The following is a 72089-nucleotide window of genomic DNA, read 5'->3' as shown; positions in this document are numbered from 1 at the left end:
ACGGATAGCGTGAATAGGCAAGTTCTTTTCCTTAGGGTAGTGAAGTCAAAAACTAGATGGCAAAGGTGTAAGGTGGGATGGGAAAGACAAAAATGGGTTCTAATAGGAAACACCTTCATGTGGAGGATGGTCCGTGTGTAATGAGCCTCCAGAGGAAGGTATTGAGGCTGGCATAATTGCAACATTTAACAGGCATATGGATGGACAGATGAATGGGAAAGGTTTAGATGGAAATTGACCAAACGCCGGCAAATGGGAGGAGATTTATTTTGGCTATCTGGTTGGCATGGACACGTTGGACGAAAGGGTCTGTTTCCATGCCATACAGCTCTATGACGCTATGTCTTTTAAGAAACTTCCTCCTCTTATCTTAAGACAATCCCCCACTCGAGGGAAAAGAGTCCTAATGATCCTACCTCGAATGATATTATAAACCTTATATGATATTATAAATCATTCGGGTGCCTGGGGGGTAATTGAGAAGAGTTATCGGGAGTTGGTCACACCTAAGGCTCAGGACAGGGATAGATGGGTTACAGTTAGGGGGAGGAAAGGGGACAGTCAGCCAGTGCAGAGATCCCCTGTGGACACTCCCCTCAGCAATAAGTATACTGTTTTGGATACTGCTGGGTGTGATGACCTACCCGAGGAAAGCCATAGCAGTCAGTTCTCTGGCACAGAGCCTGACACTGTGGCAAAGAAGGGAAGGGGGCAGAATAGAAAAGTACTCGTGGTAGGGGACTCGATAGTTAGGGGAGGAGATTTTGTGGTCAGGATCGGGATTCCCGGAAGGTATGTTGCCTCCCAGGTGCCAGGGTCCGGGACGTCTCCGATCGGGTGTATAAGTTTCTAAAAGGAGAGGGCGAACAGCCAGAAATCGTGTTACATTTTGGCACTAATGACATAGCCAAGAATAGGATCGAAGATATAAAAAGTGATTTCAGGGAGTTAGGATGGAAGCTGCAAAGCAGGATGAACAGCGTAGTGTTCTCTAGTTTCCTACCGATGCCACGAAATAGCGAGGCGAGGAACAGGGAGCGGGCGCAGCTTAACACATGGCTGCGCAGCTGGTGTAGGAGGGAGGGCTTCAGATATGTAGATAATTGTGATGCCTTCTGGGGAAGGTGGGACCTGTACAACAAGGACGGATTGCATCTGATATGGAAGTGGACCAATGTACTGGGTGGAAGGTTTGCTTATGTAGTTCCAGAGGGTTTAAACTAGTATGGCAGGGGGTTGGGAACCTGAGCTGTATACCGGCGGTGACAGTTGAAGCAGATGAGGCAATAGCAAGAGGTAGACCAGCTAGTTGGAAGGATTTTCCTGGGAAGGAACCAAGGGATCAGTTGAAGTGTGTTTGCTTTAACGCAAGGAGAATCAGGAATAAAAGTGATGAGCTTAGAGCATGGATCAGTACCTGGTACTTTGATGTTGTGGCTATAAGAGAGCCACGAGTTTCTCAGGGGCACGAATGGCTGCTGGATGTTCCAGTGTTTAGAGTATTTAAAAAGAATAGGGAGAGGGGAAAGACGAGGGGGTGTAGCGCTCCTAATCAGAGAGGGTTACACAGTTACAGAAGTTACCATTGTTCAGGAAGATCTGACTACCGAGTCAGTATGGGTGGAAATTAGGAACAGCAAGGGAGAAGTCACCTCGTTAGGGGTTTACTACAGGCCGCCCAATAGCAACAGGGAGATTGAAGAAAGCATAGGTCGGCAGATTTTGGAAAAGTGTGGACGTAGTTGGGTTGTTGTAATGAGTGACTTTAACTTTCCCAGTATTGATTGGAGACTCCCCCAAACAGAAGTTTTGAATGGAGCTGTTTTTGTAAGGTGTGTTCAGGAGGGTTTCCTAACTCAGTACGTTGACAGGCCGATGAGGGGAGAGGCCACTCTAGACTTGGTGCTCGGAAACGAGCCGGAACAGTTATCAGATCTTCTGGTGGGAGGGCATTTTGGTGATAGTGACCACAACTGCCTCACATTCTACATAGCTATGGAGAAGGAGACGATGAGGCAAAATGGGAGGTTATTTAATTGGGGAAAGGGAAAATATTATGTGATTATACATGAGTTAGGAAGCATGGACTGGCAGCAATTTTTCCATGGTAAAGGCACGACAGACACGTGGAGATTGTTTAAGGAACAGTTGTGACGAGTGATGAATAAATATGTCCCTCTGAGACATGCAAGAAGTGGTAAGATAACAGAACCTTGGATGATGGGAGCGGTGGAACTTCTGGTCAAAACGAAGAAGGTAGCTTACATAAGGTGGAGGAAGCTCGGGTCAAATTCAGCTCCAGAGGAGTAGAGGCAGGCGAGGAAGGAGCTTAAAAATGGTCTGAGGAGAACCAGGAGGGGGCACGAGAAAGGCTTGGCAAAACGGATTAGGGAGAACATAAACGCATTTTACACTTATGTGAGGAATAAGAGAATGGTCAAAGAAAGAGTAGGTCCGATAGCATTGGGAACTTGTGTGTGGAGTCTGAGGAGGTAGGGGAAGCCCCAAATGAGTTTTTTTGCTTATGTCTTTACGAAAAAAATGAACTTTATAGTGAATGAAACCTTTGAAGAGCAGGTGTGCATGCTGAAATGGATAGAGATAGAGGAAGTTGATGTGTTGAAAATTTTGTCAAACATTAAGATTGAAACGTCGCCAGGCCCAGACCAGATTTGTCCTCGGCAGCTTTGGGAAATGTGAAATGCGATTGCTTCGCCGCTTGCGAAGATCTTTGCATCCTCGCTCTCCACTGGAGTCGTACCTGAGGACTGGAGGGAGGCAAATGTAATTGCTTTCTTCAAGAAAGGAAATAGGGTGATTCCCCGGCAATTACTGACCAGTCAGTCTCACGTCTGCCGTCTGCAAGGTGTGAGAAAGGATTCTGAAGGAGAGGATTTATGACCATTTGGAAGAGCATGGGTTGATTAAATGCAGTCAACACGGCTTTGTGAGGGGCAGGTCATGCCTAACAAAACTTATTGGATTCTTTGGGGATGTGACTAGAAAAGTTGATGAGGGTCGATCTGTGGATGTGGTGCATATGGATTTCAGCAAGGCTTTGGATAAATTTCCCCATGGTAGGCTCATTCAGAACGTCATGAGGAATGGGATACAGGGGAACTTAGATGTCTGGATACAGAATTGGCTGGCAACAGAAGACAGCGAGTGGTAGTAGAAGGAAAATATTCTGTCTGGAAGTCAGTGGTGAGTGGTGTTCCACAGGGCTCTGTCCTAGGGCCTCTACAGTCTGTAATTTTTATTAATGATTTGGATGACGGGATTGAAGGATGGGTCAGCAAGTTGACAGACGACACAAAGGTTGCAGGTGTCGTTGACAGTAGACTGCAGCAGGGCATTGACAGGATGCAGAGATGGGCTGAGAGATGGCAGATGTTCAACCTGGATAAATGCGAGGTGATGCATGTTGGAAGGTCGAATTTGAAAGCTGAGTACAGGATTAAGGATAGGATTCTTGGCAGTGTGGAGAACAGAGGGATCTTGGTGTGCAGGTACGTAGATCCCTTAAAATGGCCACCCAAGTGGACAGGGTTGGAAAGAAAACATATAGTGTTTTGGCTTTCATTGACAGGAAGATTTAGTTGAAGAGTCGTGAGATCTTATTGCAGGTCTGTAAAACTTTGGTAAGACCGCACTTGGAATCCTGAGTCCCGTTCTGGTCGCCCTATTATAGGAAAGATGTGGATGTTTTGGAGAGGGTTCAGAGGAGGTTTACCAGAATGCTGCCTGGACTGGAGGCTTATCTTATGAAGAGAGGTTGACTGAGCTCGGACGTTTTTCATTGGAGGTTAGGAAGAGGAGAGGGGACCGAATTGAGGTAGACAAGATAATGAGAGGCATAGATAGAGTCGATAGCCAGAGATTATTTCCCAGGGCAGAAATGGCTAACACGAGGAGTCATAGTTTTAAGCTGGTTGGAGGAAAGTATGGAGGGGATGTCAGAGGCGGGATCTTTACACATAGATTTGTGACAGTATGGCTGGGGTTCCAGTAGCGGTTGTGGAAGCAAGGTCATTAAGGACATTTAAGAGACTGCTGGACTTGCATATGATCACAGAAATTTGAGGTTGCATACGTGAGGATCAATGGTCGGCACAACAACATGGGCTGAACGGCCTGTTTTGTGCTATACTGTTCTATGTTCTAAATGTTATGCTGTTGCCTTGTTCTGGACTCCTTGTGCTAGCCAGACATTTCAGCACCATCAAAAGTTCACCCACAACGCCATAACACTGGCATTTGCCAAGACAGTCTATTTCACTCAACATCGCTCTCTGTCAATATCATGTGCCTGAGATTTGAACAATCTCTGGTCTATGTTAATCAAAACTGCCCTTGTCTCATAACCTCAGATTTAACACGCACCCTTATGTATATCTTACAATATTAATTGATTTCTCACTGTGTTACTTAAGCACACGTTGAGAAGAAATAAAAATGAGAACAACAGTCACCTATGTAATTGCGATTTGACCCAATGTTGCTGCAGCCAACCAATTCAGTTGTAAGTGAAATAGCCCACACCTTTCCTGTACCAGTAATGTAGTAAGTTTTCATGAGTTGAATTAGACCCAGCATGATTTCAGGGGACGTAATTTACTGGGATATAAAGACATGATGGAAAACACGGGGTTTGAAGGGTGGAATATGGTTAGGAAGGATATAGTCAGATTTCCCTTGATACAAAATCGGTAGAGACGACAGAAATGAGATTTACTGGGAGATAAAGCCACGAGTAAAGAAAAGAAGGGATATAATGGGATAGTGGAATAGAGGAAGAATCATGCGACACAAATCAGGAATGACTGAGTTGTGTCCAAATGGGGGTTTTCCAGCGGATGTGAGGATGGTAAGGGTAAATAAGAGGGGAAATTACCTCGTTCAGGTGAGTGTAAACTCGAGGTCAAAGCTTCAAAACCAGCGAGGAACGACAAAGAAGTTTGTAACAGGTGCATTTTATTCTGAGTTTTTGAAATCGGAGATGATTTTTCAGAAAGGAAATTTTAAAAAAAATTAGAAGATGATTCCAGCATATTTGAAAGGCCACGTGCAGACATACAATGAGGGAATTTCACAGTGACAGAGATTCTGGGAATCCTGGATGGGGCGGCAAAAGTGACACACTCACAAATTGTTTAGCGTTCATCGGAAAGAAATTGCATAATACCTGCAACTGAACGTGTTCAGTGTAAGAAGAGCTGGTGGTGTTGAAAGGTGTAGCAGCTGGTTCGACGTGAACTACAATAAATTGTTAAAGCACTGAGCTGTTTGATTTAGCTTTGCATTAAATGGCAGTTGGTTAGCTCAGTCTGCTGGCTAACTGGTTTATGGTATAGAGTGAGACTAACAACGTGGGATTAATTGTCCCGTTGTCTCAGGTTGCCATGACTAGCATCATCTCCACCGCCTATATGATCTGTAATACAATTGTGACTCCAGTGAGTAGTAATAGACCTGTCGATGTCAAGCATCATTATCATTGCCATCTGTTGCCTTGAACATTTGGTCACAATGACCAGGAACGGGACTGAGTCTATTTAATACTCAATGATCTCCTCCCGAAGAATCCAGCGACAAGACTCGTCCTTATTTCTGTTGGACTCCTCTGTTCTGCACAGCAGCAAAACCATTTGTCATAACTTTCATTCAGTCTACCCAAAGAGGTAAATCTAATATCTTTCGAACGGTTTAATGAGCTGTGTGAGTTTGCAGCAAACAGGATTATATGAAACGAGTTTAACAGCCTTTCCAATAATGTAATCCAGAGCAGTGTCAGAGATTTGAAAAAGGTCATCAAGCTAAAATATCACCTCTGTTTCTCGATCCACAGATGGACAATCACCTGGGGAATATGTGCAGTTGCACGATTAATAATTGATACATTTCCCAAAGACTGAACAATCCCACAAATCAGACACTGGAGTTTTGGAATAGATGCTGCTTCATTCAACATTATTTTTCAGCTACGCTTTAGTCTGATTCTCCAGTAATTCCTGATCAACGTCAGTAAAAGCAGCTTTTGATAAGGATTGAAATTACAACTGAAGCATTTTTACACGCTGTTAAGTACCAAGCGCTGATCAGTTGCTCCACTGGAGCCGCTGGCAATAAGCCTCTAATGTTCCCTACTCGTACCTCTGGGACCTTCGAGCTGCCTGCTCTACTTTTGCTGTGGTTCTGAAATTAAAGCTAAGGCAGAAGAGAGGGAACTGGTATGGACATGCGACTTTTCGAGCATCAGGTTCAGGAAATGGGACACAGAATAATGATGCACAGAATAGACTTGATTGAAAACTGGGTTTCTGTGTGTCGCTGCGTTGTTTACAGACAATGTTATATTTTCGCTGTCACAGTGCTTCTCATTCGGTCTGCTTCAAATTAGCACAGAATTCGATTCAATGACACTTCACTAACTTCCTTCTGCAAGTTCCTATAGACAACATGAAACAAACTGCACTCATCATCAATCTTCACCATGGCTATATCCAAGGACATGTTGCATAGTTTTCATGAATAGTGAAGATAGAAGAATGTTATACAAGAGTAAATTGAATTTCAGTTTAAATTGTAAAGTGATAAGAATCCATAGTAAGATACTGAATTTCCCAAATTCATGTTTATTACCGTGGCCAGTACTTTAGCCAGTGAAAGGGGAAAGCGGTCCCTGAATCCCCAGCATCCACACGACCGTTTGCTCCATGTGCCCAGTTGGAAACCTGTGTGAAGGAGCATGCAGTCTGACAGAACGCCTGGGAGAATCCACCACTGTCTGATCTAAACCTGCAACAGGAGCTGTGTATCCCAGCTGTGAGAGTAGTGGTATAAAAGGGAGGATCTTGGTATTCCGTGGTGAAGATTCACAGTGTCCTCATCCTCTTATTGTTTAAAATCCTATGTCAGAAACAGCACAGACGGAGAGGAACAGGAGGGGGCATTTAACCCGCCAGCGCTATCCCGCCATTTGATATCATTATGGCTGACCAAACACGACAATGTCTTTTCCCAGCCCATCCACGTCAACCTGTTGCCTAAAGGGAAAACGACACTGAATAAACCGAAAAACTCTGTGTAACTGTGGGAGGGAAATGTGTTCAGAGACAGTGGGCTTCTGCCGTGGGTTTTGTGAATGAGCAGCCGATTCGGGGCTGATCATGTTTCAAATGATTTGATTCCCTCAAACCTCACCATCAAGTAAGTGAGGAATCTTCTCTGTTCAGTAGCAGGGACGAGAACTCCAGATGAAGGGAAGTAATGATGAATCAGCAGAACAATCGTTGTTTCCGCTGAAATCTGAACTAAATTCCGATTCTGGTGGGACAAATTTTGAATCGCAATCTTAATGCAGTAGATGCCCAACACGTCTTTCATTGTGCCAAAGAGCTGCGCTAGATTCTATTTTATTGCTCCCAACGTTACGGTATTCAAATTTTTCATCAAACATCTGTTTATCCTCTCCCCACATTCCAGTACCTGGTCATTGTCCGTGCATGCTTTAGCTCCTCAAGTGTTCGGCTAAATACTCCTGAAGTGTTTTGATGACTCTTAGCTTTACCACACGTTCAAACATTAAGTTCCAGACAAAAAACACTCTCCGGGTGTAAACATTCTTCCTAAATCTTCTCTGAACATCCTACTTCCAGCGTTTTATCTATATCCCTGGTTATTAACCCTTTCCATAAGAATTTTATTCCTGTCACACGGAACTATCCCCTTTCTGTGCACGTTAATCAATTCCTCTATAGGTTTCTCCGCTCTCAGATAAAGAGCCCCAATCGAGCTCATCTATCTTTGCAGTGGCGAGAGTGTAGTACTTTAAAAGCACAGCATGTCAGGCAGCATCCCAGGAGCAGGAGAGTCGATGTTTCAGGCATAAGCCCTTCATCAGGAATGAAACTTTTCAGTCGGGGTTGAGGGAGGGGAATGGGATTGGTGGTCAGGTAGCTGGGAAAGCGATAGGCGGATGATGGTGAGGGAGAAGGTGACAGTTCAGAGGAGGGATTGATGGCTGGTCCAGAGTGCACTGCTTATTTGGAGGCATTGGACTGGGATAATGCGTGGAGGTGAAATGAGGAAGCTGTAGAAATACACATTATCCCGTGTGGTTACAGGGTCCTAAGGTGGAATAAGAGACGTTCCTCCTCCAGGCATCGGTTGGTAATAGAATGCCCGTGGCTTGTGCCCGAAGCATCGATTTTCCTGCTCCTCAGATGCTGTCTGACGTGCTGTGCATTTCCAGCACTACACTCTCGACACTGAGCTCCAGCACCTGCAGCCCTCACTTTCGCTTATCTTCGCAGGGGGAATGGTCGAGATCAGACACCACCTTGGTAAATCTCCTCTGACCACTCTCCCGTACAAACACACATTTCCTAAAGGCTGCCGATCAGAACACAACAAAATTATCCAAAGAAAAGCAGAAATATCTGAAAAACATCAGCAGGTCTAGTGCATCCAGTGATTTTCGAGCCAAGCGATCCGCCTTTGGAACGAATGTTATGTGTAGGTGGTTCGGGAATGTGAAAGAAGGTGGACAGGGTCTAACATGATTGAACTCGATGTTGGGAACTGAAGATTGCACGGTGTCTCAACAGGAAATGAAGTGCCGCACTTCCATCTTGCGCTGTTCTATGCTGGAGCTCTGTAGCACAACAAACTGAAATTGAGGCATAGGAACACAGTGGGATGTTGCACTGACAGGAACCCAGAAGCTCAGGGTATTTTTTTGCTTGTAGACAGAAGGTAGGTGTACACCCGTTTGTCACCCGCTCTGTTTTTCTCTACACAATCTTGACGAGATCACATTGTGAGCAGGAAATGCAGTTTGCTAAATTGAGTGACGGGCAGATAAATCCTTGGAAGCTTACACAGTGAGGAGAGACATCGTAAACGAGCAGCATTGCACCTTCTGGGATTTCGTGTCATGGTGCCAGATGGGGAAGTGCTGGAGGTCAAGGAGGATTGGACGATGGTGTACAGAAAGCAATTGTCTTGCATAATGCCGGTATTCAGTAGTATGTGTCAGTGGGAAAGGGCAGTAGAATGTTTATCTTCTTGAGCTACCTACTTTAAGAAAACACCTCACTATGGAGCAAAAGTATCTAATGATTTTCATTCCAACACCGACACTATGTACAGCTTGCAGAATTCACGTGTTTATTCTGCCACTGTCAACTCTGTCTCTCCGGGAGCAATAGTACTCCCACACGCTGATTCAAATGGAGGGACAGGTATTAATAACCAGTACTTGGAATGGATCATCCGTATTGCTCAACAACAATCGCTTAACTGTCCACTTCCTTTTCAAATCACTTGACTCACAGCCTTGTATGTCTTGGCATCACAAATTCACATTTGAACACATCGGAAAGTTATATGGATTTCTGCCTCTCCATTCCTCGCATACACTGTGTTCCAGATTTCAACCACCCACTATTTGAAAACGTTTTTCCACGCATTTACTCTAATCTTTCCGCCTCTGACCTTAAATCAATGGCCCCTATGATCGAAATCTCCATCAAAGTGTAACATGTATTTCAGTCAATATATTCATATCCCTCAGTACTTTGCACATCTGAATTATGTCCCCCCCCCCCCCCCTCACCAACTCTTCTGCTCTCAGATAAACAACCCCAGTTTATCCAATCTCTCTTCTCCAGCACAGACAATATCCTGGCAACTCTGTCCTGCATAACTACACACAATCGTCTCGCTAGAGCCGAATAAAGAAGTGAAATAAATGATGCGGAAGTCGACAGAAACTGGTGCTTTTTGAATAAAGTTTCAGTTCCTCAATGCTGCCCTGTGCCCTTTTCCTATGCCTGTTATTTCAATAATCGCTGGTCCATGTCAGTAGAAGCTGCGACATGAGGATTGATCTCACAAACGCGGTATCGAAATGGACCAACTGATTTGAACGTCCCAATGGTAAGACTTGGTCATGGTCATGCAGTAATAATGACCACAGCAGCACAGACTGAACGAAGTCAATGAGAAAGTGATTGTAAGGGAAATGGGAGGGGAACAATAGACAGTAGGTGCAGGAGTAGGCCAATTGCCCTTCGAGCGAACACCACCATTCATTATGATCATGGCTGATCATCTTCAATCAGTATCCTGTTCCTGCCTTATCCCCATAACCCTAGATTCCACTATCCTTAAGAGCTGTATCCAACTCTTTCTTGAAAGTATCCAGAGACTTAGCCCCCACAGCCTTCTGGGGCAAAGCATTCCACAAATCCACCACTCTCTGGGTGAAGAACTTTCTCCTCAACTCTGTTCTAAATGGCCTACACCATATTTTTAAACTGTGCCCTCTGATTCTGGACTCAGCCATCAGCGGAATCATGCTTCCTGCTGCCAGAGTGTCCAATCCTTTAATAATCTTATATGTCTCTATCAGATCCGCTCTCAGCCGTCTAAACTCAAGTGTATACAAGCCCAGTTGCTCGAATCGTTCAACGTAAGATAGTCCCGCCATTCCGGGAATTGACCTCGTGAACCTACGCTGCACTCCCTCAATAGCCAGAATGTCTTTCCTCAAGTTTGGAGACCAAAACTGCGCACAATATTCCAGGTGCAGTCTCACCAGGGCCCGGTACAGCTTCAGAAGAATATCTTTGATTCTATACTGAATTCCTTTTGTGATGAAGGCCAGCATGCTATAAGCTGTCCTCACTGCCTGCTGTACCTGCATGCTTGTTGTCATTGACTGATGTACAAGAACACCTAGATTTCGTTGTATTGACCCTTTACCTAACTTGACTCCATTTAGGTAGTAATCTGCCTTCCTGTTCTTGCCACCAAATAACCAAATAACCACACATTTATCCACATTAAAATGCATCTGCCATGCATCTGTCACTCACCGAGCCTGTCCAGGTCACCCTGCAATCTCCTCACAGTTCACTCTGCCACCCAGCTTTGTATCATCAGCAAATTTGCTAATATTACTTTAAATACCATCATCTATATCATTAATGTACATTGCAAAAAGATGCAGTCCCAGTACTGATCGTTGTGATACCACACTGGTCACTGCCTGCCATTCAGAAAGGGAGCCGTTTATCACTCCTCTTTGTTTCCTGTCAGCCAACCAATTTTCAATCCAAGTCAGTATTTTGTCCCCAATACCATGCGCCCTAATTTTACTCACTAACCTTAAAAGAGGAAAGTGATTGCGGGAGGGAGGGAATTCTTCGATAATGGATGTGTCTGAATCCTGATATATGACTAGCAGAGACGTGTGTGTGTGAGAGAGAGGGGTTTGACCGGAAAAAAACTCATAATCTCAGGGAATGCTTTCATGTAAAATCAACTAATTTATTGCTGTGTTTCTTCAGCATGAGTTACATGGACTAAAATGCAGTTACTCCGATTCAAACGAACTTACTGCGGCCACAATGCAGAATATTTTAACATTCAAACCATCACTGAGTCTTACAGAGACCCGCATTAAAAGCAGCAATGTTTACAGAGACAGAGGATATGTTAGGAAGAGTAGCAGATGCAAAACAGAAATATGAGGCGAGCGATAGCAGACATATGGGAATACAGAATTAGCTGAATTTTGAATTCGCTATCCTCAGACGCTGTGGTGGTTCCATCGAGTACTGCATGTTGAAGACTGATTTCGATAGATTTCTAGTGAAATAAAGGGTCATGGTATAGTGTGGGATATTGGTGCAATGTATGTTTCAATATCAATGTGTTATTAACAACGGCTTATTAACAATGTGTTAACAACAGTTTCCTAGAACAATCATCAGACAAACTTTGATCGCAGCTGCGAATACCTAACCAGACGTGGCGGTGGAAATGAACACGTGAAGCTATTCTGGTGCCCCAGTGACATGATTGGCAAAGGCCCGGTCATAGAATCATAGAGATAAACAGCAGGGAAGCAGACTCTTCTGTCCATGCCGACCAGATATCCCAACCCAATCTAGTCCGACTTGCCAGCACCCGGCCCATATCCCTCCAAACCCTTCCTGTTCATATACCCATCCAAATGTCTCTTAAATGTCACAATTGTACAAGCCTCCACCACTTCCTCAGGCAGTTAATTCCATTCAAACACCACCCTCTGTGTGAAAAATGTAGGCCCTTTGTTCGATTTCATATCTTTCCATTCTCAAACAAAATCGATGCCTTAGAGTTGTCGACTCCCCGAGCCCAAGGAAAAAACTTTGTCTATTTATCCAAGTGCATGAAATGATGAGGCTGGGAATGCTTCTGGTCAAAGGCGGAGTGGAAGGGCATATTGGTCTCAATGTATTATATTATTAAGATTCAGCAGCAGCATTAACCTCCACTGAGGATTGTCTCAGACGAAGCTTGCTGGAGCCTTCAGTGAGAGGTCGATGAATGGAAAGCATTCTCAGAGATTTTCCTTAACAAAGCAGTATTTTGTTACTTTGACAGTAAGAACTGATTTTGCTCACATCGTCTCCAGATCACTCTCTTGCTCCAGTAAACACTCCAATCCAGCGTACATTGCTTCCATTCCAACACAGAAACGCATCCTATTCTCTTTCCATTTGGGATAATCTGAATTTACAATATAGAACATAGAAGGATACAGCGCAGTACAGGCCCTTCGGCCCTCGATGTTGCGCCGACCGAATCCTACCTAACCTATACTAGCCCAATAACTTCCAAATGCCTATCCAATGCCCGCTATCATTCTTTGAATGGAGAAATGCAGTAGGGAGTTGTTAGTGCAGTGGCGATATATTGGGCTAGTAATCTTTGGTGACTGGAACGTGGCAGCTTCTGTTATTTAAATTCGATGAATAAAATCTGGAAAATAAACCCAAGCTCAGGAAAAGAGACAATAACTTTAGTTTACTGAACACTCATTCATTCATGTCCCTTCGAAAGGGAAATCTGCCAAACATAACGAGTCCTGTCAACATGTGACTCCGGACCCACAACAACGTGATTCACCCATGCATGCCATCTGACTCAGTTCAAGGTGACTGAAGAATGAACAACAAATGCTCTTTAGACCAATGATAATAACATTCTGTGGGAAAATAAGGAAGAATAAAAATGCATGGACAACGGGGAAAATGGGAATAGTATCTGTGTGGACTCGAATTCAACTGATTATCAAACTAAATAAGCACAATGATACCCATTGCACCAAGAAGTTAAGGCCATAGGATGACTTCAGGAAGAGATTAAATTACCCGCTGAGGTGTCAACTCATTTACTCAGTCACAATGCGGACAGGTCATTCACCACTCCCATATATAAGAAGTGATCACTCAGGAGACCAACTGATAGAGTCAGCAGGAAGTTTACCAATTACAGCAGGAGTTCGATTCTGCTGCTATTGAAACTGTTTATCCCAATCAGCAATGAACCCTGTTTGGATGCCTGTTTCCAGGAGAGTTTCACTGTTTTCTGATGTCGACCAATGATTTAGACTTAATTGTAGGAGCCATGATTCAGAAGTTTGCTGATGATGCAACAATTGATCGTGTAATTGACTACGATGAAGAATGTCAGAGACTGCAGTGATGTCTCAATCAGGTGGAATGGAAAATGACGAATGGAACTGAATCCAGACAAATGAGTGTTAACGAAATTCAGGAGATGAAACATAACAGTGAGTTTTCTGTGTGGTATAGACAGACAACGAGATCTTGGAGTGGACATTCATGATCACTGAAGATCAATGGACAGGGGAATCAGCTGGTCGGAAGTGCGTACTGTAGATGCTGGAGATCAAAGTCAAGATTAGAGTGCTGCTGAAGAAGCACAGCAGGTCAGGCAGCATTCGAGATGCAGAAAAAATCACGTCCGCCGAAATTTTCACCACCTCTAAATTGACCCCACAACCAGGGATATATTACCCTCCCCAAACCTATGCGCTTTCCTCAAAGACCATTCACTCCGCGACTACTTAATCAAGTCCACGACCTTCAATGTCCCACCATTACCTCCCAGCACCTTCCTCTGCCACTGCAGGAATTGCAAAGCCTGCGCCCACATCTTCCCCCTCACCTCTTCCCAAGGCTCCAATGGAGCCTTCCACATCCATCAAAGTGTCACCTGCACTTCCTCACACGTCATTTGTTGTATCTGCTACTTCTGATGCGGTCACCACTAAACTGGGGAGATCGTATGTCTTCAAACAGAGCACTTCATAGAATATCTCCAGGACACATGCAAGAATCAATTCCACTGCCCCACGGCTAAATGTTTCAACTCCCCCTCCCACTCTTCCGAGCACATGCAGTTACTGGGCCACCTCCATCGTCAATCCCTTACCACCCAACGCCTGGAGGAAGAACGCCTTGCCTTCTTTCTCGGGACACTTCAACCCCATGGCATCAATGTGGACTTCATCAGTTTCCTCATTCCCATTGCCCACCTTACCCAAGTTCTAAGATTCCTGCTCAGTGCCATCTTCCTCATTTGTCCAACCTGTATTTCCATTCCCACCTATCCACTCCACCTTCCTCCCTGACATATCACCTTCAAACCCCCCACCTCGTTCAACCTACTGCACTCTCAGCTACCTTCTTCCCAGTGTCAACCCCTTCCGTTTATCTCAACACCCCAAAAGGCTCCCAGTCTCATTCCTTATGAAGGGCTTTTGCCCGAAACGTTGATTTTTCCTCAGACGCTGCTGGACCCGTTGTGCTTCTCCAGCACCACTATCATCTTGAGGGGAATCAGTTGATTGAGAGGCTTTTCGGATATTTTCTATTGTTGACCTCAGGCTGTAGATGATAGTAGAACTTTAGCAACCACCAGTTTAGGAAATAGCCACAGGACTGAGCACAAATCTGGTCACTGCATTAATCAACATTTCTTAAATGTTAAGATTAAAAGGTGGAAGGCTGAAGTATGCAACTTTGCCCATCAAGACTGCTTCACCACTCAATGAGTTTATCCTTTCCAAGTAAGGGTGGATGGTCCTTGGAGGGGAACTTGTAAATGGTGGCGTTGCTTTTCATTTTTCAACCTTGTCCTTATAGTCAGTACAGCTGTTGAGTTTTAAAAGTTCTATCAAAAATGCACGGATGACTTACTCCAGTGCATCGTGAAGTTGGTGCCCTTTGCTGCAATTGTGACTTAGCGGTGTAGAGAATAAACATTCAGGTATTGAAAAGGGTCAATCAAGTGACTGCATTGTCGTGGACGGTGCCCAGTTCCATCAGTGCTATTGAAGTTAAACCCATTGAGGGAAATGGAGAGAGTTGTATTTCAAGTCTCATTTGTGCCTTGCAAACGATGTAGGATGCACGGAGAAACGAGTTGAGTTTATAATCAAAAACTGTCTACAACGGAAATGTTTTTGTTGTCAAACCTCAATCCATGTTTCCTAAGTACTAGCTCCGTGGACGATTACACAGGCGAATTAGGTTAAAGCAAAGCCATTGAATGTCAATGAGATATGATTAGGTTCTCATTTACCAGAGTTATCATTACTGCATTTCGTCCTTGTGTGGTTTTCAGTCACTAGCTGATTTCAAGTTTCAATTCGCGTCTGTGCTTGAAATTTAAAAAGTTGCCTCGTAATTTTTTTCCACCTGCCTTAATAATATGTCTGGACGCTTCAGGGGACAGCAGAGATTTACAAACGTGTTGCCAAGTCTGTATAAAATGGAGCTTCGTGGAATGATTGGTTAGGCTGGGATTATATTCGTAAAACAAAGGGGACGGATTGGTGCTCTATAATCACATAATAATATTTATAAACGTTCAATATTCATGGGATCTTTACAGGGTATATACAGGCAGGTGGTTTACCTTCTTGTATGAAGACAGCACCAGAGGACATGAACTCAGAATTAGATATTGCCTATTTAATTCAGAAATCTGGAGTAATTTCTTTGCTCAGGGGCCAGTGAATAGGTGGAACTCCTTACTGAAACTATTGTTGAGGCTGAGTTGTTGTGTTTTTTCAAACTGCGCCAAATAGATAGTTAACCATGAAGACAATGAAGCTTTGTCGAGGTAAGGCAGGGGAACGTAGTTGAGGATTATCAGATCAGCCAGGAGTTCGTTAACTGGTGGAGAAAACTCGATGGACTGAATGGCTGGCTTCCAATCCTACATCATTTGGTTTAAAACATCGTTTTATTGATAAATTTAGAATTCTGAGGGGCTGGGATGAAATGATAGGAAAGGTGTACAAACTTATCATACAGATCGTGCACTAGACTCATCAGCTCATGAAGAAGAAATGCGATGTGGCCTGGAGACAAAAAATGGCACTGGGCATTCCACAGATGGGTATGTGCAGAAGCTGTGATTGCTAAAGAAAATTAGTGGATGTTATATTGTTGCCAACTTGGTGATCACCCTGGATGATGGGTCACGTTATGATTCATACAGCAAAAGTTTGTGAAAGAATGAAAGTTTCGTTTCATTGGAAACGTTTTCTGTGGTTACAATTACAATTGACTGTTTTAAACGCTGATGAGAATTTTGTTAAAATTCACAATTCCACTGGATAAACTATTGCACCCTGTGTCTCCTTATTTGTTTCACTTTCGTTCGATGTAAATTCATAAAATGTCAAGATCGAATGAAAGGATGAAAGAAATGTTGCACTCCATTTCATTATCCCAATTTAACTTACAACAGTAACAAATTGCTTTATTTCGACTTTGATGAGGTATTGATATATCTCAAATCTCTGGTGCAATGAAGGGCAACAGCAAGATTCTCCATCCAATGTATACTAAAGATGGGAGGCTCGAAGTGAAACCGCAGCTGCGTTTGATAGAATTAACAGCCAGAGTAGGATTCAAATCCACACAAGCACAATGAAAGAGCAACCCGTCGCCTTAACCTCTGGGCCACGTCAGGCCATTGCAAAGGGGCTCACATGTGATCACATCAAGATTTCATATGGTTCCCCCCATTGGATAAGAAATTCCATGAGCTGAATCAAATGCACACCGTTATGTTTCTGTTTTCAACGAAATAATAATACCACCAAAATCGTCCTTGGAAGGAATACCTGTCCTTGGTTCATTCCGAGACGGAACTGTCTCAGAATGAACCAGCAAACATGAAATTCCCGTCACATTCACACGCACATTTCGTCTTGACGCATAAATTCTTCAGACAGATTCTCTTTCATTTGACGAAGTATGTATGGAGAGAGAAGTGAAGGTGATGTTTTAGCTCAATGGTCTTTCTCATATGGCTGAACCTGAACTGGGTAAAATTCTCGGAAATGCTGTTTTGTTCGTTTCATTTTACTATATTTTGCTGCACCTCACTCTGTTCATTGCAATGATCGGAAGTGAATTGGATTTATCTCATTGGAACGATTAATGTGGTATTCAATTTTACTCCAAATTTATTTCAGCTTAAAGATAAACAGAAGGTTAAACTACAAAACAAGATGCCAGTTTTGATGCTCAGTTACTTTGGCAGATTTATTTTGGTTTCAAATGAACCCAACATTATGGCGCTTGTCCTCCCATCTTTAAGCCATGGGATTAAAGCAGGAAATCGATCTCCAAGAGACGGGTCACTTCCTATTCATTATGGAGTATGTTTCCTTGACAATATACAAAATCTGCTCAGTTCCATTTATAACGCTTCATGTAGAATATTGTTAAAAATCTTTCAAAACTCTGGATTTTTCTTTTGCTGAATCTTAATCAGCTGCAAATGTTTCCGATATTTCTTTGCATCTACAGTTATCCAAATTAGATATTGTTTCCTCGCAACTCCACCCAAACACACCACTTTTACACTTTTACCTCGCCACAGGGTGTCTCTCTCCTGGTGAAACTCACTGCTTGTGTGTCTCTAAATTTGCCTTTCCAAATATTTTGGAAACGGATTCTGTGAATGACAGAAATTCTGCTCCCATCATTTCTTTGTCCTACATCGATGGTTCTGAAAGTCTGACGTCCAGAAATTTAAGAACTTGAAAGATTGAATTTACCACCTATTTACTCTCTCCAGACCTCAATTACTCTGGAAAGTTTCCATTTGGTTTTCCTTGGTTCAGTGTCAAACTTTCCAAAACACAAATAAATAAAATCCCATCCCCAGTAAACGCCGTCAGCATCGTCTCTAATGTCTTAGCAGCCCAGTAAACGCCCGCAGTATCCTTTCTGAGAGAATCACAGGTTCCCTACAATACAGAAAGTACAGTTCCGCCAATCCAGTCTGTAGCGACACTCTGAAGAGCATCTCAACCAGACCTAGCTCCCTTCTCTATCTCCGCAGGCCTCTAGCTTGTGATATCAAATACACCCTCTGGAATAAAATCTGGCATCGTGTGACTGCTGACCTTATCACTGGCTAATTCATGTAACTTACTGAATTCACTCCCTGGACACACCAGCACAATTTAACATGGCCAATCCACCTAACCTACAGCAGTTCGAACCACTGATCAAATGTACCATCACATTAAACACTATCTGTATCATTTACACACTTGTAACTCAGCCGAGTGAAAGCAAGCAGCGCCCACTAACCCGCATTCAATGCATTCAAATACGGTTCTGTGCTGTATAACCTCATTAGTTCTGCTGGAAATGTTTCTGCACTCAGATCTGAATGGGTTTACTCTGTTTTCTTCCTCAGATTCCTGCTTTAAATAAACATATCAGTCAGGAACAACTCCATATAATGGTTTACATTCCAACACAAACACAATGTGCAGTTTGCAGAAGTTATGTGTTTGCACTTTCACTGACACTCTCTCCCCAGTCCGTCTCCACGCCAATTCAGACAGCACTGTCTTTCCTGTGACATATTCATACGAGAATGGAAGGGCCAAGTATTAATAATCTTCACTTGGGAACAGAGCCAAGGGTTTAAAACCTTTACGATGCCCCCAGCGGAGAATTGAGCCCAGTGACAGGCGGGGACTATAACCACAATACTGTGGAGGACAATAATATCGAAGGAAGCCCTTCAGCCTGTTGTGCCCACACTTGTCAAACACAACTGCTCAACGACCTGAATCAAGTTTTCCATTGTTTTACCTATTGTCTTTTATGTTTTGGCATCGCAAAATAACTTCTTAAATTTTCTCAGGTTGGAAGAGTTTCCGCCTCTCTGACCGTTTCCGCACGTCTACTCAAAACTTCCTGCCTTTTCCCTGAATCTCTTGGCCCCGGTGTTCGGTCCCTCCATTAATAAGAAACGCTTCTTTCAGTCTATCCTATCCATATCCCTCATTATTTTGTACATCTCAGTCATGTCCTCTCCAATCTCCTTTGCTCAGCGACAAACAGCCCCAGTCTGTCCAATCTCTTCTCATAACTGAAACTCTTCAGTCCAGAAAATCCCATTGAATCTCTCTTGCAACGTTCCCAGTTCGATAACATCATTGCTATACTGTAAATTACAGAACTGCACACAGTACTCTACCGAGAGCCGAATTAACTTTTTTTTTCTATTCTGTTACAGTGTGTGGGCGTCGCTGTCTCGGGAGTATTGATTGCGATCCCTAATTGCACAGCAGGCAGTTGAGACTCAACCATATTGTAGTGAGTCTGGAGTCTCATCGAGGCCCGACCAGGTAAGAAGAGCAGGTTCCTTCCTCAAAGGACGTCAGTGATCCCGATGATTCTTTGTTTTTCAACACTTGACCATGAATTTATAGGTGTTATTAGATTCGTAATTCCAGATATTTATTGAATCTTAATTCTCACACCTGGCATGGTCGGAGTCAAACCCGGGTCCCTGGTTCATTTACTCAGTGTCTGAATTAGCAGTCCAGTGGTAATAACGCTCGGCCATTGCAGAAAACCCGTGAAACGAATCTTTCCCAATGAAGTCGCGTTTCCTCGATATTGGCCTGTGCCATTTTCCTGAGCTTGCCCCCCCCACCACCACTACCCCGCCACAAAAATCGCAAGTGCATATCAGTAGAAGCTGCTACCTGAGGATTGGCCTCACAACAGCGGTAACCAAATGGACCAACTGGTCTGCAGGTCCCGGTGGTGTGGTTGGAGCACGTTCACCCAGCAACAGTGACCGCAGCAGCACAGGGTGAACAGTATCAATGTGAGAGTCAGTGTTAAATTCTGCAGTGCCTTAATGAAATAGGAAATGACTCCACAACCACATGATGAAAGAGCAGCACTCCGAAAACTCGTTCTCAGTTGAACCTGTTAGATTCTAACCTGGTGTTGTGTTATTTTTGACTTTATACACCATAGTCCAAAACCGACATCTCTCAATGAATGAAATGGGGGTGTGGGACGGAAAGTGCAGTTAGTGATCGAAGGAGGGAGTGAAATCTCGGAGAACTGGTGTATTTGAATTCTGACAAATGAAATACAGAGATGCAAGCGACCAGACTTTGAAGGGGAAAGATCATCACCTTGGAGAATATTACCATGTTAAATCAACTGATTCCTTTGTGTTTCACAAAAACTGCAGCAGATAGAGCAATCACTGGCGCGACTCGAAGTTGCTGCGGCCACAACGCAGAGTACCAACCACTATAGGATCACGGCATCCCACAGACGAGCACACTGAGCAAACGCAATAAGTACAATGTCATAGGAAATGTTAGGCAGAGCATTAACTGCACAATATCAGAGGTGAGCGAACAGTGGCAGATATGTGGGAACTCAGAAAGGGCTGACCGGTTAACATCGGTGCCCCCACAGGTTGTGGTGATTCCATCATTAATATGCTGAAGGCTAAGATAAATTGATTTCTCCAAAACTCGGGACAGTGCAGGTTGTGTTGAAATGTGTGTTTCAATAGTAATGCAATTTAACATCGGCTACTCCACCAGTTTCCCCCAACAAGGCAGTAACCACTGCTGCCACATTGTGCCAGTTCCCAGCCCCAGAATCAGAGGAATTGAGTGGCGCAGTCGCGAATATCCAACTAGAAGTCGGGATGGTAATGAGGTCGCACAGATAATCGAGGACTCCAGTGACACAACGGGTGAATGCACGGTATTTCTATGACAGTTTAGAGGCGCAAGGAATTCCGAGGTCAGGAGTGCTCCTGGTCAAAGGCGGGGCAAAAGGGAAAATTTGTCCACGTTTATAATGACATAGCAATATACAGTGCATCTTGCTGAGACAGCTGAGTGCCACAACTGGGGTGCAGGTGGCTGTTTTGAAGTTTGGACTTGCTTCACGATCACTCACTTCTCTGGAATGAATTGCGTTCACCATTTTCATTTCCAATTGTTTAGAATCTCCCTGCAGTCTGCGGCTTTCTTCCTCATGATTAATTGCATGACTAACTGTTGTGTGATCTGCACACTGCTAAATCACAGCCACTACAAGTAAATATGAATCATTGGTCTATATGAGAAAACAGTGGTACTCACTGCAGGCATGCTTCGTAGGTTAGCAGGCAACATCAAAATTGTAGACAGTGAGGAAGATTATCTAAGATTCCAAAGGATCTTAATCCAATGAGTCGTTTGGCTGTAAAATGTAACATGGAATTCAATCTGGATAAATTGAAGGTATTGTATTTTGCTACAACAACAGGAGTAGGGCTTTGTGTAGTGTTGGAGAACACAGAATTTTGGGATGCACGTGCATAATTCCTTGAAGTTTGCATCACCTACAGACAATATGGTCCAAAAGAATTTAACATACTTCCATTCATTGTTCATTTCTTTGTGTATAGTAGTTGGGACGTTATATTGAAGCTTTGCAGGACATTGATGAGGCCTCTTATGGAATATTATGTCCCGTTCGGGTCGCCCAGTTGTAGGAATGATATTATTCAGCTGGAGCAGGTCCAGAAAAGTATGCATGCATGTGGCCGTGTGTGGAAGGTGTGAGTTACAGTGAAAGGCTGGGTAGGCTGAGACTATTTTCAGATTCGAGATCGGGGTGCTCAGAAACCACAACAGGTAAGGCAGCATGTGAGGAGTAGGAGAACATTTTTTTCACGCATATGTCGTTCATCAGGCTCTTCCCCGAAACGTCGATTCTCCTGCTCCTCAGATGCTGCCTGACCTACTGTGCTTTCCCAGCACAACACTCTCAACTCTGATCTCTCATCTGCTGTTCTCACTTTCTCCTAGTTGAGACTGTTTTCACTCTAGGTTAGGGGTTTGAACGGCGACCTGACAGAAGTTTATGAATTATTGAGAGGCAAGTTAGAGTTAACGATAGCTGCCTTTTCACAGGGTGGGGATGTCAAGGCGAGAGGGCATATGTTTAAGATGAAAAGAGAGAGATTAAAAAAAAATTCAAGTGAGGCATTGTTTTAGGGAAGGTGTTTTTGTGTGCAATTAACTTGCTGAGGATGTGATGGATGAGGGTACAATTGCAACATTTTGAGCACAAATGGATCCATACAATAATGGCAAAGTGAGATTTTTAAAATAAATTTATTCATGCCGAGCACATCAGGTAATTCCCAGAGGACTTTTAAGAGTCAACCACAGTATTATCCATATGGAGTCTCATGAGGGACAGAGCAGAAGAATATGACAGTTTGCTTCTCGAACTGGCATGAGTGAATCAGACGGGATTTTCCACACAACTGATTCAGGTCATCACCGGACTCTTCAATTCCAGGTGCTTATTGAATTCAAACTCCACTATCTGTCCTGCCAGGATCTGAACCCATTGTCCCCAAAATATTACCTGGGTTTTTGGATTAACAGCACAGTAATAAAACTACAAGGGCATTATCACCACTCAACGGGTACAGGAGGAGGCAGATGGGACTAGATTAGTTTGGTAGTATGTTCAGCATGGATTGGTTGGACTGACAGGCCTGTATGCCTTCATGCTGTTTGACTCTATGATTGGCGCTATGGAACAAATAGCTGGTTGGGGTTGACAGCAGCATTGACAGCATAATCGAACACCTGATGGGATGTGTAATCCTGCTGGAGTCTCCGTCGGTTGTTTTGCTCAGTGATCCCTTCCCACACACTGTGCTGATGAACTGTCTCTCCCCAGTGTTACGGATTAAATGATTTTCCAGTTCTGTTGTTAATTGAATCCCTTCCAGCAATTCCCACATTGCCCTGCTTTCTCTGTGGTATCGGCATTCTTTTTTCTACACAGGTTGAACGATCCTTTCAAATTGTGTCCACACAGATACAAATCCCGTTTTCCATGCTGTGAATGTGTTTTCATTCTTTCTCATTCACCCTCAGGGTGTGAGTATGACTGGTCAGGACAACATTTATTCTTCGCCCGTCGTTCATTGCTGCCGGGCTGCACCACACACCCGGGTGCGATCCCAGCCTCGGGTCTCTGGCTGTGGGCAGTCTGCACGTTCTATGTGTGTTTGTATTTTTATTTCTCCCTCTGACCAAAGATGTGTCAGTAATAGGGATCAACAGCGGAAAATGCAGGCTTATGGGATAGGGAATACCGTGGGGTCTGGTGGGAGGCGTTTCCGATGGATGTGTGGACTGAAAGGGCCGACTAGCCTGCTTCCCCACACGAAGGGGATTCCTAAATTAAGGGTAAGCACATGTTTTTCTGGTCCTGGAGTCTCTCGTAGGCAGGACTGGGTAAAGATGGTAGAATCCCCTGCATAAGGGACATGAATGAATGGGATTGAAGGAAATTAATTTCATGATCTCTGTTCCTGAGGTCAGGCTTGCATTTCAGGTTTTATTCGTCGAACTTAAACATTACCCTTTCCGTGTTCCAGTCGCCAAGGACGACGAGTTTAAAATATCAGCCCAACACCACCTTCTCCTGGTTGAAATCTTGACTGTGTGGAAGAAACTGATACTGAGCTGATGCAAGCAAATGTAGCTGCCACTGCCAGTGTCAGTAACAAAGATCCAAATAGCAAAATCATCTGTTAAACCCTCCATTGCAAAGTTAAGGGCTCAACACGCTCCACTTGTGCTACTCAGCTGTCTTAGAAAATGCACCGGAAATTGCTACAATAGTATAAACGGGGACAACCATTCCCTTGAGCAGGAGCACACTCAACCGAGGAATTTCTTGCGCCTCTATACCATCATAGAAGGACAGCACGCTCACTGATTGCATCACTGGAGCCAGAGAGTAACTCTGCACACTCATTCCCATCCCCATTTACGGTTGGATCTGGGCGAATGTGCCGATGTTAAGCTGAAATGTTATTGAAGCACACATTTCAACAATATCCAGTACTGTTCCCCGAGTCTTTGATGTTTTGTCGAAATTGATCAATATCATTTTTCGACATTTTCATTCAAGGGATCTCCACAGCCTCTGAGGACAGCGAACTGAAATAATCAGCTCATTCTCAGCTCCCACATGTCTGTCACTGTTCGCTGAGTACTGATATTGTACATTTGCTGTTCTTCCGAACATTTCCTCTGCTGGTATACTTCTTGCTGCTTGCAATCATCCTGTTCTGTGGTTACTGTGATCGTGGTTGTCAGTATTTTGCATTGTTACCACAGCAACCTCGATTTGAAACCAAACCACTGCACTAAGTGTTCTCTCCGTTGTCCTTTTTGTGACACATGCTCAGAAATTAATCGTTTTACCTTCCAATTCCGCTCTCTCACATCTCTGCGTTTCATATATCAGGATTCAAAAACACCTGTTGTCGGAGATTTCTCTCCTTCCCAGGATCATTAAACCTCCTTTCTGTCCCTCCCGGAATTTCTCTGTGGCAATGCACAACCTAGCACTCTCTTTCACATTCATACTGTTCTGTCTGTATTGCTGCGGCGGTGACTGTTGTTGGGTGAACGTGCCCCAATACATAGATCGGGACCTACTACCAAATCAATCCATTTGAATACCGTGGTTGTGAAATCAATCCTCATGTAGCAGCTTTTGCTGACATAGGCCAAAGACAATTGGACCGTCAGGCTCATGGAAAAGACCAAGGGCAACTTTGGTGGAAAGAGATTTTATTGGAAAAGATCAGCTTTTGTGGCTTTCTGTGTTGGTCTTGTGGTAATTTCATAGGACTGTTAATCCAGAGACCGAGGTAATAATCTGGGTACTCGGGCTTGAATCCCAATATGCCATGATTGTCAAATTTGGATTAAAAAAGTATCTGCAAGGAAGAATCTAATGACTACTATAAATCCATTGACAATTGTTGAAAAAAAAAATCTGCTTCACTGATGTCATTTCAGGATGGAATCTGCTGTCGTTACTTGGTCTGGGCTGCATGTGACTTCAGACTCATAGCAATATGGTTGAGTCTCAACTGCCCTCTGGGCAATTCGGAATGGGTAATAAATTCTGCTTAGGCAGAATCGCCCTCATACGAATCCAGAAATTCTAAAACAAATGCTCATGAGGCTCAAGTAAGAGTGTTGTGCCCAGTTTTGCAAGTCACATTATAGCAGAGCTGTGATCACACTGAGAAAATTGCAGGAGAAATTTACCGGGATAGTGTTTGGGCTGAAGAGTTTCAGTTGTGAAGAAAGTCAGAACACAGTTTGTCGCAGTGCAAAGGAGATGTAGACAAGACATGACTGAGTTAGGGTATGGACAGGGTTGACTGAACAAGTTTGCCATTGATGGAGGGATGGATCAGCAGGGGCCAGAGACTTAAGGAGAAAGACAGAAAGTTTTGAGAAGATATGCGGAAAAGTTTTATCAGCCAGTGGGTGGTTGGAATTTGGAATACACTGCCTACATTTTTCAGAGCGGTAGAAACTCTTATAAACTGAATCATCCAAAACCCAGGTAATATTTTGGGGACAAAGGGTTCAGGTCCTGGCAGTACAGTTAGTGGAGTTTGAATTCAATAAGCACCTGGAATTGAAGAGTCTCGTGATGACTTGAATCAGTTGTGTAGAAAATCCCGTCTGATTCACTCATGCCAGTTCGGGAAGCAAACTGTCATATTCTTCTGCTCTGCCCCACATAGACTCCAGATGGATAATACCGTGGTTGACTTTTAAATGTCCTCTGGGAAATAACTGATGTACTAGGCATGAATAAATTTATTTTAAAACTCTCACTTTGCCATTCATGTATGGATTCATTTGTGCTCTAAATGTTGCAAATGTAGCCTCATCTATCACTTCCTCAGCAAGTTAATTGCACACGTAAAACACCTTCCTTAAAACAATGTCTCACATGAATTTTATTTCTTTTTAAATCTCTCTCTTTTCATCTTAAACATATGCCCTCTCTCCTTGAAATCCCCATCCTGGTAAAAAGCAGCTATCGTTACCTCTAACTTGCTTCTCAATAATTCATAAACTTCTGCCAGGTCGCCGCTCAAACCCCTAACCTAGAGTGAAAACAGTCTCAACTAGGAGAAAGTGAGAACTGCAGATGAGAGACCAGAGTCGAGAGTGTTGTGCTGGAAAGCACAGCAGGTCAGGCAGCATCTGAGGAGCAGGCGAATCGACGTTTCGGGGAAGAGCCCAATGAACGACCCTTGCGCGAGAAAAATACTCTCCTGATCCTCGGATGCTGCCTTACCTGTTGTGGTTTCCCAGCATCCCGATCTCGAATCTGACAATTGTCTCAGCCTATCCAGCCTTTCATTATAACTCAAATTTCCACACACGGCAACATGCGTGCATACTTTTCTGAACCTGCTCCAAATTAATAATATCATTCCTACAACTGGGCGACCCGAACGGGACATAATTATGCAGAAAAGGCCTCATCAATGTCTTGCAAAGCTTCAATATAACGTCCCAGCTACTAAACACAAAGGACTGAACAAAGACAGGAAGTATGTTAAATGCTTTTGAACCATCTTGTCTGTAGGTGATGCAAACTTCAAGGAATTATGCACCTGCATCCCAAGCTTCCGTGTTCTCCAACACTACGCAAAGCCCTACTCTTGTTGTTGCACCAAAATGCAATACCTTCCATTTATCGAGATTGAATTCCATGTTACATCTTTCAGACCAATGACTCATTGGATTAAGATCCTTTTGAAACTTAGGTAATCTTCCTCACTGTCTACAACTTTGATGTTGCCTACTAACCTACGAAGCATGCCTGCAGTGAGTTCCACTGTTTTATCATATACATCAATGATTTATATTTACTTGCAGTAGCCATGATTTAGCAGTGTGCAGATCATACAACAGTTAGTCATGCAATTAACCATGAGGCAGAAATCCGCAGACTGCAGGGAGATTCTAAACAATTGGAAATGAAATTGGTGACAACAATTCATTCCAGGCAAGTTGGTGATAGTGAAGCACGTTCAAGATTCAAACCAGCCGCCCACGCTCCAGTTGTGGCACTCAGCTGTCTCAGCAAGATTCTCTCTGTAGATTGCTATGTCATCATAAACGGGAACAAAGTTTCCTTTTTATCCCGCCTTTGACCAGGACCGCTCCCAACCTCGGAATTGCTTGCGCCTCTAAACTGTCATAGAAATACCATGCATTCACCGGTTGGGTCACTGGAGCCCTCGAGTATCTATGCGACCTGATTCCCACCCCGACTTCCAGTTGGATGTTCACGACTGCGCCACTCAATTCCTCTGATTCTGGGGCTGGGAATTGGGACTCTGTGGCAGCAGTGCTTACTGCCTTGTGGGGGGAAACTCGTGAAGTAGCCGATGTTAAACTACATTAGTATTAAAGCATACATTTCAACAACATCTGCACTGGCCCCGGAATTTTTGATGTTTTGGAGAAATCTATTTATCTCAGGCTTCAGCATGTTAATGATGGAATCACCACAGCCACTGGGGGAACCGATATTAAACGGTCAGCCCATGCTGAGTTCCCACATATTTGCCACTATTCGCTAAGCACTGATATTTTGCATTTGGTGCTCTGTCTAACATTTCCTATGATACTGTACTTATTGCGCCCTGGACTGTTAACTCAGATACCAAGTAAATCAACCAAGGACCCGGGTTTGACTCCAACCATGCCAGGTGTTGGAATTGAGATTCAATACATATCTGGAATTACGAATCTAATAACACCTATAAATACATGGCCAATTGTTGAAAACACAAAGCCATCGGGTTCACTGACGTCCTTTGAAGAATGAATCTGATATTCTTACCTGGTCGGGCCTCAATGTGAATCCAGACTCACTGCAATACGGTTGAGTCTCAACTGCCCGCTGTGCAATTAGGGATCGCAATCAATACTCCCGAGCCAGCGACGCCGTCATACTGTAACAGATTTTTTAAAAAATTAATTCGGCTCTCCCTAGATTACTGCTTGCAGTTCTGCAATTCACAGAATAGCAATGATGTGATCGCACTGGGAACGTTGCAGGAGAGATTCACTCCGATATTGTCTGGGCTGAAGGCTTTCAGTTATGAGGAGAAATTGGACACACTGGGGTTGTTTGTCACCGAGCAGCGGAGAATGGAGAGGACATGACTGAGATGTACATAACAATGAGGGATATGCATAGGATAGACTGAAAGAAGCGTTTGTTATTGATGGAGGGATCGAACACTGGGGCCAAGAGATTCCGGAAAAAGGCAGAAACGTTTGAGTAGATGCGCGGAAACGGTCAGAGAGGCGCAAAATCTTTTAAATTGAAACAAAAAATTGAGATGTGAATTTGTGATGCCAAAACATATAAGACTATGGGCTAAATGACAGAAATCTTGATTCAGGTCGTTAAACAGTTGTGTGGGTCAAGTGCAGCCACAACAGGCTGAATGGCCTCCTTCAATGTTGTTGTCCTCCATGGTATGGTTAGTGTCCCCATCTGTCACAGAACTCAATTCTCTGCCGAGGGCATTGTACACATTTTAAATCTGTTGCTCTGTTCCCCAGAGAAGGTTATTCATGCTTGGCCTTCCATTCTCGATTGGATATGTCACAGCAAGGACAGTGCTGTCTGAATCAGCTCCTGGGGAGAGAGTGTCAGTGAAAGTGCAAACACGTAACTTCTGCAAACTGCACATTGAGTGTGTGTTGCAATGGAAACCATTATTATGTAGAGTTGGCCCTGACGGATATGTTTATTTAAAGCAGGAATCTGAGGACGATACCAGGGTAAACCCATTTGAATCTGAGTGCAGGAACATTTCCAGCAGTACTAATGAGGTTGTACAGCGCAGAACTGCGTTTGGATGCATTGCATTCGGTTTGGTGGGCGAAAGCTTGCTTTCACTAGGCTGCATTACCAATTTGTAAAGCCATTAAACAAGATACAGATGGTGCTCAACGTGATGGTACATTTCCTCAGTGGTTCGCACTGCTGGTAAGTCTGTAGGTGAGGTGGATTGGCCGTGTTAAATTCGTTGATGTGTTCAGGGAGTGAATTCAGTAAGTTAAGTGAGTTAGCCATGGGTAACGCAGTGATAATTTCAGTAGTCACACGATGCCAGGTTTTATTCCAACGGGTTTATTTGAAATCACAAGCCAGAGGCCTGCGGGGATAGAGACGGGAGCTAGGTCTGGTTGAGATGCTGTTCATAGTGTCCCTACAGACTCGATTGGCTGAATTGTACTTTCTGCCTTGTAGTGAAACTGTGATTCTATCAGAGAGGACACTGCCACCGTTTACTGGGCTGTTAAGACATTAGAGACGATGCTGACGGCGGTTACTGGGGATGGGATTTTATTTATTTGTGTTTTGGAAAGTTTGGCACTTAACCAAGGAAAACCGAATGGAACTTTTCCAGAGTATTTGAGGTTTCAAGTTCTTAAATTTCTGACCGTCTGGTTTCCAAAACCATCGACGTAGGACAAAAAAATTATGAGAGCAGAATTTGTGTTACTCGGAGAATCCGTTTCCAAAATACTTGGAAAGGCGCATTTAGAGACACACAAGCAGCGAGTTTCACCAGGAGAGAGACAGCCTGTGGCCAGGTAAGAGTGTAAATGTGGGGCGTTGGGTATGGAAGGTACGAGGAAACAATGTTTAATTTGGACGACTTTAGATGTAAAGAAATATTCGAAACGTATGCAGCTGAATAAGATTCACCAAAAAAAACCTCAGCGTTTTTAAAGATTTATCTTAATATTCTACATGAAACATTATAAATGGAACTGAGCAGATTTTGTATATTGTCAAGGAAAGATACTCCATAATGAATGGGAAGTGACCCGTCTCTTGGAGATCGATTTCCTGCTTTAATCCCATGGCTTAAAGATGGGAGGACAATCGGCATGATTTTGGGTTCATTTGATACTCACTGAAATCTGCCAAAGTAACTGAGCATCAAAACTGGCATCTTGTTTTGTAGTTTAACCTTCTGTTTTTCTCATCAGTATTTTCTTTAAGCTGAAATAAGTTCGAAGCAAAATTGAATACAACATTAAGCGTTCCTGTCATATAAATCCAATTCACTTCCAAACATTGGAAAGAACAGAGTGAAGTTGCAGCAAAATTAATAAAATGAAAAAAAAACTGCATTTCCGGAAATTTTACCCAGTTCAGGTTCAGCCATATGAGAAAGTCCATCGAGCTAAAACATCACCTTCACTTCTCTCTTCATATATACTTCTTCACGTGTGAGAGAAACTGTCTGAATAAATTATGCGTCAAGACAAAATGTGCGTGTGAATGTGACGGGAATTTCATATTTGCTGGTTCATTATGAGACAGTACCGACACGGAATGAATCAAGGACAAGATATTCCTTCCAAGGGCGAGGTCAAATCCTTGGATTTTGCTGGTATTATTATTCTGCTGAAAGCAGAAACATAATGATATAGATTCGATTCCGCTCAGGGAATTTCTTATCGCCTCGGTGCACCATATGTGATCTTGACGGGGTCACATGTGAGCCCCTTTGCAATGGGCTGAAGTGGCCACGGGGTTCAGGCGACAGGTTGCTCTTCCACTGCGCACATGTGGATTTGAATCCTACTCTGGCTGTTACTTCTATCAAACGCAGCTGTAGTTTCCCTTTGTGCCTCGTATCTTTAGTATACATTGGATGGAGAATCTTGCTCTTGCCCTTCATTGCACCGGAGATTTATGATAAATTGATACCTCATCAAAGTCGAAATAAAACAATTTGATTCTGCTGGAAGTTAAATTGGGATAATGAAAAGGAGTGCAACTTTCCGTTCCTCCTTTCATTCCATCTTGCCTTTCTATGAATTTACATCGAATGAAAGCAATACAAATAAGGAGAGATCGAGTGGAATAGTTTATCCAGTGGGATTGTGAATTTTAATGTAGCACTCCACTTAAAGTTCTGATCAATATTTCAAACAGTCAATTGTAATTGGAACGACAGAAAACGTTTCCAATGAAACGAACCTTTCATTCTTTCACAACCTTTTGCTGTGTGAATCATAACGTGACCCATCATCCCGTGTGATCACCAAGTAGGCAACAATATAAGATCGACCATTTTTCCTTAGCAATCACTACTTCTGCACATACCCATCTGTGGTGTGCCCAGTGCCATTTGTTGTCTCCAGGCCACAGCATATTTCATGAGCTTATGAGCCTAGTTCCTGATCTGTCTGATCAGTTTGAGAAACCTTTTCAATCACCTCATCCCATCGCCTCAGAATTTTAAAAGTATCAATAAAATAAGGCGTCGGACCAAATTATGTAGGATTGGAAGTCGGCCATTCAGCCCATCGAGTCTGCTCCATCACTCAACTGGTAAGCCTCAGCTGATCTGATAATCCTCAACTCCATTCTCCAGCATTGCCTCGACAAAGGTTTATCGTCTTTCTTGTTAAATATCTGTCTGGCACATTTTGAAAATACACAACAACTCAGCCTCAACCACAGTTTCGGTAAGGAGTTCCACCGATTCACTGGCCCCTGAGCAAAGAAATGACTCCACATTTCTGAATTAAGTAGGCAATATCTAATTCTGAGTTCATGTCCTCTGGTGCTCTCCTCATACCAGAGGGTAAACCACCTGCCCGTAACTACCCTGTCAAGATCCCATGAATATTAACGTTTATAAATGTATTATGTGATAATAGAGCTCCCCACGGTCTCCTTTATTTAAAGGAGAATAATTCCAGTCTAACGAATCATTCCAAGAAGCAACATTTTCTCCAGTGTTAACAACATGTCTGTAAATCTCTGCTGTCCCTTGCAGTGGCCTTACATTTTATTGAGGCAGATGGAGACATTTATGAGAAGAAACGGTTAAAATTTCAAGCACAGACGGGAATTGGAACTTGTAATCAGACAGAGACTCGAAACAGATTGGCCCACACAAGGACGAAATAGAGTAACGATAATTCTGAAAAATGAGACTCTGAAAAATCATATCCCACTGTCATTCAATGGCTTTACTGTAAACAAATTACCCCGTGTAATCTTCCACAGAGCTATTATTTCGGGAAAAATGGATAGAAACAGGCTACATAAACACTTTGACAACAACAACATGTTCTTGAGATACTCTTTGATTATAAATTAAACTCATTTCTCCGTGAACCCTACATCGTTTGCAAGTCAAAAATGAGACGTGGAGCATAACTCTCTCCATTTGCCTGGATGGGTGTAACTTCAATAACACTTAAGGAACTGGACACCGTCCACGACAATGCAGTCACTTGAGTGTACCCTCTTCAATATCTGCAATATTCATTCCCTTCACCACTAAGTCACAATTGCAGCAGAGTTCACTAACCACAAGATGCACTGGAGTAAGTCATTCGTGCATTTTTGACAGAACCTTCAAAGTTCAACAGCTGTGTTGACGAAAAGGACAAGGTTGGAAGATGGAACGAAATGCCACCATTTTCATATTACCCTCCAAGGCCCATAGCACTTGGAAAGGAATCAGTGACAAACTCATTGTTGAAACGGTTTTGATGGGCAAAGTTGCATACTTCAGCCTTCCATCTTTCATCTTCCAATTAAAAAAAAATGTTGCCTTATGCGGTGACCAGACTTGTGCTCAGTCCTTTAGCTGTTCCCAAACCTGGTGGTTGTTAAAGTTCTGCTAACATCCACAGCCTGTGGTCAACAATAGAAAATATCCGAAAACCCTCTCAATCAAATGTTTCACCTCAAGATTACATTGGTATTGGAGAAGCACAGCAGGTTTGGCAGCATCTGAGGAGCAGGAACAATGAACGTTTTAGGCAAAAGCCCTTCATCAGGAATGAGACTGGTAGCATATGGGATGGAGAGATAAATGGGAAGGGTGTGGGGCTGTGGAGAAGGTAGCGAAAAGGGCTGTAAGTGGATGCAGGTGCGGGGTGAACATGACATGTCAGAGAAAAAGGTGGAGTAGATAGATTCACAGGGGGGACAGGTCAGGCGGACGGTGTTGAGCAGCAAGGTAGGAACTGGTGTCAGGTAGGGGGAGGGAAAATGAGGAAATGGATGAAGTCCAAATTGATGCCATGGGGTTAACGGGTCCCAAGGCGTATGATGAGGCTTTCTTCTTCCAGCATCGGGTCGTGAGGCAGTGGCGATACAGGAGGCCCAGGACCTGCATGTCCACGGGAGGGTGAGAGAGGAAGTTCTAATATTTGACCAGGGAGCACTGGTGTTGATTCTTGCGGGTATCCTGGAGATATTCTCTGAAGTGCGCTATAAGTACACATCTCCTCTCTCCAATTTAGAGGAGAACGCATCGGGAGGAACGTATACAAGAAATGACATATGTGGAAGTGTAGGAGAAACTTTGAATGGATGAGGAGGCCTGCATTAGAGCCTTGGACAGAGATGAGAAGGTAGATGTGAGTTCAGGTTTTGCAATTCCTGCAGTGACAGGGGAAGGTGCCAGGAGAGAAGGTTTGGTCATTGGAGGGTGTGGACTTGACGTGGTATTCACAGAGCGAATGATCTTGGCAGAATATGGATGGGGTGGGGAGGGGAACATATCCCTGGTGGAGGGGTCCGTTTAGAAGTGGCGAAACTGTCAGAGGATGATGCGATTCATGTGGAGGTTGGTGGGATAGAAGATGGGGACAGGGGGTTCTGTCCTTGCTGTGACTGGAGGTGTGGGTTTTGTTGGTGGTGGTACGGCACATGGATGAGTTGCATTGGACGGCATCTTCAACTACATTCGAGGGGAGGTTCCGGTATTTACACAAGAAGGCCGTCTGGTGTGTTCTGTGGTGGAACTGGAACTTTGGGAGCAGACGCGATTGAGGTGGAGGAATTGGGAATTCAGGGTAACATTTGTGCAAGAGGTGGGGTGGGAGGAGGTATAATCCAGATAACTGTGGGAATCAGTGGGTTTGTAAAAAGTGTCAGCAACACTGACCTCGAGGGATATATTTCCCTCCCCACCCCTATCCATTTTTCACAAAGACTGTTTCCTCAACGACTACCTAGTCAAGTCCACGCCCTCCAATGACCCACCCTCCGCTCGTGGCACCTTCCCCAGCCACCACAGGAACGGCAAAACCTGCACCCACATCTTCCCTCTCACATCCTTCCAAGGCTCCAATGAGCCTTCCACATCCATCAAATGTGCATGTGCACTTCCACACGTGTCATTTATTGCATCTGTTGATCCCGATGCGGTCTCCTCTATATTGGGGCCAACACACACCTTCTCGCAGAGCGCTTCAGAGAATATTTCCAGTACACTCGCAGCATTCAGCCTCAACGCCTCATGACCAAAAACATCAAGTATCCCTCACCCCCGACTCTCCCGAGGACATGCAGTTCCTGGGCCTCCTCCTCTGCCATTCCCTCACCACCAGACGCCTCATCTTCCACCTCGGAACCTTTCAACCACAGGACATCAACGTGGTCTTCACCAGTTTCCTCATCTCCTCACGCCCACCTTATCCGAGTTCCAACTTTCTAGCTTGGCGCCATCCTACTGACCTGTCCCGCCTGGTTATATTCCTTACCACCTATCCGCTCCACCGTCTTCTCTGACCTATCACCTTTAACCCCAACTCCATCCACCTCTTGCACTCTCAGCTAAATTCTTCTCAGACCGTTCCTCCCGTTTGTCTCTGCATCCTCGAGGCTCCCAGCGTTATTCCTGATGAAGGGCTTTTGCCCGAAACGTTATATTTTTTCTGCAACTCGGATGCTGCATGACTCTGCTGTGCTTCTCCAACACCCCTCTAATATTGATTCTGATTTCTAGCACCTGCAGTACGCCCTTCCGTCCAACTGATTATCCTGTCCATTGATCCTTAATAGGCCATTGAATAGGCCTTTGCTAAAGTTCCAGCATCCTTTCCCTGTTCTTGTAATCCCATCTGTGGTCACGAACAGAAAGTATCTCCAACCTCTCGAGACCACTTGATCCCTTGTCCAATCACCTTCAAACATTCGTGAATGCCTACTCCAATTTCTCTTTTGTTACTTTAAATCACTCAGTATTCAAACTTTTACCATTGTTCCATCGAAAATTCATTGTCACCCACTTCAATGAATTGAATTCCTTGCAGCACATTTTCTTGCCAATTATTTTCAATCTCCCTGCTGTCTCTGGTTTTTTTTCCCCTAATGGTTAACTACATGGCTAATTGTTACATGATTTGCAAACTGCTAAATAATGGTATAAATCATTGACCTATAAGAGAAGCCATGGTTCATAAGCTTGTAGAGGACACCAGAATTGGAGATTGTAAAAAAGGTGATCTAAGTTTCCAGAAGGATCTTAATCCAATGCGTCTTTGGCTGAAAAAAATCACATGGAGTTCAATCTGGATAAATGGAAGGTATTGCATTTTGCTACATCAAAAAGAGTAGGGCTTATACAATTAGGGATAAGGCATTGTATGGTGTTGTGGAAAACGGAGGCCAGGGATGCAGTTAAATATTTCTTTTTAGTTTGCTTCGCAGAGAGACAGAATGGTTTAAAATTTGTCATTCTGTCGGCGTTGCACAGTCCTTTGAGCGTAGGGGTTGGTATGTTACTTTGATATTGAATAGGACATTGTGTGAGGCCTCTTCTGGAATACTGCATCCAGTTCTTGTCGCCCAGTAATAGCAAGGAAATTATTTAGCTGGAGTAGGTTTAGAAGAGGTATACCAGCATATTGGTAGTCGGGAATGTTTGAGTTATAATGAAGGACTGGATAGGCTGAGAATATTTTCACTCGAACACTGGAGGTTGAAAGGCGACCTGATAGAAATTTATAAATTATTGAGAGTTCGGATAGAGTTAACTGTAACTGTCTTTTCTCCAAAGAGGGGGGCTTCCAGACGAGAGGCTAAATGCCTGAGGTGAAAAGAGAGATATTTAAAATAAGACATGAGAGGCTTTTTTTTTCAAAAACAGAGAATGGCTTGGAAAAGGTGGACACTAGGAAATTGTTTCCGTTAGGTGAGGACACTAGGACACGTGGACACAGCCTTAGAATTAGAGGGGGTCAATTTAGAACAGAAATGCGGAGACATTTCTTCAGCCAGAGAGTGGTAGGCCCGTGGAATTCATTGCCAGTGAGTGCAGTGGAGGCCGGGACGCTAAATGTCTTCAAGGCCGAGATTGATAGATTCTTGGTGTCTCGAGGAATTAAGGGCTACGGGGAGAACGCTGGTAAGTGGAGTTGAAATGCCAATCAGCCATGATTGAATGGCGGAGTGGACTCGATGGGCCGAATGGCCTTACTTCCACTCCTATGTCTTATGGTCTTATGGTCTTATGGTTTATGTGTGCAATTCACTTTCTGAGACAGTGATGAATGGAAGTACATTTACAATATGTCCAGGATATTTGGATCGATAAATGAATTGGAAAGTTTCTGTGGGATTAGAAAAAAGCTATTCATTCATACCTACGAGTAAAAAATGAGGTCTGCAGATGCTGGAGATCACAGCTGCAAATGTGTTGCTGGTCAAAGCACAGCAGGTTAGGCAGCATCTCAGGAATAGAGAATTCGACGTTTCGAGCATAAGCCCTTCATCGAAACGTCGAATTCTCTATTCCTGAGATGCTGCCTAACCTGCTGTGCTTTGACCAGCAACACATTTGCAGCATTCATTCATACCTAGTCCATTATTTATTGCCCAGAGGGCAGTTCAGAATCAACCACGATATTCTGGATCTGGAGTCATATGCCAGCCAGACCAGATACGTATGGCAGTTTCCTTCCCTCTCAGGCATTAGTGAATCAGGTCTAAACAACTGATTCAACATCATCATTAGACTCTTCAACTCGAGGTATTTACTGAAATAAAACTCCAATATCTGTCATGCCAGGATTTGAACCGGTGTCCACAGAATTATATCCAGACATTCATATTAACAATGCCATAACAATATTACAAGTGCATTACTAACCCTCAGCAATTACAGGAGCCGTCAGATGTTACTCGTTTAATTTGGCATTATGGGCAGTATGAGCTGGTCGGAGTGAAAACTCTGTTTTCATGTTGCATGAGTCTGTGACTTTGACGCTATGAAACCGGAAGCTGGTTGGGAAGAACAGCAGCATTGACAAATTAATTGATCTCCTTCTCGAATATGTAATCTTGATGGTGACTCTGGAGGTTTTATTGCTCATTGAGCCCTTCCCATACACGGGACTGTTGAACAGTCTGTCCCCAGTTTGACTGAGTAAATGAGTTTCCACTGTAGCAGGTATTTGAATTCCGCTTTGCCCTGGTTTCTCTGCGATATCGGTGTCGTTGTATCTACTCAGGATGAACGATTGGTTCAAATTATGTCCACGCAGACACAAGTCCCGTTGTCCATGTTGTCAATGTGTTTTTATCATTCCCGATATACCCACAGGGTGTGGATGTCGCTGTTCAGGACAACATTTGTTGTTCATCCTAATTCGCTGCTGCCTCGATGTACGAGAGACATGGATTCGATCCCAGTCTCGTGTGACTGTGTGCAGTTTGCAAATTCTGCCTTTGCTTGTGTGAGTTTCCTCACACAGTCTCAAGGTGTGTGGGTTACTGGGATCAAACATGGGAAATGAAGAGGAACAGAATAGGCACGGAGAGTGGATCTGATAGGATGTGCTTCGGAGTGATGGTGTCGACTGGAAGGGCTGAAGTGTCGGCATTCTCGGATTAAGGGTCAGCTATGTTGTTCTGCACCTGGAGTCACAAGTCGGCAGGATTGGGTCAAGATGGTAGCATTCCCTGCATAAGGGAATGCATGAATGGGTTTGCGGGAATTTAGAGTCATTTTCTCTGTTCCTGAGGTCAGGCTTTCATTCCAGGTTTTATTCGTCGAACTTTAACATTACAAGTTCCGTGTCTGAGTCCCCAAGGATGACTAGTTTATTATAAAACCACAACACCATCTTCTCCAGGTTGCACTATTTACTGGGAACAAGAAGTTGATTCTATGCTGATGCGAGCATGAGCAACTGCTACTGCCAATGTCAAAAACACTGATGTAAATAAGAAAATGAAATTTCGAACCTTGCCACCCCAAAGTTAAAGATTCAACACGCTTTAGATGCGCCAATCGGCTGTCTCAGCAACATGTACTGCTTATGGTCATAATATTATAAATGGGGGCATGTATTCCCTTCTGCCCCGTTTTTGACCAGGAGCTGTCCCAAACTCAGAAATGCACTCGTCTCTCTCCCGTCATTCCATACAAATTTCCAATTGGATCTTCGTGGCTGCTTCACACAGTTTCCCTGATTCCGTGTCTGGAACTGGAATTATGTGTGATTGCCTGCAACAATTGGTACTGCTTTGTTTGGGCAAAGTGATGAAGTAGCCGATGTCAAACTATAATGCTATTGAAGCATATGTTTCTACAATGCCCTGCATTGTCCCATGAGTTTGGAGAGTTTCATTAATAACATTCTCCAATACTCTCAGTCGTGGAATCGCCAGATTCTCCGGAGATGTTAAAGTTGAAGATTCAGCCCATTCTGACTTCCCATTTGCCTGTCGTAAAGTCCTGAATTTGTGCATTCTTTCTGACAATTCCTCTGCTACCCTACTGATTGTAGTTTGCAAGCGTGGTCTGTGGAGTACAGCAGCTGTTTAGCAGTTTTTATTCTGCATTGTGACTGCAGCGAATTCGTATAGAATCCACATCATGGCGGTCAGTTCTGTCAAAGTTTTACTTTTGGTGAAACACGGTAAGAATTTAATCATTTTTACATGATAACACTCCAAGATGATGATTTGTTTTCCATTGAATTTTGTTCCCTGATATTTCTGCGTTTCATGCATCAGGATTTAAACCCAAAAGTTCTTGAAGATGTCTCTCCCCCACCCCCCCCCACTCGCCCGAACTCTATTTTCCGCCCCTCGTTCCATCTGACTGAGGCACAACACAATCTAACATACACTTTCACGTTGATACCGTCCAGTCTATGCCATTGCACTCACTGTTGCTGGGTGATCATGCCCCAAACTCTTCATTAGCACCTTGAAATCATTCGATCCTTTTGCATATCGTAGCTGTGAGATCAATTCTCTTTTAGCAGCTTTTGCTGACATGGACCAGAGATCATTGCAGCGTGAGGCTCAATAAAATGATACAGAGAATAATTGGGGAAAAGAGACTCTATTGGAAAAGATCAGCTGTGATGGCTTTCTGCGATAGCCTCGTGCTATTATCGCTACATCGTTAACACAAAAGGACAGGTAACATTCTGGGCAGACGGATTGGATTCCCACCACACCACCACGATGGTAAAATCTGAATGCAATAAATATCTAGAATTAAGAATATGCTAAATCCGTTGTCTGAAAAACCAACCGTTTCACTGACATCCTTGAGGGAAGGAAACTGCAGTCCTTATCTGGTCTGGCCTCCAAGTGACTCCAAATGCTGCAGAGCCACCCGAGATGCTGTTACAGAATGGCAAAAGGTGCGGCCCTACCCAGATTATTGTGTGCAATTCACATGAGTCCAGGGTCGTGATCGCAGTAGGAAAGGTGCAGGAGAGATTCATTCGGATAGTGTCTTGGCTGAAGAGTTTCAGTCATGAAGAGAGACAGGGAAGACTGGAGTTGTTTGTCACCGTGCAGAGGCGTTTGTGAGAAAGCATGGTGCAGATGTACAAAATAATAGATAAGGTAGACTGAAAGAAGCGTTTCCCTTCGATGGAGAGATAGATCACAGGGGGCCAGACATTTTATGAGAAAGGCAGAAAGGTTTAAGTAGATATGTGGAAAAGAGTAAGAGGCTGGCTGGTGTTGGAATTTGGAACACACTGTCTGTAAGGGTCAGAGAGGCAGCAACCCTTATAACCTGAAGAAATATTCTGATGTGAGTATGTTCTGCTAATAACTATAAGGCTATGGGTTAAATGATTCGGATCGTTAAGCAGTTTTTTTTGACAAATTGAGCCACTACTAGTTGAAGGGTCTACTTTGAAACTGTTGCCCTTGGTCATGATTTGGTGATACCGGTGTTGGACTGGGGTGCACAAAGTTAAAAATCACACAACACCAGGTTATTGTCAGCAGATTTAATTGGAAGCACACAGCTTTCGGAGCGACACTCCTTCATCCGGTGATAATGGAGGGCTCGATCGTAACACAATTTAGAGCGAAAATTTACACTGTGATGTTACTGAAATAACACATTGAAAAATTGATTGTCTGTTAAGCCTTTCATCTGTTAGAATACAGTGATAGTTTCACTTCTTTCATGTATAAATAACAATATCCTTTTTTTTTTAAAGTTGCATTCTCGGGTTAGCTGTTAAAACGGTGTTAGCTCGCCAATATGTTGAAGGTGTTGCCCCCCTGTGTTCTCGGTCTATGACCTCATGTTTAGCTTGATTCTAATCTAAAAGGTGAGATAACAGAATTTTACAAAGAAGTCATGCAGTTATTGAGCTCAGAGTTCTACATGAACGTATGCAGTTTTTGAGCAAAGTACAATGTAACCCTGCAAGTACAAATTCACCCCACAAAATATATGTGTGCATGTGCGTCTTTGTGTGTCCGTGTGTATCTGTCTGTCTGGGGGGGGGGGGTGGATTGTGAGTGTGAAGACGTGTGTATGTGTAGTGAGTGCAGAGTGTCTTAAGTCGGTGAGGGGGTGCATGTGTGAATGTGGGAGTGTGTGTGTCTAGAAGGGTATGTATAAGGGTGTCTGGGTGCGCATCTGTGTGTACCTGCGTCCGTGTGTATGTGAGAGTGTATGTGTGTGTGTAGGAATATGTGTGTGTGTGTGTAGTGCAATGGTGATCACCTTTAACGTGACCTGAACCCAAGATCCCGTTGAGGCCCTTTCTATGGGTAACAAACTTAGCTATCAGCCTCTGCTCGGCCACTTTTTTCTGCTGCCTGTCCCGAAGTCCACCTTGGAGAATGGTCACCCGAAGGTCCGAGGCTGAATGTCCTGGACCACTGAAGTGTTCCCCAACTGGGCGGAAACCCTCCTGTCTGTTGATTGTTGTGTGGTGCCCATTCATCCGTTGTCGTAGCCTTTGCTCAGTTTCCCCAATGTACCATGCCTGCGGGCATCCTTGCCTGCAACGTATAAGATAGACAACATTGGCTGAATCACATGAGTACCTGCCATGTACAAGGTTGGGAGGTGCTCCCACGCGTAATTGTGTTATCTATGTCCACAATCTGACACGTCTTGTAGCGTCTATTGTAACAGGGTTGTATGGAGTTGTCCGTGACAGGGCTATGCTCGGTAGGATAGTGGTTAGAGTTGCTGCATGTTATGCGGAAGATAGGAGATCAATTCCTCGCTGGGACAGTGTAAATATTTTAAAACTGTCGCTCCGTTCCCAAGTGTAGCTTATTAATGCCTGTTCTTCCATTCTCCAAGGGGCGTGTCAGAGGAAGGACACTGCTGTCTGAATCAGAGTGGGGAAGGACTGCATCTCCCGGGAGAAGAGTGTCAGTGAAAGTAAAACACGTGACTTCTGCAACCTGCACCTTGTGTCTGTATTGGAATCTAAGCCATTTAATAGAAAGAAGAAGGACGCTGAAGAAGAAACAGGGTAAACCAATTCAGATGTGAGCGCCGAAACATTTTCCACAGCGTCATGAGGAAAACCGACAAACGACTCTGAGAAAGTTCGTCTTTCAGAACTGTTAGTTAACTGAAATGTTTTTGTTCCACTTAAGCCCGTAAGAAATTGAATAACAATTTATCTGAAGTGGAGATGCCGGTGTTGGACTGGTGTGTACAAAGTTAAAAGTAACTCAACACCAGGATATAGTCCAACAGGTTTAATTGGAAGCACACTAGCTTTCGGAGCGACTTTCCTTCATCAGGTGATAGTCTATCACCCGATGAAGGACCTTCGCTCAGAAAGCTATTGTGCTTCCAATTAAACTTGTTGGACTATAACCTGACATTGTGTGATTTTTAAATTTATCTGAAGACTTGAAATGTAAGAAACCACCAGGCGATGAAACTATGGAAACTATGTTTACAAGCCAGATGTTTGATGACTGAGACTGATACAATAGGCTAAAGGGCCACTTGCCATGCTTCGAAAAACTCAGTGACTGTCATTTTTCAACTGAACAAAAAAGGCAAAACCAAAGTCACCAAGAAAAGTTCCAAGCATTGCATATGTCTTCCTTGGTGCGAAAGTGTTGAAATTCAGCTGTTTCTTTGCTATTTCCCAATATTGATTTCCAGTCAGGGAAAAAAAAAGATTTGTTGTTCCTTATGAAAATCCTAAATTGAACATAAATTCCTGACATTACAAAACAGCAAAGGTAGCAGTTCTGTCAGAGTAGGTGAGAATTTCATATCGGATTTGAAATCAAATGGGAAGAAACGCTGAAATCAGTACCTTTGCCTGCTCAGACTCAGTACAAAAAAAAGATCCATATTGAACCACACAGGTTTTTTCAAGTATTTAATAAGTTGGATGCAGGAAGGTTGGTTCTGTGACCAGAGTGCCTCGTATCGAATGGCTTGGAGATGCCGGTTTTGGACTGGGGTATGCAAATTTGAAAATCACAGAATACCAGGTTTTAGTCCAACAGGTTTAATCGGAAGTACTAGCTTTCGGACCGCTGCTCATTCATCAGGTGGTTGTGGAGTACACCGGTGTAAGACACAGAATAAATATATAGCACAAGTTTCCAGGGTGAAGTAACTGAATTTATATAATGAAAAATACCTTGATTTTTTGCTACGTCTCCCATCTGTTAGAATGGCCATGTTAGCTTCACTTCTTTCATATGTAAAGCACATTTTTAAATTTTACAGTTATATTCTCAGGTCAGCTTTAACAATTGGTGTCAGCCCCTGTGTGCTGCTGCCTGTTCCATAATGTTTAGACTGATTCTAATTTTTAAAAAATGAGTTAGCAGAGACTGACATGGATTCGTGCTGTTTTTGAGCAAAGTACAATGCAACTCTACAAATACAAATTCACCCCACAAATGTGTATATGCGCGTGTGTGTGTGTGTGTGCTTGTAGGAGGGTCTCTGTGTGTAGATAGGGCAATGGGATCACCTGTACTGTGACATGAACCCAATGTCCCGGTTGAGGCCATCCCAATGGGTAGCGAGCTTAGCTATCAGCCTCTTGTCGGTCACTATTACCGGCTGCCAGTTCCGAAGTCCGCCTTGGACGATTGTCAGCCAAAGGTTGGAGGTCGAATGTCCTGGACCACTGAAGTGCTCTCCGAGTGGGAAATGGCACACCTGTCTGTTGATTGATGTGCAGTGCACATTCATCCGTTGCTGTAGCCTCGGCTCGGTTTCACCAATGTGCCATACTTCGAAGTATCCTTGTCTGCAGCGTGTTTATTTTTAGATTAGCGTCAGTCTAAACATTATAGCATGGACATAGCACACATTGACTAACACCTTCAACATTATACCTGGGCTGACACTAATTGTTAAAGTTCACCTGAATGTATTTGGTAAAAGAAAGTTTTGCGCTTTACATAAGAAAGAAGTGAACCTAACATGGTCATTCTAACAGATGGAAGACTTAACAAGCAATCAAGGCATTTTTCAATGTATAATTTCAGTTATGTCACACTGTAAACTTTTGTTCTAAATTTTGTATCATACAACTGTGTATTCTACAACCACCTGACGAAGGAGCAGCTCTCCAAAAGATAATGCTTTCAATTTAACCTGTTGAACTATGACCCAGTGATGTCTGATTTTATCCAGATCTCACAATTAAAACAGAAATGACGAAGCATTTATTCTCTCAGACAGCTCTGGACCTATGGATTTTCTTGCAACAGAAGGCTGTAGAAGAAGGGTCATTAGGTGTAATCACTCTGAGATCGACAGATTTTCAAACAGCAAAGACATAAACCATTATGGGTAAAGGCAAGAAAGTGCAGTTCAAGGTTATTAGATCAGACATGAAACCATTCAATAGCGGAGCAGACCTGATGATCTGAATGGTGTCTTTCTGTTCCTAAAATTTTATGCCGTAATATGAAGCTGCAAAACCGACCTGAGTAAAATCTGCCAAACTGAAAACGCGTGGACCCCCGGAACACTGAACGGAGGTAAAATGTACAAAGAACAACACATAAAGGACAGATAATGTGGGAATTGATCCGGAGTGATCAGTATACCAAGGTAAACAGGAAAACCGATATTCAGTGTCTACAGTGAACCTGGCTCCACTAGCCATTTAGTTAACTCTCACAAACCACCATTCCCCTTCCATTTCCCGATGCCCCCTTCGTTCTTGATTTCAGCTGACGTTGCTGATGCGGAGCTGCAACATGCAGGGAAGCGATTCTGACTGCTGCACAACATCACTCTGCTTCGAAAGATCAGGCAGTGTTCCGTATTGATTACTGTAAACGTTAACATTCAGCAAGCCATGACAGTGGAAGCATTGAGTCCTCATCATTATACTGCTTGGGAAGATTTCTGTTAACACCACCCTGGACACCATGAGATTCGTCATTCTATTCTTCCACCCTTCGGTGCATGATCCCCTCGGCTCTATTCCGATTTTGTTGGTTGGTTTACAACCCTGAGGCTTTCCAATAGTGTATTGCGTTGGAGTTTCTCATGTATGAGACCTTCTCTCGGAACTAGCAATGTTCTGGCTCAGTGGTGATAACTCTGTTCTTGTAAAGTAGAAAAGTGCTTTAAATAGCCCATTCCTGTTTTCCATTCCAAGAACTTGAGGAAAACCATTCTGCAGGACAGGAAACAGCGGGCGTGAGCAATGATCCAGTTTGACAGCAAGAACGAGGTAAGTCAGTATAAACGACAGAGTGAAGGGGAAACAATGTGGAAGGAACACAGGGAAAGGAGGGGCTGATTGCTTCCTTTCTTTGTTGTAAACAGACACTGTTGTTGAAGACTGAAATAGTACAATATCAGCCAAGTGGGTGAAATCTTACTTTCTGTTTGTTTCCTCCCGAGGCCTGTGTCACTCTTGCTTCAGTCTATGCGTAAAAATGTGGTTCAGTTCCCCGGCTAGGTGTAAAAACATGTTTCCATCTCAAACATCAATCCCATTTATTTTGCCTTACAAAATTAAAACGATCAAGGGAAGTTAGCATTTAGATGAACACGTGAAACGTCAGAGTTTACAAGGTTACAGACCAAGTGCTGGGAAATGAGATGATTTGACCCATTTCTGTGCTGTAAGCACTCGATAATTCATTCATTTTTGAGTGGAAACATATCTGCCGTGACATGATCCCCAAAAACTGTGTTATGAAGAAACGGTGCAACTGCTTGTGCCCTCATCACTCGTTGTCTAGTGGTTAGTATTCGGCGCTTCAACTGAGTGGCCTGGGTTTAGTTAACGTTCAGGAAAACAGGACTTCTTGTTCCTGAGGCAGAGAAAGCAGCTCTACCAGGAATCTGTGTAATGCCTTAGATCTATCAATACCCCAGCCCTTGAAAGAAGTGAAAAGTGCCTTCGCTCTCTCTGCACAGTCGGACTGTTCATCCTTCACTCTCCTCTGATTCCACTTCCCAAAGAGTTTCAAAATACTGTAAAAGTTGAGACTCAGCTATTTGATTTCTGTGATTTTCATACACAGGAGCAGCAGCGATTAAGTGGGTTTGTTTCCGAAAACGAAAGGTACCTATGAGCAATGTATTGGGCTATTCCAGGATTGCCTTCTCTGGCAGCGCTGGGTTATGAACTGATGTTCTCTATGATATGGAAGTGCCAGTGTTTGAGTTCAGTAGACAAATTCAAAAATTACACAACGTCAGGGCATAGTCCAGCAGATTTATTTGGAAACACTAGCTTTCAGATAGCCGTTCCTTCATCAGGTGGGTGTCTTTCTGCAGAAACCTGATGTGTGTGTCAATATGCGCGATCTTTTGGAAGATCATCTGGTCTTTAACCGATCGCTTGTGGTGTCGATGTTACCCTTGACTTGGAGGTGTTGGTGTTGGACTGGGATGGACAAAGTTAAAAATCACAAAAAGCCAGATTAGAGTCCAACAGTTGACAACCACCTGATGAAGAAACAGTGCACGGAACACTGGTGCTTCCAAATCCGCCTGTTCGATACAACCTGGTGCTGCGTGCTTTTTAACTTTGATAGTTCTTGGTAATGTTTAACTGGTCGAAGACAGTGAAAGAATTTTCGTTTGTGGAGATAAAAAATTCAAATATTATCCACCTCAGTATAACAAAAATGATTAGTTTGGATGTGTGATGAATCTCCTCAATCCGCTTGTGCCAAATAAAAGTCGAACCTACAACAACCTAATCTGTAGCCAGCTATATGAATGATTGTATCACTGGCCAGATGCATACCTGAGATTTTACACGCTGCAGAGCTGCGGTGTTAACAAAGACATGAGCAATAACAGTGACAGTCACAAGATGAACAAAGATAATCACCATCATTGATTCACTTCAAATTGTCCCCAAAAAGCTACAATTCACAATCTGATCAGCAATTCAATGAGGTCACTATGATCGAGGAAATTACAACTTACTTTGCTGCGTTTCCACCATAATTAGAGGTAAACTCCAGCCTAATCACAACATCGCATATTCCCATTAATTTTCAGCTTTAGATTGCGTTAATGACCTGTTTTTATTTGCATGAAACTGAATAACATCAAATGAGTGAAAAAGTTATCCTGTTGATGTAATACAGTGCAGAGTCGACCAGAAAAGAAAAGTCAAAGACCTGAAACATCACTCCCATTTTTCTCTGTGCCAATGCGTTTTCCTGATGTTAATTTTTGCAACACTTCTCATGAATATCTAAAGAATTAATTATTTTCCCGGGACAGATTCTTCACAAATCAATTAACATCCGAGGTGTTGAAACCTATTTTACTTAAGATTAAAATAGTTGAATATCCTTTCCCCCAGACTAATGTACCAATACTCCCTCGTCTCCCATGTAAATACAAGCTGCTCCAGGTGAGGTTGGAGCTCCGGACCTGATGTTCCAATGCTCCTTGCGGCTCCATAGCAATCGAAGCTGCTCTACTTGAAGTTGGAGCTCCCCATCTGATGTCCCAATGCTCCCTGCTCCATGTCAATAGAAGCGGTCCAGTTGAGGTTGGATCTACCAGTCTGATGTCTCAATGCTCCCTGCTGCTCCATGTCATTAAAAGTTGGTGCAGTTGACGGTGGAGCTCCCAGACTGATCTCTCAAACCTACCTGCTCCATGCCAACTGAACCTGCTCCAAATCAGGTTGAATCTTGCAGTCTGATGTCCCAGTGCTCCCAGCTGCTTCATGTCAATAAAGGCTGCTCCAGGTGAGGCTGGATCTCCCAGTCAGATGACCCATACTTCCTGCTGCTCCATGTCAATGAAAGCTGCTCCCGATGAGGCTGGACCTCACAGTCTGATGCCCCAATTCTCCCTGCTGCTCCATGTCAATAAAAGCTGCTCCAGGTATTGTTGGAACTTCCAGCCTGATGTCACAATGCTCCCTGGTCCATGTCAACAGACGCTGCTTCAGATGAGGTTGGAGCTTCCATCCCTGGCAGCTCACACACCTCTATACCATCATAGAAATACTGCCCACTGATCTTTTCCACCACTGGAGCCATTGGTGGAATATCCGCATCATGAGAACCTAATCTTATTTTTAATCACCACTGAATCACTATTTCCAAAATACTTTCTTTCTTAAACCTTATTTAGCATGTGCATATTGCAGTCAATCCGAAGAAAGATAATGGGGCTAATTGACGTATGTTCAAAAAATTGCATCATAGTTTTCATGTTGAGTAACTGTTACTTAGCAAGGACAATGTTTGTAATGAAATCACACTTTTATTGCAGGTGAGGGAATCTGGTTGGTATTATTTAAATTGAACTTGTTCACTGTGTAAAATTATCAAATAGCTCTCAATTTCAAGACAAAATTGGTAGTGTTGTCATCCACCCTGTAATGTGGTGTGTTCTTCGTTCAGCCACACGGGTATTAGAACGAAACGTCTGTTAATGACATGCGTATAAAGACACTTGAAAACATTTTTCATGTATATGCTGCATAAATCTGCGGTTATTTATTCACAGTTTAGGTTCAGTTCCTACAGTTAACCTGGTGACATCTCCAGTTGCTCAAGTTCAACGTGATGCATCCACTGTGTGCATGGCGGCACAGTGGTTAGCACTGCTGCCTCACAGCGCCTGGGAGCTGGGTTCAATTCCCGCCTCAAGCAACTGACTGTGTGGAGTTTGCACATTCTCCCTGTGTCTGCTCCGATTTCCTCCCACAGTCCAAAGATGTGTGGGTCAGGTGAATTGGCTATGCTAAATTGCCCGTAGTGTTAGGTAAGTGATATATGTAGGGTTATGGGTGGGTTGCGCTTCGGCAGGTCGGTGTGGACTTGTTGGGCCGAAGGGCCTGTTTCCACACTGTACGTAATCTAATCTAATGACGAAAGGGAGCTTGCTTCCAACATCTTGTGTTTATCTGTGTCTTATGTCCAGTATTCATCAATGGCGAGAGCAAGGGGAAAGGGCAAAACCAGGTATAAGTCTGTCCGTGTCCATGGACGGCACTCACATTGGCAATTCTCTACTGTGCATTTTCAGCCAGTTCTCGGTGTCTCTACATCAAACCCCTGCCCCTTCTGTCTCTCTGTGCTCGTCTCACCAAGATGAATCACTTCTTCTCAACCTGCTTCAGGTTTCATTTGACACAACAGTCATTAAGAATCCCATTGCATAAACATGCACTTCGAATCTCTCGTTATGTGGTTTTCCTGGATCTCTTTCGTACGATAAAAGTTCACAGAAACTTGACTTGGAAAAGAAAATAGCGTTCCTTTTCACTATCCCAGTGCAATCTACATTTCAATGCAGGTTAGGCAACTGGCTCAAATTATTCTTTGAGATTTTGTATTAGTTAGATGCATATAAACTGACCATTGGAGTTCCAATTTCAATAAGACAGCTGTGATCATCCAAAAATGCTAACATTAAGAAGAGCGACGAGAGTGGAATTCGAACCCACGCGTGCAGAGCACAATAGATTAACAGTCCATCGCCTTAACCTCTCGGCCACCTCATCACATACGCAGGTTCCCCTAGGACCTTATGTATAAGTGAATTGCGTGAATTATGCATAACAGCAGATATTTCTCCTTGGTGTTGGTGAAATGATAAATAGCACAGTACGTTTCCAAGAGTATGGTCTGACGTCTGGGTTGTGGGGCAAGCGCATTCCCATTGTGTCACTCTGCTTAGAGTGGTCTGAACAAAAATGAAGAAATGACTATGGAACAAGGCCTGTTGAATTCTGTGAAGATTTGAAGTTAACAAAATGAAGAACCCGAGACAGCAGGAGGTGTTCTTTCAAGAAAGAGTTGGATAGAGTTCTTAAGGATAGTGGAATCATGGTTTATGGATATAATGCAGGAGCAGGATACTGTTTGAGGATAATCAGCCATGATCATAATGAATGGTAGTGCTGTCTCGAAGGGCAGAATGGACAACTCCTGCACCTATTGACTATTGTCTATTAAATTGCCTGTGAGGAATTGTTTGCCAGACTGGAGGAGAGTGCATAGTGCTCAATGTCATGATTCGGAACACCTTTCTTCCGCTCAGATATTTTTGATACGCACTTGTGTACAGGACAGACAATTTCAAAATCCTAAATAGGGCTAAACTGACAATTGAATTCAACAATGCAAAAACATTGATATGTATCATTTTCGTAGGCCGTCCGACACCAAGTCACTGCATGATCACAGCAACACAGTGAGCAAGTGTCAGAAGGAAAATGAGTGCAGTGCCAGAGCGCATGCTGAGGGCAGCATTTGACACGCGGGGAAGTGCATTTACCACAACAGGAACACTTCCCAAACGGCGGACTGCGGTGGAAGAATTCAGAGGGAAGTTATACTTTTGAATTTGATGCCAGAGACACAATGGAGAACTGTCATTGAGTCTGTTCAGGATGAAGATTTTAAGATTTCTACAGATGAAAAACAAAATAAAATGTACATTGGTTAGTGAAGGCAAATGTTGACATTGTATATTTCAACAATCTACCCATCTTTGCAATGAGTAGCTCACCACTTTCCTCACTCAGGTTCAGAACCACTGGTGAAGATGATCGTACAATGCCCGTTACTAGCCATGGAACTCGGTTTCCCAAACGTTAAGGTACAACCAGGAATGTGGAGGTAAGCATTAATGTGTTGCTCCTGTTCTGCAGGTGACCAGTGCACGGTATTTCTGTGCCAGTACAGTGGGTTGTGCTCTGCCGAAGTTTTAAGTTTGAGCCTCACATGGAGCAGCTTAAATTGTTGTCGTGTTGAGGGGTACGGATAGATATTGATATTGAGCAAAGCCAAGTTTATGGGAAAGTACCAATTTTTGTGGATTGAGAAACGACCTTTTCTGGATATTGATTCCTTGATCAACAAACATACTGCAAATATTTAAAACGTGAAGAGACGTGTGGAGAGAGAGCCGAACGTGATATTTCAGCAGGTGGATAACATTTTTCATGTATACTGCGTTAAATTAAGGAAAATAGATGTTGAACTGGTTTCGTGTTACGCAGTTTGTTACAAACTCACAAAGGTTATTGCAATAATAAAAAAAATCACATAGGAGCATTTGAATATTTTATTGAATTGAATTTTGTTTTGAGCATATTATCTTCAATGGCTTGCTGCAGAGAAGCACAGAGGGTTAAAAATACACAAGGACAGTCGTCTTAGTGCATTTCTTGGGTGGAGTTAAGAATGTGCGAAGTATACATAACATCACGTGAATGTGGTCAAATATTTAAAGTCGGTGTTGCGTCTCCAAGAGACGATTCAATTCCGACTCATTAGGATATAACTTCTGTCTGCAGTTATTTAAGGACATCAGCTCCATTTACAGAGTTTCATTTTGAATAATACTCCACACGTTACCAATCCATGAACTTTTTATATTCAATCTTATTCAGTTGTACGTGTTGATGAAATGTCTTTGTGTCTGAAGTCAACCAAATGCGAAATTGTAACGCAACGACACTGACTTTCTCTCAATGGTAAATTCCCTCCTTGTATGTTTGTTCCTGTATCTTTTAAAACACTGTGAAATCAGCTTCTACGCTTTATTTCTGGAAAGTCTTTCACGATTTAAATAACTCTACTGAGTGGAAGAAACTCTCATCCAAACTTTTCTTAATCATTCGTTCATGGTTTTGAAGCTCTAACTAAAGTTATCGATTCACTTAAAAGATGGAATTTCCCCGATTTAGTCATTCAAACCTCGTGTTATGTGAAAATCCCATTTGTTTGCTTCAAACTTGCGTGTTTCTGCTCCAGCATTTTCAAATCTAGTGAATAAACTCCTTCATTCTTTCTATCATCCCGATGAAACCGTTTGTATCCTTTCTGATATTTTATGTCTCAGTAAACAACGTCACTTTGCTTTCTAATAACTTGCTATCCAGGAAACAAAATCTGTGCACTTTCTAACCATTTTGCATGTTTTTGGTGGAGAATGAGGATAAGGATTACGCACAATGCTCCCACTGAGGGTGACCTGAAGATTTTACAGTTATGCTATGAACTCTTTGCTTTTTAAATATGACGTCTGTATATATAAACTCCAGTAAGGTAAATTATTATCTATCCAGTTCATGAACATCGTCTCCTTGGAGACGAAAAATATCTATCACTTCCTTTATTGTTCCACGAAATGTTCGAAAGGTTTGTAAGGCCAACATCTCTAACTCCCCGTGCCCTGAGTGAGTCTCAGCCATTTCTAAAGGCGACTGAAGTTCAAATACTTCATAGTGAGTCTCCTGTCATTCCAGTGCAGACTGGTTTTGGACAGTAAATGTCATCACCAAAGGCCACCGTGGATCTGAAATCAACAGTTTTCACATAGTAATTGTCGTAGCTATTGTGTATCGTATGTCCGTGTTCTTGTTCAATTTGTTCATTATTTCATGGGTCCCTGTATTGTATTCTACTAAATGATTAATTTGTGAATGGAGACATTCCCTTCACCACTCATTCGAAACTCCATAGAACATTGAATGATTTTACTCATAAGCTTCCAGAGGACCATCCTGCCATTACTGGGATGAAACAGTGAACATTCCCCACGTATCCTCGAAGACAAGGATTACATTCTCCATTTTAGGAGATCATTACAGCACTGAATCCCATGTATGTGTTCAATAAAACCAGAACAGCTGTTAAAACCAGAAAGAGTTTAAAACTAAGATTTTGCAATCTGCTTGCATCCAAAACTTACATTCCACATTGTGATATGTTTGTGGATCAAAATATTTTCTGAATCTGGAGCAATTACATTTCATTTTTTTCAAAAAATTGTCACTCGCTGTTCTCTCTTTTCCTTTCAGTTTCCCGTTTAATATCCCGTATTTTCTCAGTTTATCTTACATTTTCAACAATTTCAAACAATCTCGCTCCTGATTACGAATCCGAGAGAATGCCATAATTTTGTTCATTTATATGCAGTGCAGCTGTAGGGGGCGCGGTGACCAAGAGGAAAGGCATTGGTCACATGAACCAAATAAAAGTAGCGGGCTGGTGGAATCTGGCCGTTCTATCGCAGTCTTTTTAAAACATTTAACGTAATCTTTAGTCAAATCATATTGGCATAAAATAAGAAAACGAAAACGAAAAAATTGCTATTGTTGAAAATCAAACAAAACCAGACTTTGCTGGAAACTTTCAGGACGTCTGGCAGCGTCTGTGGAGAGACGGACATACTGGATGTGAAACGTTAACAGTGATTCATCTGCACAGATGGTGCCTGCTCACGTGGAATTTCACAGCAATTTCTGTTTTTGTTTCAGATTGGCAGATTATGTCGCAGTTCCTGAGAACAGTGTTGTCGAGCATCAAACAGACAGCGTGTACCTGATAGTGTGAAATGAGACAATAATAATGATTGAGTACAGAGTGTTGTACTGGAAAAACACAGCAGGTCAGGCAACATCCGAGGAGCAGGAGAATGGACGATTTAGGCATAAGCCATTCATCAGGAATTAGGCTTGTGAGTCGGGCTGAGGGACAAAGCTGAAGCCAGGTGCCAACTCGCAGGCACCACATCCTACTGAGCCCGATCACAACCTCTACTCCCATCACCAAAAAAATCATCGCCCAGACTATCCACAATCTCATCACCTCTGGGGATCTACCATCCACAACCTCCAACCTCATTGTCCGTGAACCGTGCACGCCCCAATTCTACCTCCTTCCTAAGATTCACAAACCTGACTTCCCCAGTCGACCTATTGTCTCAGCCTGCGCCTGTCCCATCCGAATCATCTCTTCCTACCTCGACATAATCCTATCTCCCCAGTTCAGGAAATGCCCACTATCATTCGTGACAGCCCTATACATTTCACCTCCTCCACGAATTTCGTTTCCCTGGCCCCCAACGCATCATCTTCACCATGGACATCCAGTCCCTGTATAAATCCATCTGCCATGGCAGAAGTCTGCATTTCTTAATCTCACAACATCCCAACCAGTACCTGTCCACCGACATCCTCACCCATCTGTCTGAACCGGTCCTCAACTGCTCTTTCCAATCTTCCCACTTCCTCCATCGAAACGTGTAGCCATGGGCACCGCATAGTACCTAGCGATGCCTGCCTGTTTGTCAGATACGCATAACTGTCTATCTTTGACAGTTACACAGGCACCATCCTCCATCTGTTCTTCTGCTACATTGTTGAATGTGTTGTCGCCATTTGCGGCCCCAACGAGGAGCTTGAATAGCTCACCAACTTTACCAACACCTTCCACCCCGACCTCAAATTTACCCGGATCATCTTGGCAACTTCCCTCACCTTCCTGGACTTCTCCATCATTGTCTCTGGCGAGTGACTAAATACAGACATATACTACAAGCCCACCGACTCCCACAGGTATCTAGACTACATCTCCTCCAACCCTATCTCGTGTAAAACACCATTCCTTATTCCCAATTCCTCCGCCTCCACCACGTCTGTTCCCAGGGATGGCCAATTACACTTCAGAAAGACACAGTTGGTCTCCTTCATCCACGATCAAAAATTGCCTTCCCACGTGGTTGACAACGCCATCCTGGGCATCTCCGCCACTTCACACACCACCACCCTTGAACCCCACGTCTCTCAGCGCAACAAGGACAGAACCTCCTGGTGCTCACCTTCCACCTATCCAACCTCAGCATAAAACGCATCATATTCTGCCACTGATGCCACCTCCAAACAAACACCACCACCAGAAATATATTTCGCTACCCAGCCCTGCCAGCATTCCGAAAAGATCATTCCCTCCACGACCCCCTCTTCATGTCCACACTTCCCCCCCACCAGGCCACAGCCCTCTCCTGGCAACTTTCACTGACACCAAAGAAAGGGTGAAACTTGCACCCACACTACTCCCATCATCTCAGCCAAGGCCCGAAGGGATCATTCCACTTCCGTTAGAAATTCACCTGTACAGCTATCAATGTTACCTACTGAATCCTTTGCGCCCAGTGTGGTCTCCTCTATATCAGGGAGACAGGACACCTTCTCGCAGATCATTTCAGAGAACACCTCTGGGACACCCGCACCCAGCAAATTCACCGTCCCGTGGCTGAACACTTCAACTCCCCCTCCTACCCCGTCAAAGACATACAGGTTCTGGATCTCCTCCACTGCCAAACCGTTACCACCCAACACCTGGTGGAGGAACGCCATATATTCCGGCTTGGGACCGTAACACCACACGGGATAATTCCCCTCTGCCAAGCCCAAGCCTTCAACTTGGCACCGCCCTTTTGGCCCATTCCATCATTTCCATTTCTGAATATGATTTTCTCCCTCCTATTCATACACCTATTGCTTTCCAGGTATTTCCCCTCAACCCCACACCACTTCCATTTATCTCCCAGCCCTGACTCCCACACCTCCCTCATTCCCAATGAAGGGCTTGAATTCTCCTGCTCCTCGGATGCTACCTGATCTGCTGTGTTTTTCCAGCATCACACTACCAACTCGGATCTCCAGTATCTGCAGTCCTAACTTTATCTTGGAATTATCAATGATCTTGGAGTGAAGATATCCCTCGATTGCAGTGATCACAGTGTGACTGAGTTTTGCATTTATTTTGGGTGAGGGCAGGCTGGATCTGAGACGCGCGCTTAACACCTAAACAACTGGAATAGTCTCAGATAGCGAAGTTAGGGCGGGCTAAAGTGAAGTGGAAATGTCTGTCAGAAAATGGGTCAACACAACTACCCCACATCATCCAGATTTTAAAAGACACACAGAAGGATCAAAGCCCCTTCAGTGCAGGCACAATGACAGGTAAAGTGAAAAGGAGAGAATACAACACACGAGATGCAGTAGAATTATTTCTGTGATAGGATTCGATCTATAAGCTACTTTTCATATGGTCTGCCCTCACATTGCAAAAAGGAATTTCCTGCAGTGTAATGGCGACATTTGCCTGTGACATCACAATGTTGAGAAACACTGACATAGTTCCTTCTGTAGCATTGTGGGCAAGTGAAAGCATGATCGTCCCATCAACCAGAATTCAATACTTCAAAGCTCTCTTCTGCGCTGTACAACTTATTTGCTGCTCCTGTAGTCAGATCTCAATCGCTTCACAGTGTATCTTCTTCTGCTTTCTGCTTCACGAAAATACTTGAAACTTGAACAAATCACTAGTGTTTCCACTTTCACCAATCTTTTGCAACTCCCGAGTTGGCACAGGTACGAATGACCGATTGGCCTTCTCGAACGCTCTCACTCAGGTATGATCTGAATGATAAAGTGTGCTGGGTCTGATCTGCAGAATGTCCCCACTCGAGACGGTGCTGTTTATCCCATCCCCATGGACTGAGTATTCAGCCATTTCCCTCCACTTACAGGCATTATGAGGGTATGTAAGTGTGGATATGCTCTGAAGCTTCCTCTCACGGGCACAGGCAGGAGCAAGAACGCCGCTGCAACTTATCATCTTTGATTGCTAACTTCCTCCAAATATCGTTTACTTGAGAGAGAAAAAGATGCTGAGCTGGTGGGAAAGAGAAACATGGGCTGTGGACTCTCTTCCCTCAGTAAAATTCCAGTAAGTGCATTTTTGTGCTGCCCATTTGATGTTCAGAATCAATCTTCGGAGAACAATCCCGCTGAAAGGCTTTTGTTTCAGAGGACACGGCTCCTTTGCTGCAATCGGGCATCAGTTTGCATCTAAGTCCCAACTGTCCTAGATGAAGTGACTCCAAATGAAACCCGCACTCACTGAGAACCAGCCCCACAGCCAGGAGCTGTGGGGCTGCAGGCAGTCCAAAGCGGCATGGAGGATTAAAAACGAGCAATTATTTCTCTCTCAGCCACTCTGTCACAGAGACAGGCAGAGGGACGGTAGAGACGTGTGACGTCATTCACGTGCCGACAGAAGCCGTTCAGCCCATCGAGTCCACGGCAAATCTTTATCGCTTGCTTCCCTCTGAGGTTATTAAATCAACAGTGGTGCTTGTTCTAATAATAGGGAACTGTATCTGTCTCGAAATGCTGTCTCCAACATACTGATCCACATGTCATTCACGGCTGTTCATTTCACCAGAGGACCCTGCTGTGTGACACAGCATGGGGAATAACTGCAAGGCGTCATGTGTATGGTACACGCGACAACTGATTTCTCTCACCTTCGCCAGTGTATAACCAGCTCAGGCAAGTGGCTTTTCGAATGAGGTCATAACAGACCGACAGAGAACAGCAACAAAAACCTTCCATGACTTCAAACGTGTGTTTTGATTGATTGATTATCAAATAGACCTTAGTACAGTGGAAAACGTTGTTTGCGATTGGGAAAGGCGGATCATAGTGATCAAGGACATGCAGATCACAGCGTGAGAAAAACAAAATTTGACCAGACTCAGGAATTCAGGTTACTCCATATTGGACGTGCGCTCAGCAAAATCCACATTGGCAAGATCAGCATTATTTCGATCTAGACAATCCATTTCTCAGAGCAGCAACGGCCGAGAAGATGCGGTTCTTGAACTTGCTTGTGTATGTTTTAAAGTTTTGGAATCTTTATCTGACCCCGATCTCATCGAAATCATATCTTCTCAGTCAACAATGAAGTAGTGTCCAAAATTCGAAGGCTCATCCTCAATGTGAATCCATGACCACTCGCACGTATGTCATCTGTCTGAGGCAACATCACTCCGAAACAAACGAGCTAGAATGGCGCCAGATGTGGTAACCATAAATCAGGTGAGCTTTTGGTTAACTAAAGCCATGTCTGCTGTTTCTGAGTGAAAGAAGCATAGAGTTTTAATAACAACTCTTTTGCATTCTGACTCGCTTCTCCCAGGAGGCTGTGTTCGTTGCTTTCCTGGAACAGGGCTGTCTTCATTGGTAACTGGACGAATTCATCTTCCATTGTCACGCAGTGTTGGTGGAGAACAGCTTGAACGCGGTCTTCAGCTCCCTATCAAACACGGGTTTGTGGAGTGGGGTAGTGGTCTGGCGGGAGTGGGAAGTATGGAAATTCTGGAAATGTGTAGAAATGGAAGATCGTGCATGCACAAGAAATCATCTTCCTTTGGGAACCCTTCGAAATAACGCCATCTGAGACAGATAGAAAATGCAGAATTGTGAGGAAAGAGTGATGCTCTCCACATTATTCGGGAACAGTGTCTGTGCTTCTGAAAGTCACAGGGAGGCTTCTACTGTCTGAATCACCATGGAATGTTACTGCAGCAAGTCCCGTCGCTCACGCATCTGATGTGTATACAGTTTTCAAAGTAGCCTCCAGTTCAGATCATAGATTTCACAGCTCACGTCATCACAGAGTGACAGGGAAGAGAAGGAAGCGATTCAGACCATCATCTTAACACAACCTGGGGATAACTTGGATATGGGAGAGCGGACAGTCTCGATTGGTTCCAGCAGTAACAATCTTGGTCCGTGTGGCAACAAAAGCAGGAACCAGGAACTGTTTATCTTGCTTCTTAAAACAGATGATTAAGTTTTGAAGAACAAAGATATTTCTCCCTGGTGTTCTTAAAAAGATCAAGAGTGGAGTACGGTTACTTAAGTGTGGTCTGACTTCTGGTTATGGGCCCAGGGCACTCCCACTGTGAAATTATGTTCACAAGATCTGACCACATGGAAAGAAATGACACAGTGACAAGATCTATTGAATCGGGTTCCGTGAAAAACAGAAACGAAAAAGAGCCATGAGAGCGGGAATGTAACATTATCTGTGAGGAAGTTGTTTTCCACACTCGAGGATAGTGCACAGTTCTGTTTCCAGGGGTCAATATTTGGATAAGTAGACTGAATCAGTATTGGCTATTATTGTACTGCATCTTTTGTACAATGTTGCAAAAGCACGGGCCTTTTGTATAGAGGGGACAACTTCAAAATCCTCAATGATGCAAAACACACAAATGAGGTGAATAACAGAGCAACTGCAGAAACTCGTGTTACGTCATGGGGTAAACGCGCCTGCTCAACTTACGCTCAAAATCGCTCTCTGTCAAATTCCTGAGCCTGAGATTCGAACAGTGAATGGTCTATGTTAATAAAAACTGCTCTGGTCTCACAACTTCAGTATTTAATACGGCCCTATCTGTAGGGGGGCCGAGAGAGAGAGGGAGGGGCGAGGGAGAGAGGGACGTGAGAGAGAGTGGGAGGGGCGCGAGAGAGAGGGGGGCGAGAGGGGGGGGCGAGAGAGAGAAAGAAGGAAGGGGGTGAGAGAGAGAGAAACTGGGTACGAGAGAGAGCAAGGGAGGCAGCGAGTAAGAAAGGGAGGGGGCGAGAGACAGAGAGAGGGGAAGGCGGTGAGAGCGGGTGGAGGTGCGAGAGAGAGTGGGGGAGGGGGCGAGAAAGAGTGGGACACAAGCGAGAGAGAGGGACGTGAGCGAGAGAGAGATTGATGGGGACGAAAGAGAGGGGGAGGGGTGGGAGAGAGGAAGAGTGGCGAGAGAGAGAGGGGGAGGCACGAAAGAGAGAGAGGGGCGAGAAATAGATAGAGGGGGCGAGAAAGAGTGGTAGAGCACGAGAAAGAGAGAGGGAGGGTGCAAGAGAGAGAGAGAGAGGGACGGGGGCAAGAGCGAGAGGGACGGTGGCGAGAGCGAGAGAGACGGGGCGAGATCGAGAGGGAAGGGGCTGAGAGCGAGAGGGAAGGGGCCGATAGCGAGAGGGAAGGGGCCGAAAGAGAAAGGGAGGGGGCCGAGAGAGAGAGGGGGGGAGGGGGCAACAGAGAGAGAGGGAGAGGGCAACAGAGAGAAAGGGAGAGGGCAACAGAGAGAGAGGGGGGATCGAGAGAGAGAGGGAGGGGGCCGAGATAGAGAGAGAAGGAGGGGGAAGAAAGAAAGCAGGAGGAGGCGAGAGAGAGAGAGGGTGGTGGTCGAGCGAGGAAGGAAGGACGCGAGAGAGAGAAAGGGAGGGTGCGAGAAAGAGAGGGAGGGGGCGAGAGATAAAGATAAAGCGGGCTGGAGAGAGTGGGAGGGGCGCTAGAGAGGGGGGCGCGAGAGAGGTGGGGAAGGAGGTGGAGGCAGGGGGTTCGAGAGAGGTGGGGCGAGAGGTAGAGCGGAGGGGGGTGAGAGACGGGTGGCGAGAGGGGGACGAGATAGGGGGCGAGAGAGGGGGCGAGAGGTGGGGCGAGAGAGGGGAGGCGAGAGAGAGGGGGCGAGAGAGGGGGGCGAGAGAGGGGGCGAGGGAGGGGGAGGGAGTGAGAGAGAAAGAGGGGGCGAGAGAGCGAGGGAAGGGCGTCAGAGAGAGAGGGAGAGGGCGAGAGAGAAAGATAAAGGGGAGGCTGAAGAGTGAGGTAGGGGCGCGAGAGAGAGGGGGCGAGAGAGAGAGGGAGGCGAGAGAGTGTGGGGGGCGCGAGGGGGGGGTCGAGACGGGGGGGACGAGAGAGGGGGCGAGAGAGGGGGGCGAGAGAGGGGAAAGGAAGGGGTGAGAGAGAGGAAGTGGGGGCGAGAAAGAGCAATGGAGGCAGCGAGAAAGAGAGGGAGGGGGCGATAGACAGAGAGAGGGGAAGGCAGCAAGAGCGTGGCGAGGTGCGAGAGAGAGTGGGGGAGGGGGCGAGAAAGAATGGGAAACGAGCGAGAGAGAGAGACTGATCGAGAGAGAGAGTGATGAGGATGAAAGAGAGGGTGAGGGGGTGAGAGTGAGAGGAAGGCGGCGAGAGAGAGAGAGAGGGGGCGGGCGTGAGAGAGAGGGTGGGAGTCGAGAGAGAGAGACGGGCGAGAGAGAGCGAGAGGGGGCGAGAGAGACTGGTAGGGGGCGAGAGAGAATCGGAAGGGGCGAGAGAGAGAGGGAGGTGGGGTGAGAGAGTGTGTGGAGTGTTGAGAGAGAGAGAAGAAGGGGACTAGACAGAGAGGGAGGGTGGGGAGAGGGAGAGGGAAGGGATGAGATGGAGAGAGGGAGGTGGGATGAGAGAGAGAGTGTGGAGGGGTGCAAGAGAGAGGGAGCGTGGCGAGAGAGAGAGGGAGGGGTCGCGAGAGAGAGAAAAGGAGGGGGAAGAGAGAGAACGGGAGGGGGCGAGAGAGAGTGGGAGATGGGCGAGAGAGAGAGTATGGGCTCGAGTGCGAGTGAGAGGGGGCGAGAGAGAGGCAGGGGGCGAGAGAGAGAGGGAGGGGGCGAGAGAGTGAGACGGCCCGGGACGAGAGAGTGAGGGACTGGGGCGAGAGAGAGAAGGAGGGAGCGAGAGACAAAAAGGGAGGGGGCTAGAGAGACAGGGATGTGGGCGAGAGAAAGGGAAGTTGTCGAGTGAGGGAGGGAGGGGGCGACTGAGGGAGGGAGGGGGCGAGAGAGAGAAAGGGAGGGTGCGATAAAGAGAGGGAGGGGGCGAGAGATAAAGATAAACGGGGGCTGTAGAGAATGGGAAGAGCGCGAGAGAGGGGGCGAGAGAGAGGGGGCGAGAGAGAGAGTGAGGGAGTGAGAGAGAAAGAGGGAGGCGAGAGAGAGAGGGAAGGGCGTCAGAGAAAGAGGGAGAGGGAGAGAGATAAAGATAAAGGGGGGCTGGATAGAGTGGGAGGGGCGCAAGAGAGTGTGGGCGAGAGAGAGGGAGTCGAGAGAGAGAGGGAGGGGCGAGAGAGAGAGGGAGGGAGGCGAGAGAGAGTGGGAGGAGCGCGAGAGAGAGGGGAGCGAGAGAGGGGTTCGAGAGAGAGAAAGAAGGAAGGGGGTGAGAGAGAGAGGAACTGGGGGCGAGAGAGAGCAAGGGACGCAGCGAGAAAGAGAGGGAGGGGGCGAGAGACAGAGAGAGGGGAAGGTGGCGAGAGCGGGGTGAGGTGCGAGAGAGAGTGGGGCAGGGGGCGAGAAAGAGTGGGACACAAGCGAGAGAGAGGGACGTGAGCGAGAGAGAGATTGATGGGGACGAAAGAGAGGGGGAGGGGGTGAGAGAGAGGAAGAGGGGTGAGAGAGAGAGCGACAGGGCGAGAGAGAGAGGGAGGAGGCAAGAAAGAGAGAGAGGGGCGAGAAATAGAGAGAGGGCGCGAGAAATAGAGGGTTAGGACGAGAAAGAGATTAGGGAGGGGGCAAGAGAGAGCGAGAGGGACGGTGCGAGAGCGAGAGGGACGGGGCGAGAATGAGCGAGAGGTTCGGGGGCGAGAGCGAGAGGGACGGGGCTAGAGCGAGTGGGACGGGGCGAGAGAGAGGGGGACGGGTGCGAGAGAGAGAGGGACGGGGGCGAGAGAGAGAGGGACGGTGGCGAGAGAGAGAGGGACGGGGTGAGAGAGAGAGGGACGGGGGCGAGAGAGAGAGGGCCGGGGCCGAGAGAGAGAGGGAAGGGGCCGAGAGAGAGAGGGAAAGGGCCGAGAGAGAGAGGGAGGGGGCCGAAAGAGAGAGCGGGAGGGGGCCGAGAGAGAGAGAGAGGGAGGGGGCCGAGAGAGAGAGGGAGGGGGCCGAGAGAGAGAGGGACGGTGGCGAGAGAGAGAGGGACGGGGTGAGAGAGAGAGGGACGGGGGCGAGAGAGAGAGGGCCGGTGCCGAGAGAGAGACGGAAGGGGCCGAGAGAGAGAGGGAAAGGGCCGAGAGAGAGAGGGAGGGGGCCGAAAGAGAGAGCGGGAGGGGGCCGAGAGAGAGAGAGAGGGAGGGGGCCGAGAGAGAGAGGGAGGTGGCCGAGAGAGAGAGAGAGAGAGGAAGGGGGCAACAGAGAGAGAGGGAGGGGGAAACAGAGAGAGAGAGAGGGGGCTGAGAGAGAGAGGAGGGGGGAGTGAGAGAGCGGGAGGGGGCGAGAGAGAGTGGGAGATGGGCGAGGGATTGAGGGAGGGGTTGAGATAGAGACGAAGTGGGGCGAAAGAGAGAGGGAGTGGGGCGAGAGAGAGAGTGAGGGGTCGAGAGAGAGTGGGAGGGGGCGAGAGAGAGAGGGAGGGGTGAGAGAGTGAGAGGGCCGGGGACGAGAGAGAGAGGGAGTGGGGCGATAGAGAGAGAGAGGGGGCGAGAGAGAGAGAGTGGAGAGGGCTAGAGAGAGGGGGAGGGAGGGGGCGAGAGATAGAGGGATGGGACAAGAGAAAGAGGGACGGAACAAGAGAAAGGGAGGTGGTCGAGGTAGGGAGTGAGGGGGTGAGAGAGGGAGGGAGAGTTCGAGAAAGAGAGGGAGGGGCGAGAAAGAGAGGGAGGGGGAGAAAGAGAGGGAGGGGCGGGAAAGAGAAAGGAGGGGGCGAGAGTGAAAGATAAAGGGGGCACGAGAGAGGGGGGCGAGAGAGAGGGGGCGAGAACGGGAGGGACAGGGGCGAGAGCGAGAGGGACGGGGGTGAGAGAGAGTGGGACGGGGGCGAGAGAGAGAGGGACGGGGGCGAGCGAGAGAGAAGGAAGGGGCTGAGAGTGAGAGGGAGGGGGCCGAAAGAGAGAGCGGGAGGGGCCCGAGAGAGAGAGAGAGAGGGAGGGGGCCGAGAGAGAGAGGGAGGGGGACAAGAGAGAGAGAGAGATGGAGGGGGCAACAGAGAGAGAGAGGGTCTGAGAGAGAGAGAGAAGGAGGGGGAAGTGAGAGCGCGGGAGGTGGTGAGAGAGAGTGGGAGATGGGCGACGGATTGAGGGAGGGGTTGAGATAGAGACGAAGTGGGGCGAGAGAGAGGGAGTGGGGCGAGAGAGAGAGTGAGGGTGCGAGAGAGAGTGGGAGGGGGCGAGAGCCAGAGAGATGAGTGAGAGAGTGAGAGGGCTGGGGACAAGAGAGAGAGGGAGTGGGGCGAGAGAGAGAGAGGGGGGAGAGAGAGAGGGGGAGGGGGTTCGAGAGAGGAGGTGGGAGGGGCGAGAGAAAGAGGAACGGGGAGAGAGAAAGGGAGGTGATCGAGTGAGGGAGTGAGGGGGTGAGAGAGGGAGGGAGGGTTCCAGAAAGAGAGGGAGGGGCGAGAAAGAGAGGGAGGGAGCGAGAAAGACAGGGGGCGAGAAAGAGAGGGAGGGGGCAAGAAAGAGAAAGGAGGGGGCGAGAGAGAAAGATAAAGGGGGCACGAGAGAGGGGGCGATAGAGAGGGGGCGAGAGCAAGAGGGACGGGTGCGAGAGCGGGAGGGACGAGGGCGAGAGCGGGAGGGACGGGGGCGAGAGCGAGAGGGACGGGGGCGAGAGCGAGAGGGACGGGGGCGAGAGCGAGAGGGGCGAGAGAGAGAGTGACGTGGGCGAAAGAGAGATGGATGGGGTGAGAGAGAGGGAGGGAGCGAGTGAGAGAGGGTGTGGCGCGAGAGTGAGAGGGAGGGAAGTGGGCAAGAGAGAGCGGGAGTGGGCGAGAGGGGTGAACAGAGAGAGTGGGTAGCCGTGAGAGAGAGAGGAAAGGGGCGAGAGTGAGAGGAAAGGGGCAAGAGAGAGTGGGAAGGCGTGAGAGAGGGAGGTTGGCGAGAGATAGAGGGAGGCGGAGAGAGAAAAGGAGGGTGGCGAGAGAGAGAGGGGCGGCGAGAGAGAGAGTGGGAGAGAGAGTGAGAGAGGGCGAGAGAGGGGGAGGGAGGAGAGAGCGAGAAAGAAAGTGAGTGCGAGATAGAGGGAAGGCGTGAGAAGGAGAGGGAGGGGTTGAGAGAGAGAGAGCGAGGGTGGGGGAGAGGGAAAAGGAGGGGGCGAGAGAGAGAGGGGGGTCGAGAGAATGGAGGACGAGTGAGAGGAGGGCGAGTGAGAGGAGGGCGAGTGAGCGGAGGGCGAGTGAGAGGAGGGCGAGTGAGGGCGACTGTGAGAGAGAGTCAGAACGAGAGCAAGAGACACATAGAGATGAACAGCGAGCAAAAGAGAGAGTGAGCGCGTGAGAGAGGCAGTGAGAGAACGAGGCGGCGAGAGAGAGAGAGGTGCCAGAGAGATGGGGCAAGAGAGAGAGAGTGAGAGACAGCGAGAGATTGAGCGCGCGAGAAAGAGATGGTCGAGAGAGAGAGAGAATTGGTAGAGAGAGAGAGAAGAGGGCAGGATGGGGGGTGTACAGAGAAAGAGTGGGTAGAGTGAGAGTGAGAGAGAGAAGCCGTGAGAGAGAGAGAGGGAGCGAGAGAGAAGCGATAGCGAGATGGAGAGACGGAATGAGCGAAAGGTAGAGCCATGAGAGGCGGGCAAAAGAGAGAGAGAGAGGAGGCGAGAGACAGAGGGAAGGCAGAGGGGTGAGAGAGGAAGACAAGGTGCGAGAGCGATGAGGCAAGAGTGAATGAGGGAGAGAGGTGGTGAGAGAGAGAGAGGTGCCAAAGAAAGAGAGGGGCAAGAGAGAGAGGGAGGGGTGGGACAGAGAGGCGTAGAGTCGGGGGAGAGAGAGAGAGGAGCGTGACGGAGAGAGAGTGAGAGAGAAAGGGGCGTGATAGAGAGAGGGAGAGTGACCAAAAGTGAGCAAGAGAGGGAGAGAAAGAGAGAGAGAGTTGCAAGAAAGAGGGAAAGATGGGGCAAATAGGAGAGAGTGAGGGAAAGAGAGAGGGAGAGAGGGTGTGGGAGAGACGGTGAGGGAGAGAGTGATCCAGAAGGAGCAAGGGAGGGGGCAAAGAGAGGCAACAGAGAGAGCGAGAGAGCATGAGAGGAGTGAGAGGGAGAGGTGATAGAGAGAAGGATAGAGAGAGAGTGAGAGAGATGAGTGATGGTGACGGGGGAACAAAGAGAGAGATATAGACAGAGAGGGGCGAAAGTGGGCGTAAGAGAGAGAGTGGGCCGCGCACGAGAGAGATCGAGGCAAGAGAGGGCGACACTGATGGGTGAGAGAGAGGAGAGAAAGGGGGAGTGAAGAGAGAATGAGCGAGAGAGAGAGATGGGGAGAGTGAGTGGGCGAGAGAAGGAGGGGGCGAGTGAGAGATAGAGGGATGAGAGACAGAGTGATGTGAGGGAGTGAAAGAGGGCTGAGAGAGAGAGAGAGAGCACGAGCAAGAGAGATCGCGCGAGAGAGAGCTGCAAGAAAGAGCAAGAAAGAGAGAGAGAGAAAGGAAAGATCGAGATTGGCAGAGTGGGAGCATGGAAACGTGGGAGCGTGGGAACGAGGGAGTGAGGGAGCGAGAAAGAGGGAAATTGGAAAAGTGGCAGCGAGGGAGTGGCAAGAAACAGAGAGAGAGAGATGGGGAGGGTGGATAGAGGGGGGTAGAGGGAGAGGGTGGCAGAGGGAGAGAATGGCAGAGGGGGAGGGGTCAGAGAGGGAGGGGTCAGAGCGGGAGTGGTCAGAGGGGGAGTGGTCACAGGGGGTAGGGGAAGGCAGGTAGGCGGTGAGGAGGGAGGTAGAGGGATTGGTTAGAGGGGGGTAGAGGGAGGGGGTAGAGGGAGAGGGGTAGACAGGAGAGAGGGAGGGGAAAATAGGTGGTAGTGGGGGGTGGGTTGGTGAGAGGGTGCGAGAAGTGAGGGGGCGAAAGGGTGAGGGGTTGAGAGGGGGGCAGTGAGAGGGAGGGCGCTGAGAGGGAGGCGGCGTGAGGGGGCGAAGGGGTGGGTGAGAGTGGGGGAGGGGACAGAAAGGGGGTGAGGTAGGGCGAATGGGGGGCGAAAGAGCGGCACGGTGGAGGCGGGAGTGTGCGCGAGGGGTTGGAGGCGAGAGAGTCTCGAGGGTGGGGGAGAGAGGGAGTGAAGGGGGCGAGAGAGGTGGTGAGAGGGGCGAGAGGGTGGCTTGAGGTTTGGGGGTCGAGAGGGTGGAGTGAGAGGTGGGCAAGAGGGGCGAGTGGCGGGGGTGATTGGCGGGTGCGCGAGTGGCGGGTGGGCCGAGTGGCGGGGGGCGAGTGGCGGGGGGCGAGGGGGTGAGGCGAGCAGGTCGGGCGAGGAAGTCAAGAGGGGGGTGAGAAGGGGGCGAAAGGGGGGCAAGAGGTGCGCAGAGGGGGCGCGAGTGGGGGGCGAAGGAGGAGTGAAGAGGGGTGGGAGAGTGGGGCGGAGAGGGGTGGGGGGTTAAGAGGGGTGTGCCGGGGGCCCGAGAAGGTGTGGGAGGGGTGTGGGAGGGGAGGAGAGAGGGTGGAGAGAGTGGGGGAGAGACGGAAGGAGAGTGCTGGCTAAGTCATTTCATCATCTGTGAAACACTTTAAGACCGGCGAAGTCCCTCATCCTGATAACGTTCTGTTCAGGACTCCAGTCACTAATTTGCTGCCAGTTTCTGATAAATAACCAAAAACACAACAGGAGTTGCACTTGCAGTTGCAGAGAATAAGGGAGCCATAGTTACATCAACATCAGAACACAAGGAGCCTATTCCACCATTCACCCAAATCATGGTCATCTTCATCATCATGACAAATCCCTGTCTTTTTCCCATAATCCTTCAGCATTTTCATTCCAAAACTACCAATCTCAGATTTAAAATTTTTAAATAATTTCCAATCAATCGCTGTTTGTGGAGCTTTATCAAACTATCCATTTCTGTGTATAAATGTGTTCCCCGTTATCACACCTCAATGTTCTGACTCAAACAATTTATCTGTTTATTCTTTCTTCTTAAGTTAAGCCTTGGAATCCAAGTATCACTTGAGTAAATCTGCACTGCACTTCTCCTCAGAGGGATACTCTCCTTCAGCCATGGTACCCAGCCCTGACAGCTTGGTCTAACTAGGTTCGGATTTGCTGAAGCATGACTTCTAATCCTTTGGGATCTCGTCTTCTGTCGAGATCAATGGCAACATTCCACCGGCCCCTTGGTCACTTTTCTGAACCTGTTTGAGACATTTTCGTGAACTATACAGCTAGATCAATCCCAACAAGCTTCTTTGGAGTCCACTCGCTCTCTATTTTCACAATCAAGAAATATTCTATTTTGATCCAACCTCTCACTTGCCGACACAAACTCATCTGTCATTGGTTTTTCATTTACTGAATCTACCAAGATTGCTTTCTAATGCTGTGCTTCCATCTACCTACACTTGGAATCGCTGTCATCTGCAGAGTGCCCCCAAATGTTGAATGTGGCTTTCCTTCCATTATGAATAGCGAATAATTAGGACTCCAACATCGATCCGTGCAGGATATCATTAAACATATCCTTCCAATTAGAATACATCTTATTATCTGCACAAATGTCTCTTGTTCAAATCAAATTCCTCTGCAAAAATATCTTTTGCATCTTATTACCTTTAATGGACAGTAGAAAGGTGTAAATTCAGGGACATTCTTCACAGTCAAATTTGCCTTGTGTTTATGTGATTGGGGGAGCAAGGAATCCCAATAAATATTAATCGTTGTCTTCACTATATGGGAACTCGATCACAAAGATTAACAATGTCAAGTATTTATTTTCCTTCATGATTTATAAACTCTGGGCACATTGTGACCGAGTGGTACTCACTTTTTTTTCAGAAACACAGGCCCTGCCCAATTGTTGGCTCACACTTGTGACACCATATGGTCTTCGTCCTCTCCATCTGAATCTCGTGGCAAGGTAGCTCGAACATGGAGAGGAGCAACTATTCCAAGCACTGAGATCCCACTAATTGGTAACACCACTCACCCTAATCCATAGGAGAAGCCGACTGGTCCCGCACTATGTCCCCATCTGAACCATCCTGCTGGCTGCGTTCCTTCCCCATATGAAAGTGGTGTTGGCTCTCTGGTGGCAGAAGGGAATGGAAGGATTTCTCTTCAATCTCATCTTTAGTCATTGGCTCGTCAAACCTATGGGAGTATTCAGTGGCAACAGAAGCAGAGGCTGTAGAGACAATAAATGATTGACGTTGTTCTTTGTTATTTTCCATTGCTGACTGAAAGGTTTAGAACTTGAACTTGAAGTTAAGGGCTGAGCTAGAATCCTTGGATTAACTATTTGCTCAAGGAGCAGAGTGGGGTTACAATTATTGATTCAACACAACTTTGATATTGAATCATGCATTGTTTAAGTTTCCTTGTGCACAACCACAGATCCAGGGGAAACACAAGGAACTTGGATTGAATAGGTTAAGCTCATGACTGAATAAAGGAATCTTGAATTAAAGCAGTGCAAGACATGTGCCTATTTGACCCACATATCCTTTGGGTAGGGAAGGAGTGCTAACGTAGCAAAAGATTTGATTGATTCAAATCATCTAACTGAAGAGACGCATTTCCCTGCTTAAGTCATGAGATAATTGGAAGGACAAAACATCATTTCTGGTTAAAGAATTCCCCTTTCTCACCAGGTAATGAAGGCACACTGTCTCTGCGGATCGAGTCGTTGGCCACTGTTTGATCCACCTCCTCAGTAGAGCTATTTCCCTTTTGTGTGGCCAGAGGTTCTGCTTTTCTCCAAGAATGGTAAGGGTGAGCTGTCTTGTTTACTGCTGCTGCTGCTCCTATAGAAATGTCACAGAACAACACAGATGCATCGTTTCAGGACACAAAAACAGGTTCTCAGTATCTGTGATTTACACAGGCTTCCTTCTCAACCTTAACCCATCAACATAGTTTTCTTTGATTTCTTGTATTCCAAGCTCCTCCTTGAATTCATCTGTTATTTGCTTCAATTATTCCTGATGAAGTAAGTTCTACATTCAAACCCCTTTTTGGTCAAGACTTTGTCGCCCTCTGCAAATTCCCCGTGAGATTTAATAGTGATTACAATTATATCCACAGATCCAGTGGATTTTGTCATTCGCAAGCAGAAACATCTTTTCCAAGTCTACCCGATTAAACGTAACTGGACCATGTCACTCTTTTCCAATGAGACAAGACTGTCCAATCTTACTTGATGAATTCAAATTCAGTTTGAATATAATTCCAGTAACTATTCTTTATCTTCCCTACTGCCTCTACATTCATATTACAATATGAAGATCGGAACTGTTTTCAGGGCTCCATGGGTGATCTGTCCATGGTTCTACACATATCGAACACATTTCCATTCTCTCATCCCAGAAATAAACCCATGATCTACTTTTCTATTTAACCTCACAAACTGGTGCCATTTGCTGCCAGTGACTCATTGCTATCTCCAGATCCCTCTGCCCTATTTAAGGACATATTTCCACCTAGGAAGTGGTCTCTTTATTCTTTTGACCACAGTGTACTACCTCACACATGGGTGGAGGTTAATCTTCCACAGCTTTGACTGCAATATTCCCTTAACCAATCTTCCCAACAGTAAGTCTTCCAAAAAACAAAACGCCAACATATCAATGTACTTAATCTCGTCAACTATTTCTTATTTGAAAAGCACTAACTGTCGAGCTCAGTTTTGAACAACCATCCTCTGCCACAGTTATCAAAATGCCACAAGCTGAACGACAACCACTATTTACATTCATATTCATTGCAGCCTAAGAATGAGAGGTGGTATCCTTGAGGGTCTATAAAATGGTCAAGGGATTGACCAAGTAGAGGCAGAGAAGATGATTCAATCTATAATGAGTCATCCTAAGTTTACAATGAAGGGAAAGTTGGAGGAATTACTTCTCTCAGAGGATGGTGAACCTGGAGAATTCCCTGTCTCAGAACACTGTGGATTCTGGGACATGAAGTAAATTTAAATAAGAGACTCACAGATTTTTAATCAGTAATGGGTTGAAGAGTTAAGGAGGGCTGGCAGGAAAGTGGTGTTCAGGCCAAGAGGAGATTCACAATCAAGCTGCCTAAATTTTAAACATGAACACTTCTTAATAGTTCACTCGATCCTAACGAAATATTTTGTGCAAAATAAATCACACGATACATAGTTATTCAGAGAACAAAACAAGTTTGTTCATTGAAGAACCCAGAGGATTAGGTCATGAAATAATGTGAGTTTGATATACCTCAATCATCATTTCAAGTGCATTCTCTGCATAAATTCTCCTTTTCCTCCTCGAAGTATTCAACTTCTTGAATAATTGAGAGAATGAAGTCACAGTTGTACAATACATAAATCAGACCCCTCAGTCCAACTTGCCCATGCTGACCAGATATCCTAAATTAATCTAGTCCCATTTGCCAGCATTTGTTCCATATCCATCTTAGACCATAAGACATAGGAGTGGAAGTAAGGCCATTCGGTCCATCGAGTCCACTCCGCCATTCAATCATGGCTGATGGGCATTTCAACTCCACTTACCAGCGTTCTCCCCGTTGCCCTTAATTCCTCGAGGCAACAAGAGTCTATCAATCTTAAAGCCTTTCTACTGATTATCAGTTTATTTTACTTTATCAGCACTTGAAATATTGACTTTTTTTCTCCAAACATTGGTTAAAGAAATCATAACTTCATTCATCCAAATTAATTTTGTAATCTTTCACAAAGAAACAAGTGAGAACAACATATAGCTGAGTGCAAACCAAAATTCTGCAGCTGCACGATATCTGGGAACACTCTAAAGGTGAGGCACTGATACTTTGGTGTAACCTGCAGTCTGGCCAAATTGCAGCAAAATGCTGTTCAATTTTATCAGCAAACTATTGAATAAAATCCTACTTGCACAATAATGAGGCAGCATTTTGGGATGTTATTTTTAAAATATATTATCAAAGTTACTCAAAATTAAGAGTGATCACTTGGTACTGTCTGCATAACACAGTATGAAAAGGAATTAACAGAAAAAGACATTATAACCCAAATTCAGAGTCACAAATTCATTGATATTGCATGGGTCCAGCATTTATAAGTAATCAATTTTTAAAAATAATTACAGATACATTTACTAACTATATTGGAGTAAACTAAAGTTTCTTACTGAACAGTGACAGTATTGGACATAGTCCGCATGGATTTAAGAGAGGGGAATCATACTTAGCAAATCTACTGACAGAATCTACAGAGTCGAATATTAAAGTAAGAAAGAGCAGGACATTTAGAAAAGCTTATCATTAAACATGATAGACTGCGTTTTGTGAAAGAGAAAGTATATTTGACAAATTTGCGACAGTTCATTGAGGAGATAACTAGCAGGGCAATCCAATGATGTTCTGTATTTGGAATTTAAAAATGCAAATGATAAGGTGCTACATAAAAGCTAATTGCACAATTGAGGAGCGCATGGTATCGGGGTAACGTATTAGCATGGATTGAGGATTGGTTAACCACACTGGCTGTTGCTGAGTCCTCACTTGCAGTGCTAAATACAATGTTAGCTCCCATATTTAATAAAGGATAAACCAACATCGGAGACCATTCAAAAAAGATTCACTTAGCTGCTTCGAGCATGAAAGGGTTGACCTATCAAGAATAGATAATCAGGGGTGATCTCATGGAAACAAGATTCTGAGGAGCTTGACAGGGTGGATGTTGACTAGACCTTCCAGCACCAGTGAAGTCTCAAACCAGGGGACATTACAGAGGGGAACATTCATTTTAGAAAAAGTCAACAATTTCTTCTCTCAGTGAATGGCTAGAATTTTCTCACCCAAACTTTAGTGGAAGTTAAATGTGGGAGGGAAATGGTTGGGTTACTCTTCGGAGGCTTGTTCTGGCTTGTTGGGCTGAAGGGCCTTTTTCCACACAGTAGGGAATCTATGATTCTATTTCAAATTATTTTAAAAGAGGGCAGATAGATTTTTGAAATATTGAGCAGTTGAGGGCTATGCGGATCAAGCCTAAAAGAGGTGCTGAGGTCTGGGTTGGCCCAGCCATGATCTGACAGAATGGGGGAACAAGCTGAAAGGGATGATTTGTCTACGCCTGCTCCGATTCCTTGAGGCTCCATTTCATGTTTTTTTTGTCTCCAAAGAAGAGCGTGATACAATGTGCTAAAGATCTCAGACGTTGTGAAAATGGAGTGCTTTT

The 72089-nt window shown here is 45.3% G+C and overlaps 1 non-coding gene across 1 annotated transcript; it reads right to left on the bottom strand.

Moving 5' to 3' along the window:
- Positions 1 to 49023: 49023 nt before the first annotated feature.
- Positions 49024 to 49105, bottom strand: trnan-guu (transfer RNA asparagine (anticodon GUU)). Its single transcript has one exon. It is a non-coding gene; the product is annotated as a tRNA-Asn (tRNA).
- Between the last annotated feature and the right edge of the window lie 22984 nt (positions 49106 to 72089).

The sequence above is a fragment of the Hemiscyllium ocellatum genome, chromosome 14 (genome assembly GCF_020745735.1).
Source record: "Hemiscyllium ocellatum isolate sHemOce1 chromosome 14, sHemOce1.pat.X.cur, whole genome shotgun sequence".
Taxonomy (NCBI): Eukaryota; Metazoa; Chordata; class Chondrichthyes; order Orectolobiformes; family Hemiscylliidae; genus Hemiscyllium; species Hemiscyllium ocellatum.
Note: the sequence above shows the minus strand (reverse complement) of the source record. Positions and strands in the feature narration are given on the sequence as shown.